Source organism: Haliotis cracherodii, unplaced genomic scaffold, assembly GCF_022045235.1.
Source record: "Haliotis cracherodii isolate W230 unplaced genomic scaffold, xgHalCrac1.p SCAF_12, whole genome shotgun sequence".
NCBI lineage: Eukaryota > Metazoa > Mollusca > Gastropoda > Lepetellida > Haliotidae > Haliotis > Haliotis cracherodii.
The window spans coordinates 1,623,947-1,696,035 of record NW_027266267.1 but is presented as its reverse complement, the minus strand read 5'-3'; the positions used below and the strand labels follow the sequence as shown (position 1 = coordinate 1,696,035).

At 39.1% G+C, this 72,089-nt stretch overlaps 2 protein-coding genes and 1 pseudogene across 2 annotated transcripts; 1 reads left to right on the top strand and 2 right to left on the bottom strand.

Moving 5' to 3' along the window:
• Positions 1 to 26,516: 26,516 nt before the first annotated feature.
• Positions 26,517 to 31,754, bottom strand: LOC139458044 (uncharacterized). Its single transcript, XM_071239358.1, has 7 exons — positions 31,638 to 31,754; positions 31,233 to 31,409; positions 30,401 to 30,451; positions 30,053 to 30,256; positions 29,402 to 29,524; positions 29,122 to 29,275; positions 26,517 to 26,956 (listed from the first exon to the last, which is right to left on the bottom strand). The coding sequence occupies exons 1-7, from the start codon at positions 31,752 to 31,754 to the stop codon at positions 26,571 to 26,573; spliced, it is 1,212 nt and encodes a 403-aa protein (XP_071095459.1). The 3' UTR covers positions 26,517 to 26,570.
• On the bottom strand, positions 31,732 to 39,944 carry LOC139458042 (uncharacterized; annotated as a pseudogene).
• A 3,452-nt stretch (positions 39,945 to 43,396) lies between these two features.
• On the top strand, positions 43,397 to 55,978 carry LOC139458041 (dentin sialophosphoprotein-like). The gene is made up of 11 exons (XM_071239357.1): positions 43,397 to 43,598; positions 43,834 to 44,036; positions 44,148 to 44,214; positions 44,412 to 49,937; positions 50,335 to 50,477; positions 53,369 to 53,608; positions 54,125 to 54,185; positions 54,352 to 54,497; positions 55,164 to 55,194; positions 55,574 to 55,671; positions 55,922 to 55,978. Exons 1-11 carry the CDS (start codon positions 43,397 to 43,399, stop codon positions 55,976 to 55,978), a joined length of 6,774 nt encoding a protein of 2,257 aa, XP_071095458.1.
• The last annotated feature ends 16,111 nt before the right edge of the window (positions 55,979 to 72,089 follow it).

Genomic DNA, 72,089 nt, shown 5'->3' with positions numbered 1-72,089 from the left:
TGGCTTTATCCTGCCGAGAAACCTACCCATTATATTATAAAAGTTGTTAACTGGCAAACAAATACCCTTATTGATACGTATCAAATGTCAAGTCATCCCTCTTGACAAAGAGTCTTCTGGATAATCTTTATGCATGGATTTAAAATCAAAATGATAAGTGGTTCTCGATGGTCTCTTATATTTCTATTTAAATCAATGATTGGAAAAGAATGGACTATTTCACTATTATTGAACAATATCAGATCTTTGATATACCTTATTATAAGGAAGTGCAATTTATTGTTAAACAGAGTTGAAACTGTATTATATTGTTGTGATTTCGTAGAAGCTCGTAGCATAATGTTTTGATGCTTCTTAATTGTCAGAAATGTAGAATACCCATGAAGATCCTGGGTAGAACAGATCTTCAGCAACCCATGCTTGCTGTAAAAAGGGACTTTGCTTGTCGTAAAGAGGCAAGTAACGGGATCGGGTGGTCAGGCTCGCTGACTTGGTTGATGCGTGCCAAATTCTTTGGTTAAGTCATTATTGCAGTGATGCTTAAAATATATGGTTATGCTATCTAAGGTGTTTGGTTCAAATAAGATATGATATACCTGCAATTCTAAAATGAAATGTTTGTACAAATATTAATACAACTATATGTATCTGCTACATTCCTGTTCACTAGGTATATTGCAAAAACCAACCAACAAACAAAAATAACACTTGTGAAAGTAGCTGTGCATGACACAGTACCGCCCAAAGAAGTGTGACTGAAGAAGTAGTCTCCCTTGCACTGTGCGTGTCCTGACACAGTGAGCCTCTTCCACCTCACTGCTATGATGATGTTGGTGTGACTGAAGGAGTACTCTCCCTTGCACTGTGCGTGTCCTGACAGGGAGCCTCTTCCACCTCACTGCTGTGATGATGTTGGAGTGACTGAAGGAGTACTCTCCCTTGCACTGTGCGTGTCCTGACATAGTGAGCCTCTTCCACCTCACTGCTATGATGATGTTGGTGTGACTGAAGGAGTACTCTCCCTTGCACTGTGCGTGTCCTGACAGGGAGCCTCTTCCACCTCACTGCTGTGATGATGTTGGAGTGACTGAAGGAGTAGTCTCCCTTGCACTGCCGTGTCCTGACAGTGAGCCTCTTCCACCTCACTGCTACGATGATGTTGGTGTGACGGAAGGAGTAGTCTCCCATGCACTGTACGTGTCTTGACAGTGAGCCTCTTCCACCTCACAGCTGTGATGATGTTGGTGTGACTGAAGGAGTAGTCTCCCTTGCACTGTGCGTGTCCTGACAGTGAGCCCCTTCCACCTCACTGCTGTGATGATGTTGTAGCCTGGCCCTGGCAATGCGGTCTGTGTTGCGAACCTGGAACCCCTCTTATACCCAGTGTCAAACAACTATGTCAGTTTTGATACGCCTATCCATCAGTGGTATAAACCTCATCCGGTATGTATGCTGACAATGACAGGGCGATTGGTTTGTTTGTTGTTTAACGCCACATTCAGTAATGATGTGACCGTGGTCAGTAAATTATCGAATCTGGACCAGACGCCCCAGTGATTGATATCATGAACCTTGATCTATTCAATGGGGATATGATGACATGCTTCAACTATGTCAGCGAGCCTGACCAGTATAATGTGGAACGAGATACCATATGACGGAACATACTGTATAGATGACAGTGCGTGACCTGTGTAATATCATCAAACTGTACAATAAGCACGTTAGATAACGCGGACCGAGATATATAACTGAATATACTATACGGTATACATGACAGTGTGTGACCTGTGTAATATCATCAAACTGTACAAGATATAATTTGAATAATGTGGAACGAGATACCATATGACAGAACATATCATATACATGACAGTGTTTGACCTGTGTAATATCATCAAACTGTACAAACATTAAATTTAGTTAATGTGGAATGCGATACCATATGACAGAACATACCGTATACATGACAGTGTGTGACCTGTGTAATATCATCCAACTGTACAATATGTACGTTAGATAACGCGGACCAAGATTTATAACTAAATATACGGTATACATGACAGTGTGTGACCTGTGTAATATCATCCAACTGTACAATATGTACGTTAGATAACGCGGACCGAGATATATAACTGAATATACGGTATACATGACAGTGTGTGAACTTTGTAATATCATCAAACTGTACAATATGTACGTTAGATTACGCGTACCGAGATATATAACTGAATATACTATACGGTATACTTGACAGTGTGTGACCTGTGTAATATCATCAAACTGTACAATATGTACGTTAGATAACGGGGACCGAGATATATAACTGAATATACTATACGGTATACTTGACAGTGTGTGACCTGTGTAATATCATCAAACTGTACAATATGTACGTTAGATAACGGGGACCGAGATATATAACTGAATATACTATACGGTATACATGACAGTGTGTGACCTGTGTAATATCATCAAACTGTACAATATGTACGTTAGATTACGCGTACCGAGATATATAACTGAATATACTATACGGTATACATGACAGTGTGTGACCTTTGTAATATCATCAAAGTGTACAATATGTACATTAGATTACGCGGACCGAGATATATAACTGAATATACTGTATACATGACAGTGCGTGACCTGTCTAATATTATCACACTGTACAGACATGTAATTTGGATAGCACAGGCAGAGATACCAAAAACACAATTTTTCCGTACAAGTAACAGTGAGTGACCCATGCAGCAACCAAGTCAGCGAGCCTGATCAGTAGGTCTCATTACAATATACCAATATGTTATTTGGACAACGTGGGTCAAGATGCCATACAGATGATATATACAGTATACATGACAGTGTGTGACCACTGTACTATCATCACTCTGTACCATGTCTTCGCCATGAGCCTCTGTGCCAGCATGTCACGTGGATGTTTGTACATACGACAAGGTACATATGAGTCATAATTCCGTCATGTAGATTATCGTGGGTGTCAGTTGAGAGGTAAACCCACATGATATTTGTGGGTAAAACTAATGTCCTGGAATATTATTGACAGTCTCATATTTAGGCACAGGGGGCCATTTGACATGATTAAGCCAGTGGTGACTAGCATTACTAGGTAATACTATGTGTAAACATCAACCCTACGCTCGATTATTTACAGACCGCCGTCATATAGCTAGAACAGTGCTGAATGCTGCGTAATATAACAAACAAACAAACAAACAAAGCTAAAAGGAAATAAATCTTGAAATCTTCTCGGATGAATCAGCTTTGTTTTTGTACCGGGAACGTGAAACTTGTTATATAATACAAAACACTATTATACTGACCTGGCAGGTTCATATATTTTACTGCCGTTGCTGGTGGTGTTAGTTACGTCATGTGTTGCCATCTTGATTTCTTGTTCATGAAGGTTGCTTTTTCTGACAGCAGACTGTGAATAATACAGTCTCGGCCGGCCGGTGACTGATATTGTTACTTTGAGTCGTGGTTATGGTTACATGCATCTAGTTTATAGGTTGCAAGTTATAAGCAAATATGTAGTGGTTATTTACTCAGGACAGAACTTATGTACAAGACAGGGCAGTGTGGTATCTGAGATTTGTGTATGTACAGAGCTGTATGTTTCAAAACATGAAACTTAACAAAAATAGACCTTCAAATGGAAACTATTAATGCAATTTTCCATTCGCAGAAAACCAAAAGTAAAACTGTAAAACCAAGTTTCTAGAAATGGGTTGTAGAAATAGAAACAAACAAACGCTTAACTAATTTATATCTCAACAAACTTTATTTAGTAACAGTAGTTTAGTTATTTTGCATTTGTACTTGTGTCTCAGTGGGTAAAAATACTTCTGCATAAGTTCGGGCTGGGTTCGATTCCCAACACGGGTACAATGTGTGTAACACATTTCTGATGTCCCCCGTCGTGATATTGCTGGAATATTGCTAAAAGCCGCGTTAAACCATACTCACTCACTCACTCACTCTGTATAAGTTGAGATAACAGTAATACGAATTCAAGCTCGATACCCCTCAACTCCAAACATTTCACGTTGTTCTCATCGCACAGCTCACTACTGTCAGTGGCCGCCAAAGTAGTAGATTTACCTTCGTCAGGTGTTGACATGTCACTATCAAACCAGTTGGGGTTGAGTGCTAAGACGTTAATATCGTCGCCACAGAAAGTCAAATAAAATTCTGATATCGAATGATAGAGTTGTGATGGACTGACAGCAGCCTGCTCTCTGTTATCTGCTATGGATTGAGATCTAGGCCATCTACTTATTTAAACGCGCTGTTTGTGATGAAGCATTCTTCAATTCTTGTAGAATCAACAGATAAACAGATGTAGGCTACATATGTATAACTATTTGACAATGTAGACAGAAAAAAGTGATGAAGAAGGTATAGTGTCCTTGTTGACGTCAGACGTTATAACTGGAATAAATGTGGCGTCCATGAATTCGCCAAAACACTTACAAGTCAAAATGGCTAGCCACAAGCAGTGATATCTGATGACATCACATGTTTATAAGGGCATGTGCCTTTTTGGGCGCCAACAAATGCAATGCAACACCTCACCATTGACTGCCTGATGCGTGTCAACACTGCATTTGGAGATACGGCGCCATTGTTCCACATTATAATTATTGGTAAAACTATGCGGTACCACGCTCCTTCAAAGTCTGCGGGAATCTCCTGACAGTACGCAGACGTCTTCCTAGCTTAACCCAAAGGTGCTCGATTGCTTCCTGGAGTCCAAACCATAACGTAGATGCCCGCGGTCCTCAGAAGGCGCTTTGTGGGTGGTGCTGTTGTGTAGAAAGATTTGGACAGGAGCATGAACGGGTGACAAAAAGTCAAGAACGGCCATTCCAACATAAACATCCCAAAGTATGAAACTTGTGCGTCCGAAACAGCTACTTCCTGTACTCGACGCAGAGCATGACGTCCATCACGCCGCCTTGAAACCCTCAGAATGGATCCAAGTTATGACAGTCGTGCATGAAGGTTAGCGGTTCGAAGTCTGTTCAGGATCCTTTGCGCAGACCCAAGACCCCTGAAAAGTTCATTCCTTGTCGATATATCTGTCACAAAACAGTGACAGTCATGTGCCTGTGGCGTCACACGTAGTCTCCCTGGTCTGGGGCGATCCGCTGTTGTACACGTTTATTGAACTCCCTTACACAGGTAATAAACGGTGCGTCCATGCAACCATCGCGCTTACAGATTTGAGAAGTTTAAAACATAATTTTCAATTTTCTAATTTTCCCGCAGTAACTGTATGTATGCAAATGAACAAATGATATAAGGATTGCAATAACCACATGAACCATGTTTTAGTTCACATCATCATATGTTTGTACCGTTCGGAACTGAACAGTATTTGCATCATTATCTGTACCATATTCTATAAGCATATTCTACTTCCTCGATTCTATCATTCCGACATAAATGACATAACATTCTCGCCTGGAGAGCGGGTAGCGGATTCAAATATGTGTATTTCGCTGCATTTCCAAAAAGGCGATTTGGGAAATTTGTATATGTGCATTTATCTTGATGCCAACACTCTTCCCAGCGTCAGGAAATGTACCCTAAACAATAAGTGTGTTCAATGCGGGATTGATAACATTTCCCGCCAATAATGCTACAATGCTGTGTAATAATGAACCTGCATGTGGATTCCTAACCAAACCTTACAGATTCAGAGTTTGTTGGACGTATTACGTGTTGTGAGGGACCCTTGAACATGCGGGTTGAAATAGATCTTCAGCAACCCATGCTTTCCGCGATTGGATCGGGTGGTCAGGCATGCTGACTTGAATGGTGCATGTCATCGTATCCTAATCGATGCCCATGGTGTCAGTCCCTGGATTGTCTGGTTCAGACTCGATTATTTACAAACCGCCGTTATATAGCTGGAATATAGCTGAGTGCGGTGTTACATAACAATCAAACCAACCAACAAACAACACATTGTATACTGTTAACTCACTGAACGACACACAGTCCTTGTAATACAGGGGTAACAGTTAGGCAACCTACTTTCAGTAGAGACATTGCGGGGTCCAGTCGTTTGTCAGGTATTAACGGCATCAAAAGATTGTCTCCTTGGTGATATCATAACACAGCCTGTAGATCACATTGAAGAATGACTCCTTTGAATACAAAATACCACTCGTGATACTGCGTTCCGACATTCCTCGTACAAAGTCTTTTTCCAAGAAACTCCTCCAATTGATTTTCACAACAATAGACTGCCGAACCATGGCATATTTGTGCTGATTGAGTTTGAAATGCTCACAAACACGAGGACACAGTTAGGCAATTTCTCTGATGTGTCTGCTTGGAATTGTAACCAGTTATCTTTAGGAGAATTTCGGATATGCGGAAAACTAATTGAGGTGTTCTTAAATGAAACATGATAGATTAATGATAAACATGTGTTTTTGCCAAAGTGCAAAGTAGCCTTGAGATTGCCTGAACAAACATCATGTTTTTCAACTGTACACTGGGGTTCTAATTCTCCTCTGACGCACCTATCAGGAACATGGGTAACTGGACCATGATTCTGTGAGCTTCAAATACAGCAACACTGTTTAAAATATCTGAAAACATGTTAATTTATCTACACGCCAGTACTATTCCCAAGCTCAGGACATGTTTTTCGTATGGTGTTATGACGAAGGTTAGACATTGATACATAACTCTATATATTCGTAACGATCTGTGCGGTGTATGGTACATACATACTTCACGCTGTAACTTGTTTGAGCAATGAATGTACCATTTAACCAAGGTTAACCAGCACTCCACACTAGTTTGGCAAGGGTGGAAACTGGACTTTCAAAGTCAGTGAACTCTCTTGCCTCGGGAAGATGGACATGGGCTGAAGGTTCTTCAGATTATAGTTACAAGGCATCATAATCAGTGTTTAAAAGTCAGATATAATACACTGGGCAAAACAATTCGATCAGGACCAAATCCAATACATTCCATAAACCAGTCTACTTTTACTCTGAACATTGGTCAGTTTAACCTAAGCTCATTAATGCACCTATTTTTGGGGAATCTCGGCAGTAACAGAGAGGTAACAACCGGGGGCTACATGGGCGATGACACAAATACACCGCCATTCAAACGGGAAGGTGTATACATTTAGCTAGTCTTTCTGAGTGAATTGTATTGTCAATACACGTCTTTCTTTATTCTCGCAGTGCACAGGTATTTCGGTGTGTTCTTTCTGTTATGTGGATTATGGACGCACAAAAGATTTGAGGGTCTATTCACATTTGACGAACTCTTTCAAATGCAATTGCAAAGACATGACTGTCAGCCTAAAATCATATTTCAATCATGCAAACGCTACCTTTGAAACGCAGGAGGTATTCCAAGCTGATTTGTTTTTCAGTCAATGCGTGTCCCACGCCCTTCAATGACACCAGTATTATTGTTGTTGAGAAAGGAGGTCATATCGAAGTTCTTGTGAATTCAACACCGCATATCTCCCACGATAACAGACCTTACTGTACGTTGTGGAAGCAGTTGATGTGGTTGTAGCAGGTGACACAAGAATCGGCGTTGATGTTGACTGTGAGACTGGAGCTTGATGAAACAAACTGGTCAGGATGGATAGAGTGTCTATATATATATATATATACTCACACGCAAAAGAAACACAAGTCGAGTATGCAGTAAACATGTTATTTATTTTCAACAGTAAAGACAAGAAATACTTATAGGGCAAGATTGACAAAAAATTGACTGAAAACAGTTTAATGGATTAAAAGGCAGATGACATTTTCAAATTATAAGGTCTTACACAGTTTGGGGTCAAAACCCAAAATGTCAGTCAATACCTGGTGTGACCACCATTAGCATTGATCACTGCCACACATCTCCTGTACTTTGAGTTGATCAGACGATTTATGAAGGCCCTAGGGATCCTCCTGCATACAACCAGAGCAGCTGTGCGTCGTTCATCCGCAGTTGTAGGGACTGGGCGCACACGCCTTTGAACCTCATCCCACAAATGTTCGATGAAGTTCAGATCAGGGCTGAGGGCTGGCCAAGGTAGAACACGGATGTTGTGTTGTTGCAGAAAGGCCATGGTAGCTCTGGCAACATGGGGACGAGCGTTTTCCTGCTGGAAAATGTGTTGTTGATGTTGTGCAAAAAATTGAACAACGTTGGGTCTGATCACTTGGTCGATATACGGCTGAGCAGTGATGCCATGTCCCCGACCTTTACTAACATTCAGAAAGCACATGGGTCCAAGTCTCGCATTACGTCCAATCCCTGCCCATATCATGACGCTAGGTCCACCCAATGGATCCCTTTCCACAACGTTTCTGTCAGCGAAACGATCACCTTGCCCACGCCAAATTCTGACTCTTCTTCATCATTTGAAAACGCCTACCATAGTCATTCAATGTTTAAGTGGGATAACAGCAAAGCAGATATTTTCCAAGAACGACTGTTATCAGACACCTTTGCATGCCTCCTAAGAGAAGCTATTGATTCCGTTTTTACAAATATTGATGAAAGTGTATCGTTATTTACAGAAGCTATTACATATGCAGGGAATGTAATGAAAAGGGAAGTAACCCCTAACAGAGAAAGTAAACAGTGGTTTGACTGGGAATGTGAGTTGTTAAAAAAGGAAAGATGCACTCTTTTAAACCATTTCAGAAAATTAAAGGATAAAGACTCACTTGCTAAGTACACTGATTCGAAAAATAAGTATAAAGCTACTTGCAGAAAAAAGAAACAAAATTTCATGAATAGAAGCAGAGAAAAACTGGAAGAAAGTATCAACTCATCAAAACAGTTTTGGACGACCTTGAAAAACATCAGCAAAAAGAAGGAAACTAAAAGTAACATAGAAATGCAGGAGTGGTTTAATTACTTCAAAAATATTTTCAGCGGTGATGGTTCCACAAATAACTTCCAGTTGAACTCTTTTGATAATGATGAAATCAATTTTGCAACGGAAATATTAGATTCCCCAATCTCAAAAGAAGAAATTAAATCTGTTATTCAAAATCTGAAAAAACTTGAAGTGCCCGGGAATTGATAAACTTATAACAGAATTCTTTAAATACTCTCTTGATAATACCCTGTCGTATTTGGAAATATTATTCAATACAATAATGGATACCTCTTACTTTCCAAAAGGTTGGACACTTGGAACTATCGTTCCAATTCACAAAAAGGCTCAGTGACTGATGTTGAAAACTATAGGGGGATTACACTTACCAGTATATTCAGTAAGATATTTCTTAGCATTATTAATAAACGCTTGGTATTGTGGTCGGAAGCACTTGATAAGACTGAGGAAGAGCAAGCAGGTTTTTGACAAGGTTACTCAACCACTGATAATATGTTTATTCTCCAGGCTCTTATAGATAGGTATATTCAACGTAAACGTGGAAAATTGTATGCTATATTTGTAGATTTTTCGAAAGCATTCGATTCAGTCTGTAGAGATAAGTTATGGTATCTATTTAATTCGCATGGTGTCAGTAATAAAATGGGTAAATTGTTATGTGGTATTTATATAATCCAAGCTAAAAAGATGCTATTGGGCATTTTACAAACGTTTGAACATTTTAGCGAGTGTGCTTATAAATCTTTTTTCAAAATCTTTGACACCAAAATAGCTCCTATTCTTTCCTATGGTTCAGAAATATGGGGTTTTGCAGAGGCTAAAGAAATTGAATCCGTACATTTATACGCATGCAAAAGGTTCCTTGGTGTTAAACATAGTACGTCTAACGTAATGGTTTATGGTGAATGTGGTCGCATGCCCTTGTATATATATCACTACTTAAAAATCATAAGATACCGGTTAAAATTACTAAAAATGTCAGTAAGTAGATTGCCAAAAAAATGTTATAATATGATACTATTGTATGAAAAGAATGGAGATCAAAATTGGGCATACAATGTTAAATGTCTACTGTATAAATGTGGGTATGGTTACATCTGGGAAAACCAATGTTTCTTAGAGAATCATGCCATGTTCATATCGAAAAAAAGGCAGACGCTTTTTGACATGTACTTTCAAACATGGAGATCTACTGTAGATGTTTCTAGCAAATGCGAATATTATAGATATTTTAAAATGCAAATATGCGCAGAAAAATATTTAACTGATGTAAATATAAGAAAATGCAGAATATCATTAACACAATTTAGATGCAGCTCACACAGGTTAATGGTTGAAGTTGGCAGGCACAACAAAATAGCCAAATGTTTAAGATTATGTAAACAATGTTCTTTAAATGTTGTCGAAGATGAATTTCATTTTCTACTTGTATGTTGTAAATATGATAATTTAATAATATGGTTTCGTGTTTGTAACCTATTTGCCTTAAACCACTTGCGCTTCTTTTGCGTGTGAGTATATATATATATATATATATATATATATATATATATATATATATTATGTATAATATATGCGTGCGTGCGTGCGTGCGTGCGTGCGTGCGTGCGTGCGTGCGTTTTAGGGCGAAGGGAGTATTAATGGTTTCTTCCATAGTGGTATTTCCCAGAAAATCGCTCCACACGACAGCATTACGAGAGGGAAACAATAGTCAACTTTCCCTTTATGTCAAGCCTACAGCAGTCCAGCCTTTGGTGTCTTTACAGTTGTTTGATCAGTGTTACATTATGCAAGGTCTTCGTGCAAAGTTGTTAGGAATGACATTTGCTTAGTAATTTCCAAATTATTGTCCTTTGTTTGGGGTGAGCCCCATCTTAGAGTGAGGCACCTTTTTGCCAACTAGATCACACATAGACCTAAATATAAATTGGCCACGTCCTGGCGTCAAGAATTCGTTTGCCTGTTTTATATCTATTTTCCTTTTCCTGTTATAACTGCATGTAGAGGATACATTTAAATTGCTTAGAAACTAACGCCTTAATACAGATATCGCGGCTAAATTCCAGTTTGTTACTGATATGAATAATAATTTAAGCATGACTTGAAGTTTAAGTGTTGATGTTTACATGAGGTGATTAGGCGCTGATTATTAAATTTGCAATGTCATGAATTATACCTGCTAACCCCTACCTGTTAAACATCTAGGAAGTCATTAACATCGCCTTGCTCTCAATTCGGGTGGTGAAACATCCAATGCACATTTCAGTCAAATTCACTCGCATACACAAGGTACATTCATATGAAGAATAAGTAAATGCAGGCTAAAGGTTATGTTTTAGTATTGTGCTACCAGTTACTCAAGATAAAAGAAAACACATGACTAATACAGTGGCGCTTCTGAATATACGGCATGGGCTAGGGATATTCTCGTTACTCGGCACTCACAGCTAATCACACATACTGGCTACTGGACGACGTGCACACGTCCTTGTGAATCTTTGAAGGTCTTCTATGGGCAATACATTTTTAATGACAAAATACAGGTCGAGTGACAATGGTATTGTATATTGATCACAATTTACTTGTTTAAGCCTATCACATGTCCACCACAATCTTTAAATGTTGTGCAGGTGGTTGGCAGGTGCAGGTGTTAAGATATCAACAATGTTCTGTACACTAGTGTCTTCAATATCAACAGGTGTGCAAATTCTCATTATAGTTGTTTACACCATAGCCTTGTCATTTAAATACAAAAATAGTAATGGGACCATTACTAGCAATTGAGGACCGATTTAAAAGGGATTTGATTTGAGAAAAATTTGAATGTGCCTCATCAAATATTGACCTGTTTATCAAACAAAAGTTGACACTTGCACTACGAGGACGTGAGAAACATCTGGTTGAATCCACCAACTTGAGTGTCCCTCTGTGTGTAGACACAATATAATATGCCACAAGCAGACCCGTGAAATACGCTATAAATACACGTTACTCTTTCCATTCAACTTTGGTAAAATAAAGTCATTGTCGACATGAATTTAATGAATATTCACTTGTCCATAACAAAAGGGAATTTTCACTTCGATCATGAAAGATCGGTGTCTGGTGTAGTTGTTAGGGTTTTAGGAATGTTGTTTTCATTGATAGTCTCCTATTCAAACATAAGAAAGGTGTGCAAATCGCATTCAAACTATTATGATTATGAATGATTCACAGATTGTTGGGGCAAGACCCTTCATTCATCTCAAGCGTTCATTTTTCTTACACACAGCCCTCTCGCCTACACTACACCACCAAACGGCTCTGTTGATTGTCATGTAACACCAAGCCCTTTTTTGTTCTTCTCAAAATACAGTAAACTACGTTTATAACGAACACGCTTATAACGAACTGACTGATAAAACGAACTTATTTTTTAATCCCCAACATTTGTTGTATTAATGCTGTACATATGCTTATAACGAACCAAGGTTATTACGAACTAAAATTAGTGATCACTACGAGTTCGTTTTAACCGTACTTTGCTTATTACCTTTCAGTCATATGTGGAAAAGACAAACAACCAATGGCACACAAGATGATTAAGGCAACTCAACGTGTAGTGATGTAAAGAGTCAAGTGGACAAATAATAAGGGAAAAATCCTTGAAGGAATTATCTCGAACAATGATTTATGCATCTTTAATGATGGTGCTAATACCTATCTTCATCCTGCATCTGGCACATTCTCTGCCCTAAATCTTTCACTGACAGATTCAAATAGTTTAAATGAGTTCGAGTGGTCGGTCCTTGATGACCTTTGTGGAAGTGACCATTTTCCAACAATGCTTACAAATATTAATCCGTCTGACGAACCACCTTCAACAATGTGGAACTTAACAAAGGCCAATTGGTATTTATTCCTGACACTGTGTTCTGAAAAACTAAAACCAAGCAGTTGCAGGAATGTTCCTGATCCTGTACAACATGTTTCATATATCTTTAATGCTTATGGAGACAGAAGTATTCCTAAGTCCTCTGCTAACCCCCATATGCGTAAACCATGGTTTGATAATAATTGTAAACAAGCTAGAAAAAATAGGAAGGCAGCTGAGAAATGTTTCCGCCGACATCCAACTGTACACAACTTGAATAACGTTAAAATCACTGGAGCTAAAGCAAGACGTTCCTTTAAACAGAATAAACGCCAACCCTGGAGGAACTATATATCAAAACTACATTCCAGCACACCCATATCCAAGGTGTGGAACATGATTTAAAAGATTACGGGCAAAGGATCAAAATCTAGAGTACACCATCTCAAAGAAGACCGCCTCCATGGTCTAGTGGTAGAGCGTACGCCCAGGGAGCAGAAGGGCCAGGGGTTCGATCCCAGGTCGCGTCATACCAAAAGACGTTAACAAATGGTACTTGTTGTTATCCTGTCTGGCGCGCGGCATTAAGGGTCTAAAACAAGAACTGGTCGGCTCGGATTCAGTATACTGTGTCTGAGTGTGGTATTCATGTTAAACTGCGGCATGGTATCTTAGTGAGCTAGCACTTTAAATCAGCATCAGTCCGGACTGGTACAAGCAGCCACCCTGACACGGGCATGCACGTCACTATATAAGTGCAATAATCTTGGAGGTTAAACCCCATTTCACCTCACCATCTCACAGATGGTAATACACTTTTAACTACTAAATCCGAAATTGCCAAAATACTTGGTGACACTTTGGCAAACCGTTCGTCATCATCAAATTATAATCCTCAATTTCGGAGTTTTCAAAAATAGCAGGAAAAGACAAAAGTTATTTTTAACTCTGATAATGGTGAGGACTACAATGAAACATTTTCACTCCATGAATTATATACTGCCCAAGGACAATATCATCACACTGCAGCAGGAGCCGACAACATCCACTATATGCTCCTGAAACACTTGCCCGATTCAGGTTTGGAAACGTTATTTAATATGTTTCATGAGATATGGACAACCAGAAATGTTCCTCCTTCGTGGCACAATGTTATTATTATTCCTATTTCAAAGTCTGGACGGGATAATACAGATTCATCCAATTACCTCCAATATGATTATCTAGCTAAGTTTGTAAACCCATGGAGCACATTGTTAACAATTGATTAATCTGGTACTTGAGACCAATAACCTACTCAGTGACATCCAGTGTGGTTTCCGAAAAAACAGAAAAAAACATGGACCATTTGGTGCGTTTAGAATCATTTATTTAAAATTCAATTGTCTACAAACGCACACTGTATCAATCTTTTTAGATCTAGAGAAGGCATATGATACAACGTGGAAACATGGTATTTTAACAGATTTGCATGAATTTGGATTGAGGGGAAGATTACCTCAGTTCATATCTCAATTATTAAACAACAGATAATTTCAAGTACGAGTGGACTCTACCCTGTCAGATCATTTCGATCAAGATCAGGATGTCCCTCAAGGCAATATACTATTAGTCACACTTTTCAGCATCAAAATCAATAGTCTAAAGTATTAAACAATAGCGCTGATGGTTCACTTTTAGTGGATGATTTCAACATTTCTTGTCGTGGTAAGAATACGAATACAATAGAAAGAAGCTACAGCTCTGTCTCAACAAAATTCAAAAATTGCGAACGAAAACGGTTTCAAATTTGTTTTTTAAATCTAAAACAAACTGTATCCACTATTGTCGTAAATATATACCTCACAGGGATTTATATTTAGATGGTACTCCTATCAAAGTAGAAGAAGAGGCCTCATATTTGACCGTCATCTGACATTCTTACCACACATCAAATATATCAAGGCAAAGTGCCTGAAGGATCTCGACTTGTTAATAGTTGTTTCACATTACAGATCGTTAATACGCTAAAACTACACTATGGTATCATTGTCTATGGTGGAGCCTGCAAAAGCAATTTAGAAAAATTGGACACTATAAAGCCATCAAGGCCTAAGACTCTGTCTTCGAGCTTTTAGGACTTCTCACGTGGACAGTTTGTATGTGGGAGCTGATGCACCTATACTCGAACAGCGCCGCATCAAACTTTCACGTTACTAAATTGTACTCAAGTAAATCAAATCCAGCATATGATTGTGTTTTCCACCCTCAATATGAAAACCTGTTTAAACATTTGTGCAACTTGATTCCTCCACTTGGAATCAGAATTCAACCACACATCAGTGCAGTTAAAATAATCTTGATAACATATCACCTTATCCTCTTCCCTTGCAGATGGGGAAGCTCAAACCCATCTAAAATAGTCAGAAACTAATCCAAATTGTTCTGTAAAATAGATTTTAAATATGAATGCAAATGATTAGATGCTTGTTTTTAAATTTGGTGTGATGTTATTATCAACTGACATTATTGAAGGCTCTGTCCAGGGGGTTAAAGTATCATAAAATTATTCTCCCCCTGTGTGACACGAATTATAATCATAATCGATTTAACTATCATCAACCAGTTTTTTAAGCCAACTCAATTCCGAGGTTTTTCTTAATATTGGCTGGCATTGTGCTCAACCCCCTGGGGCTAAAGTGATGACGTAAATACTGCTGGGTATCATGCAGGAAGCAGAGGCACTGTAAGTCCCCGTGATCCCCAGCGAGGTGGTCTAGTGTTGGTTACTGGTGGCCTCTAGCCCGTGTCTTAAAACTGTATTAATGATAGTGTTATGCTCAAATATATCTGTTATCTCTTTAACTTAACAAAGACTGAGGCATGTTTTCTTTACTACCATAGAAGAGGGAAAATACAACGATCTCCAAACAGGTGAAACCTAGTATTTGGAATCAAAATAACAAAACAAATTTCAGTTGACACAACCTTGGAACATATCCATATCACAATTCCATTCCCATAGGAAAGTTGCGTGTGACATGGATACAAATATTAACGAAGCAAATGTATCATTCTCAGGGTTCGTTTGTATCCCATCAACAAGTGTTAATCAGGGGCAATGTGTTTTACTCCGAGTTTGTCCTAGCGGATTATTAAAGATGCATCAAGATAAGGAAGCATAAATATTCACATTCATTTGTTCAAGTACAGAACCATGGATAACAGCCTGGCCATTTCCCCACGAAGCCATGGGCGGCGATGTAGCGTTCATAGCGCAAATTAGTTAGATCACTTAACATTTGTCTCTGTCTTTATACAGTAACCTGAGATATGGGTCTGTATTTCCGTCATCGAGCACAGCTTGAGATGATCACAACTGGCCACTATCCAATTTCAGGAGAGCGCCATATGAATATGAGGAAATATATGCAACAAATAGATGATCCCCGACCTTAACTATCCGTCCTTTTTTAAACCAAACGCAATTTTGTATGTGTTTTGTGGACTAATGATAACACATGTGTGTCAGATGTTTTATGTGACTGGTACAGAGCTCATATTTTTCCTTTGAATCCCATTGATTCCCAAATGGACTTTTGGTATCATCAACATGCCGTGAACGCAACATAGCTACATTATTCTTTTAAGCCATGAGTAAATATATTTCTCGGTTATACATAAATTTGGAAAAAAAAACATCCGCAGTCTTTTAACATGACAGAAAATAAAATGATTCGTTTTGAATTTTGCATTCCGACCCTAACGTTGGGTTTGACTTTCAACATCCATAGGCACGTTTTTGTTTTGTATTTGTTAGAAACAACAGTATCACTCCATTTATTGTCAAGGAGTTTGACACATGACACATTTCTAAAAACAGTTCAAAAAAATTACTTCGGATTTTATTTAAGAACAACTGTATACATTTATGAACATAAATGATTATCAGAAATGTATCCCAATTGCCGATATAGCAAGAGCTTTACTAGCTGGTAATCAACGGACAATAATATAATGTATCAATACTCAAACTCTTCTATTCTTCATTCATAAACTAAATAGATGAATTATGTTCAAGGGGGAATAAGACTGAGATAAAGGTTAAACGTGAGTTAATTTTTGAAACATCATTTAGGAAAGGAGGTTGTTATGGGCATAGAGGTGGGGGTGGAAGTATCTGTCTGCCTTCTCCCGAGCTTCACTACCCTGTTTGGATGAGTTCCTTTTAGTGATTAACAATGTGCGAAACATGCTATTTCTGCATTTGCGTTTATTGTTCGCCACCTGATACTTACTTGTCTTTTGTTGTGAAGCTTTACTTTATGTAACTTCAGTTATCTGTGTATAAAATGAAGCCTGGCACGTACCTTGTTCCTTATTTTCGATGTGAGGTCAACGTGATGATAACTTGCTAACATGTTGCACATTAACAGTGACCATAGTTTTCGAGTTATCATGGAGTGTGAAGACGAATTGGTGATTGAAGAAGTACAAGTGAACCCTTATTTTGAACCTGTGACCGACAGTAGTGATAACTGGGATGGACGCATGGAACAAAAGTGAATGCAAATCACAGATTGGTTCATTTGCTTCGTTTATTTTCAACAAATAATGTCCCAATCCTGATTTAGCACAACAAAAATGAACGGTTTGTCAAAGACTCGGTGAGCTCGTGTCACTTGATAACGTGTTACATTACATTAACACATCGCTGAGTGATTGAAGGCACATGGACTGACTGCTGGCATATAATGTTTGTCTTTATAATGGCACAGATTAAGGGGGTGGAGAAGGGGAGCCCGAACTCCAAGAGTTATATAATTGTTGTTAAATCAAGGTCACCTGACACGCCCCACTGGCCATTCTCATGACATAGATGGAATCAATACTGGTATTTTATACTTTGCAAAACAGAAACGTAAAAAGTGATTTTAGATGTATATTTTCTTTATCATATGCATAATCAACAGATGCTAATCGATTGTTCAAAATTAGCAAACATCACTGTCATTTCCCCAGGTTCCATATGGCACATCCGGAACAGTAGATTTACAATGTGAAGGTCACCTGTTTTCAATATCTTGTATAGCTACCATTTGAGTCGTCGTCGTCCCATGGATACAATCAGTTCCTAAATTGTTCCTTGGGGAATGTTCACCACCCCTGCCTGCAGTACTTGTGCCAACTGTTGGAGGTTCTGTAGACGCGCTGGAGGGGCATGGCAGGACCCTAATGTTGGGTTTTCTGAAATGGGCTGTTGTCAGACTTGACGTGTGAAGTCGGGGGTTGTCTTGTTGGAAAATGACATGCGCTTGTTGCATTATGTGAAGGACGTGTGTCCGAAGAAACTCATCCGTGTAATGTTGTCCCGTTAATTCCCTAGGACTTGCACTAAGTCAGTTCTACCAGTGTAGGAGACTGCTGTCCACATCATCACATTATCACCACCAAATCTGTCTACTTCCTGTGTGCAGTTTCGTGCATTACGTCCCCCACAACGAGGCACTTGTGAAGAGCAACCCACCCGTGGTGAGTTCTGGGTAACGCTAATAGCTCTTCCCCCGTTGGCACCCCGGGTAGAATGTGTTGTTGTAAAAGGCGACCAAATATGGCAAGCTGTTTGCCGTGGGTTGCGCCCCTGTGTCGGTGGAGGACGGGATTTTGGTGGTTGAGGGCACTGGAGCCAGGAACAAGTTTTCCTTTTGCCCAGCACAACACTTCAACCCTTACTTCACCTAGACGGGTGGTAAGATGGGCCGGATTCTGGTCATGTCAAGCCCTGTGCATAGAATTGCACACTCGTGATTTATATATATGTATTGTTTGGTCTTGGCCAATATATAACATGTTTGAACTCAAAATGTATTTATGTAACAAATTGCCTAGAGTCCTATGCCAGAAGGCGGTGGCTCATGGGCCAATCTGGCAGTATTGACCCATGGGCTCTATTTGTCTTCAGGTAACTGCCAAGAGCTGAACCACTCTGACTTTTACTCTGTTTGACATAAATAGCTACCTGTGTCTATTTTCCTTGAGTATAGCATTCCTGTAGCCCTGGTGTTTGTAGACACTCCATGGCGGGTGGGGAGCGGATGTGTCGAATCACTTTTCAATACTGTGGCTACTCTTCCATACACTGGTTCTCGATCAAAAAGTAAAAGAAGTCAAGTGGATACTGTTTCATCAGCTGATGATGAGAGAACCACAGAAGATGATGTTGATTCTTGGCCGCGGTTTCTGGTGGTCGATGGAATTAATTGGGACACCACTCAAGATGAACCCTTTCGTTGTATCAAAAGCTGTTGAAGGAATTTGTGGAGATGTGAAAAAGTAACTCGTCTCCGGAACGGATCCTTGCTTGTGGAATGCTCAAAACGTCAGCAGTCTCTCAATCTGCTAAAGGCACATCATTTTGCTACAACTGAAAATGTTGTGTCTGTCCATAAATATCTGAATTCTTGTCGAGGCATTGCCCGTGACCATGCAAGATGTCTCCCCGACATTACCTCAATTAAAGCCAGTTACTTCAACATCGGAGTGGATCTGTACATACCCAATCCGCTCCGGTGTTTCAAGTGTCAACAGTTTGGACATAGGGCAAGGTCTTGTGATGACCCCAAGGTTTGCTCCCATTGCAGTAAACAACATGACAGTACTGACTGCACAGATAATATCAAGTGTGCTAACTGCAGCGGTGAGCTCTTGACCTCTTCTAAATCCGGCACCTTCTATGAGAAACAGACCAAAATCATCAAACTTAAACATACAAACAACATCTCTTTTTCAGAAGAAAACAAATTAGTGTCAATTTAATCTCATACCACTCCTTCTTCAATGTCATACTCTGCAGCGGTTTCCTCTTCAACATGCAAAGCTGACAGTGCATGCCAGACAGACATCTCCTGGGTCTTGGACAAGCAGACAATTATTTCCACAGCAACATCTACCCATGAATCACAGATTGTGCTTGAACCAGAACCAGAACCAGTGTCTGTGCCTGGTTCTGAACCTGAAGTAGATTCTGAACCTGCACATGAGACATCATTTACAAAACCTAAACACCTTACAAAAAAAGAAAAGAAGCATTTGAAGCAAAAAGAATTAAGGACCCTCAAACACAAAGAGGTGCCATCTCCGTTGACAATCCCTGTAGAGGTTTATGACATCTTTGAACCTCTAGATATGGAAGTCACACCATCTCCGGCAGCTCATCACGATCTCAAACAATTGAACCTCCATGACTTACTCTGCTCATTTAATACAATTGAATTGTAGAGGACTTCGACATAATTTAATGATCTTCAGCTTTTAATTTAAGATTTTAATCCATCGGCATTCTTTTAACAAGGAACTTTCCTTAAAACTACTGATAAACTTGATTTAAGACAGTACGATTCTTACCCTTGCTTTTCCCCTCCAGGGGATAAAGCAACTTGAGGATCTTCTGTTATGGTGAGGCAGGGGGTCATTCACAGTCCTGTTCCTCTCAATACTCCTCTTCAGGCTGTTGTGGTACGAGTAACATTGAATATTATTTTTACTTTGTGTTCTTTGTATGTTCCACCATCGTACTCTCTCCGAGAGTCTGATCTTCAGGCACTATGTGACCAGTCTCCTAAACCATGTGTCATCATGGGAGATCTGTATGGTCATAACCCACATTGGGGTAGTAATGTCACCAATACTGACAGCAATACAAAAGGTAAATTACGGGAAGACTTTTTCTTAAATAATGATTTATACATTTTTAATGATGTTTCTAGCACATATCTACATCCCACAACTGGTACTTACTCTTGCCTAGATTTGTCAGTAGCAGATTCTAATTTATTCAATGAATTTGAATGGTCAGTCCACGATGACCTCTGTGAATGTGACCATTTTCCTAACATTTTACAATCTGTGACACCATCTGATGTTACTCCATGCTCAAGATGGAATTTTACTAAGGCAAACTGGGTGTTATATGAAGTCCTTTGCACTAATCAACTAAAACCTGATGGTTTTCTTGATGTCCCGACCCTATAGACTTTTTTTCGATAAACATAATAAAATAACTGATGAATGTATTCCGAAGTCCTCCTCAAATCCTCACATACGTAAACCACGGTTCAGCAATGATTGCAAACTAGCTAGGAAGGCAAGGAAAAAAGCTGAACACTATTTCCGTCGCCATCCTATTGTCCACAATTTAAATGAACTTAAAATATTAAACGCTAAAGTATGGCGTACATTTAAACAAAACAAGCATTAATCTTGGCAACATCATCCAGAAAACTAAAGGTAAGGGTTCTGCATCTAGTATCCATCACCTTAAAAATGGGAATGAATAATTAAGCGATACTTCTGATATTGCTAATGAAATTGGTGACACTCTGGATCAACAGTCTGCATCCTGAAAATATGTCCCTAAATTCCAAAATTTTCAAAAGCAGCAGGAAAGGAAACCTGTTATATTTACCACAATCATGTTTTGAAACCCTCTTGATGATATTTGATAACATATGGACGTCAGGAGAATTTCCTTCTTCATAGCGCGATGCTATAATTGTTCCCATACATAAACCTGGACGTGATCATACTGATCCTTCAATTTATCGACGCATTTCATTGACAAGCCGCGTTTGCAAAACCATGAAACGCATGGTCAATAATAGATTAACATGGTACTTGGAATCAAATGACTTAATAACAAACATTAAATGTGGTTTCAATAAAATTGCAGTACCACTGACCATTTAGCTCGACTGGAGTCATTCGTTAAGAATGCCATTATGAACAAACAACATGCAGTGTCTATCTGTTTCGATCCAGAAAAAGCATATGACACTACGTGGAAGCATGGTTATTAAAAGACTTACAGGACTTTGGATTGGGAGGCCGTTTGCCTCAATTTATATCCAAATTTTTATTTGACAATTTCAAGTCCGGTGGTTTCTACCCTGTCTGATCATTATAGTCAGGATCAGGGTGTCCCACAAGGCAGCATTTTATCTGTTACATTGTTCAGTTTTAAAATCTTTCAAAGGTTTTAAATGATTCAATCAATGGATCACTTTTTGTGGATCATTTTAACATATCATGTCATGGTAAAAACATGCATAGTATCGAAAGACAATTACAACTGTGTCTAAATAAGATAAATAAGTGGTCCTTAGACAATGGTTTTAAATTTTCGAAATCCAAAACAAACTGTGTACACTTTTGTAGGGAATACAAACCCCATAAATACCCTGATTTAGTTTTAAATAAAACTCTGATTAAAGTTGTAAAAGAGGCTAAAGTCTTGGGTATTATTTTTGACCACCATTTAACCTTTTTACCACATATTAAATATTTGAAAAGTATATGCCTGAAGGCCCTTGACCTACTGAAAGTTGTTTCAAATTCCAAGTGGGGAGGGGATCAGAAAACCCTCCTCCGTCTGTACAGGACACTTATCCGCTCTGAACTGGATTAAGGCTCCATCATCTATGGTGGAGCCTGTAAAGTAATTTAACCAAACCAAACAAAGACAAACCAACTAATCTATCAACAAGCATTTAATGAATTGCGGATCATTTACAACACATTCAAATCTATATTTACAGACGGATCCAAGGATGGTGACGCGGTTGCTAACGCCGTCGTCGTTGGATCCAGAATTATGTCTTCACGACTACCCGATAAAAGTTCTATTTTTACAGCCGAATCCCATGCAATTGTAACAGCTTTTAAATATATCGGTAAACAAACTAAGTATAAGCAATTTATATTATTTTCGGACTCCCTCTCGTGTCTTCAGGCTATTAAAGATATAACATGTAAGCATCCACTTTTAATTGAAATTATTGAATTATATAATCAACAATATGACTTCGGCGTTTTTTGGTTACCCAGCCATGTTGGAATCATTGGTAACACAATGGCCGATGCTGCTGCTAAAGCAGCACTCACCAAATCTGTGACACCACTTCTTATCCCACACAGTGATTTTGAACCTATAATTAGATCTTACACCCTTGATATGATGCAAAAGAAGTGGGACACCCAAGTAGGTATAAATAGATTACATGAAATTAAACGAAATATCGGTTACACCTACTTGGGTTGTCAGTCCAGATTTGAAGAGGTCATAATGCGACGATGTCGTATTGACCACTCGTGATATACTCATGACTATATTTTGAAAGGTGAGGATCCTCCATTTTGTATTCCTTGTAATGAGAGAATCACGTTCAAGCATGTCCTGCTTGACTGTATTGATTTTGCCATCACACGGGATAACTATTTCAAATCATCATCTCTCAAGGATCATTTGTTATAATATTAATTCTCATTTAGTTATTGGGTGTCTAAAAGAGATAGAATTGTTCAATGAATTTTGATAATATGTATTGTATAAAATGAATGACTTTTTTTTAAATTGGTAGAAAGAAATTATATCTGAGTTTGTGACTGGCCGTTTCCTCAAAGGGGGTCGACGTAGTGTAAATTATTGTCCCCCTGAGAGGACATCGTAAGTCCATGTCATTCAAAGAATATTTCTAACTTCTACTCTTTTAAACGTAGACTATCTAGGTGTTTTCCTTGTGGCTTACTTTGCATACAGTCGCCAGTTGCTGAAGGGATGATGTTAATCCTGCTGGGTTCAATGCAACTAGCAAAGGTACTGTAAGTCCCCAGGATCCCTAGTAAGGTGGTCTGCTTTCAGTTGCTCACGATCTACATGTATAGACCGTTTTTATATTGTGTCGTCTGTCATAGTCTGATTATTATATTGTTCTAAAAATAGTTTTACAATTAGAATCTGTGATATATTGCTAGTTGTAGAACTGTCCTTCGACGACAGGTCTTAATATACTGAACCAAATTAAAAACTTCACAATCCTAAAATTTTAACATTTTGACCAGTTATCATTGTCGGCCCTTATTGTGTATTTAGACAGTAATGGCCACGTCAAAATCATGTGCACAGCACTATATAGTGGAAAAGGTGTTTTTTTACGTCATTATTGATGTCATTTCGTTTTGAGAAGTCGATAATTTTATGTTAACACATTTTTTCATGTTGTTTGATAGGCAATCCTAAATAAGAGATGTTTTTCATAAAGTCATTTTTACCTATTGTGTCTGGACAAATTTAAGGATCATTAGAGAAGCCAAGTGAGTCCTGGAATATGTTATATTCCAGGTGACTGAATAAAAACATGTTTAACACATGACACTAAATAGATATATACCATAATGAATCAAATGTTGACTAAAACCTGTAAGACTGAATTTACAGATGAAATAAGCCCTGCAAATTTGTCTACAACGTGCGTCACTTATGAAAAGTAATAAAAGACCAGTTAGTCCAGAGCTTCCCGCCACAACATATAACCCCATCACAAGAGTACAGAGTCGTTAGCAGGCACAATACAGGAGCATGGTTCATGTTGTATTGACACATTTATGGTAAATTATGTATTCCATTGTTCAATAGGAAAGATACTGCTCAAATAGCATTCAAAATGTAAAGATTTATCTTTAGGTCTTTCACAGTATCAAAAATATCACGGCGGGGACACCAGAAATAGGCTTCACACATTGTACTTATGTTTTGGAATCGAACCCAGGTCTTCAGCGTTTGGAGCCAGCGCCTTAACCCCACCACCAATTTTTGTTTTATCATTTCTTTTCCGGTTTGATGGAAAGTGTTTAAGAAACGATAATATTTCAAAAACGTCCCGCTATTTCATAAGATAATCAGAATATATTATTATTAATACATATTCGCATTAAATGAAACTCGTGGCTCCTGTGGAGCCGAACACGAATGTAACATATTCCAACTGGCGAAATTAAGGACGAATTTTTTTCTGCAAACAAAGAGAATAACTGGAGTGGAATTCGGCTTGTCTAATGTATTGAATATTTTGCCCTTCAGGAATTGTCGATGCTATCATAAGAATATGTTGAAGATGTTCTCAAACACAGGCTTCAAACCAATAAACTTTTCTAATGTGCACGACGGTAATTGCAAAATCTACCATTATACATCTGCTTTATGAGCATGCATTAGACAGGACAAATATATAGACATGAGACATCGCATGTTTCTGCACTCCTTAATAATTTTATTCAAATGATGCCTCAGACCGATGCAATTCTAAATATTACAATAAAAACACTTCCCATAGTCATAACAAATATTTGCTAAAATTAAAGTCGATTGTACGAGTCCGACGATATCATAAGCATATGTGTACGAACTCACTATGAAACCAGGTGGTCCAGTCAGAAACACATGCAAAGGCAAGTCACAGAACAGTTGTGTCCATAGACCCTGAAGATTCAGGGTGGAATAGATCTTTAGCAACCCATGCTTGCCGTAAAATGTGACTATGCTTGTCGCAAGAGGCGACTAACGGGATCGGGTGGTCAGGCTCGCTGACTTGATGCATGTCATCGTATCCCAGTTGCGTGGATCGATGTTCATGTTGTCAATCACTGGATTGTCAGTTGCAGACCCGATTATTTATAGATAGTTGTCATATAGCTAGAGTGCGGCGTAAAAAAACACAAAAACAATCAAGCAAGTAGTGCCCCCAAAATTATTAATACACAATCTTGGTTGAATTTGTTTGTTTAAAAACATTACCTGATAAAAATGTTAAGAATCACAGTCTCCAGATACCTGCACTCCAAAGTAATGTTATTCATAGGATGTCTCAGACCAATGCCATGCTAAACATTACAGTACAAACTCTTTTATATTCATTAGAAATATCTGCTAACAGTATAGTGTATAAGATACAGTCCGACTATATCATAAGCATGTGTTTACGAATCATTAAGAAAAAGTGATGATACCAGGTGTTCGTAAAAAAGTGAGCGTATCCTGCTCCACCAGTGACACCAGTCAGACACACATGCAAAGGCAAGTCGCAGTTCAGCAGTGTCCCTATTTTTGGATTTCACTCTGTGGGTTGTTTTTATTTCTCTGGCTCCAAAACATGCTCCAATGAATATGCTGAAAATCACAGCAAACAAATACTAATATTATCACTTAAATCTATGTACAGACTGTGAATTCCATCACATAGCTCTAAGTTCAGTGATGCCTTTGCTAAAACAAATGGTCAGTTTCAGTTGGAGGTTTTTACTGTGATTTTAAACCACTGAACAACTCTCAACATGACTAAATGTTGATTCAAAGGCATGGTACATAGTGCATGATGTTTGAAAGTTCACATAATTAAGTACGGATATGGCAATAAATGGTATATTCACAACTGTCTCCCAGTTTTTAGAGAATGAAATTGATATGAATATTTATTTTGCCTCTGGTATGATCCTTCATTTATATGTACCATTTATTATTTATTTAATTTCAGAAGACAGGTAATTAGTTTTGAGTCTTTGGTGAATAACATTACTTCATTTAATTTACTGAGGATTACAAAGGGGGCCATCACAGCCTTATAATTGCTGCACACAAACCTATCCAAGATGATATTAACACTGTCCTGTTGACTGCTGTGTCTCCTCAGTATTAGGGGCGATAACCTTTGAAAATCATGATATGGTTGAAATACTGCCGATGGGACTTAAAAGTTTAACTCACTCACTCACTAATGTCAAAACATATGGCTTTCATATGCATAGCAGAGCATGGTTTTACATTTACTGGGCATACATATATACCACAGCCAACAAAAGTATCCCAACCGCCGATATTGACATTGGGATGGCCCAGTCGATTGACGCGGGCTTTGATGCAGCTTCCTCAGATGCAGGGTGTGTCTCATCAGTATCAGGGTGATCTTCATATCCATAACAGAGCATGGTGTACATTCACTGGGTACACATATATACCACAGCGCACACACACATCACGGCAGCGGATATAAAGACTGTGGTCGTCCAGCTGACTCGTGTATCCTCATACATGTTCTTCTGAAGTTTTAAATCAATCATCTTCTCCACTTGTTCAGCTGCAGAGGTGAGGATTCTGTCAAGAGCTTCCAGGTGAAGCAGCTTTGTGTTGGTATGTGTGTTTGTTTCTGTGACGTAATTCTTTACATAACTGATGGCGTATGGTGGAATGCCCGTTTGTTCTGACATGTTCTTCACTGCTTCCTGTACTACAGGGGAAGTGTACAGGTTGGAGATGTTTTCTGGGTCCTTGAATTGCGGGTCGCACTGATCCAGGTGAGTCAACACCAGGTGGTAGGACAGAGCTGAAACACAAAACATTACGTTAGTACAGGCGAAATAACACAACTAAAGTCACTATAGTATACTAGAGAGACCGTCAAAGAAAACATCCAAGAGCATTTCTCACTAATCATATATGGATACGCATTTCGATAGGACAAACCTTGACCTGATATTAAGCCTCATTTTTATACGTGCATTCTGTTTTATGAAAGCAACAAGTCATTTCAAAAGTGATTAACCTGAATAGTGTCCTTGATATTCATACTTGTGGGAACTAATATATATATCAGATGTTATTCTACAATTTACAAAAAAAGACTGTGCTTACACACCCGTGGGTGAGAAACCCATTTGAGACAACTGGTATCAAACATGTGTGTGACACCAAATTCAAAGCCCGTGATACTCCATGGTGATGACTCTAGGTCAGATTGTGACGGACTACTTTCCTGATTGTAAGTCATTGAAAAGTTGCTTGTGCGTCAGTCGAATGTCCACCTACGTCTGTGTTGAAAGATATGGCTTTAGAGTGTACCCCCACCCCCAATGGATGTCACAGCAACATATAGATATATCCCCATGTTATGGGTTTTCGGACGCTTGAGAAACATTTGCTAATCACAAGAACCATCAAACATCTCATTTACTTATAAAAGAAACTTTATCGAAACCTCAAGCCATCATCTGAGTATTTACAATGTCTGTTCACACCACAGCCCTATTTTTAGCGGGAGTAATTCGCGATAAACATGGCCGTCTGAAAAAGTATATGACGTCCGAAAACACAACCCCACGATATATCTCTCTCCTCTTCAACCCTCACTTTGACGTTGACTAATTGTTTGGAATTCTGTTGGAAATTCCATCTTCTCTGATAACAACCACCGTCATTTTAAGCAAATCAAAATGATTGAAAGTGATCTCTGAAAATTGGGTACATCGTAAATCTTGTGACTTTTGATACATTACTAAGTCATTATTCATGGCGTTATTTGCTGTGTGTTCAGAAATCTTAATATCGGATATTTAACCCAATGATTGAATTTCAAAAATAGCATACTTGTGATCCCGGGAATCTGTTTTACACCAAATCACAAATGATAATTCAAAAACGATATCAATGAACCCAGAAAATTTGCAAACACGAGCGCCGAAGATGGTGCTTACAACATCATGTTTCACGAATGCCACTTATGAGATCCTTATTAGATCACGTACATTTAAAAAACTCAGCTGCGATACATGCATCCCTGAATTCCACCTACATTTTATGATCAAGTGACAAATTGTCTTTGCAACAAATTATCTTGATGAAATCAAACGAAATAAATTTGGTCTGGAAATGAAAAGCGTGCTCAGAAAACTGTAGTTATTGAAATGTGAATAAAGCAAGTTTCAGATTTACACTGTGAAATGTTTTCTCCTATTTTGAGAGATCCGTTCGTCTAATTATTGCAAACATGACGCTTTTAAGAATATTTGTGTATCGTGGCACCAATTAAAGAATCTGACAGAATCTGCCGTGTAGTAATCTCTAGTGCATACAGATGGAGATTTTTATCTATGATCGGATAAAATCAAATAACCTATTCTCTTCCACTAATTTCCCCACCTGAACTTGAAATAAAGGAGACCATATTTCGATTCATGCATAAAGATTCCGCTTGACAAAACACTTTCAACAAGACTGAATGATGGAGATGTTATTCAAAAAGTGTGCATTCAAAAAGTATTCAAAAATTAGGGACACTACTGAGCTGTGACGTGAATTCGCATGTGTCTCTAACAGGTGGCACTGGTGGGGCAAGGCACGCTCACCTTTTCGAGAATACCTGGTTTCATCACAATGTCATGGTGATTCATTGGGGCATGCTTTTGATATGGTTGCATTTATACCATCGACTTAAGATGCTGTTACATAGGCGATTTGATACTGTAAATGACCTATTCATATGCCATGGACATTCCTTAGTGGTATTTTGGAAATATTTAAACTCTGCGGTTTGGCAATATTGCAGTAGCAGCAGTCAAACTTACTAATGGGAAAAGAAAAGTTCTGCTATGTTCAGTTAAGTCACACAATTTCAAAATGGAAAATACATAAACATGTACATGTGGCTAAATATACACATGGCAGTTTTACTTGTTTCTCAACTTGAGGGTTGTGACATCAATCTCAACTCACCACCTTCTCCCCCTAATCGTATGATAGCATTAAGCTGACGCTTCAATTCATCACCCAGAGTGATGCTATGATTGAGAACCAGCACAACACATGACACATCCCTTCGCGCCTGTTGTTGGTTGCTTTTCACCTCAAGAGTTTTCCAGTTTGTTATCTTGAAATATACAAACAAATAGCAATGACTCAGTAGGTCATAAATGCTGATTAAACAAATGTATATTTCAATTTCTATTTTGACCATATCTAAAACATTGAGACAATGGTACGACGCATTGCTTACCTGAGCATCGAAACGGACCCTTCCGGATGCAATAGCTTCAATACTCTCCGTTTTGAAATCACTGGATTCAAATATTCCAGGCATATCAATAATCCAGTGGTCACCATATTGTGAAGACTGGAACTGTAAAATAAAATGGTTTGAGTGAAAGATGAAACAGGAGACATGAGGTGATGACTGGGATTTTAGTGAATGACGCTGACACCTGGTCAATGTTTTGGCATTGACATGTCCGAGTTGATAGAAGCTAAGAATCATTATCAAAGTGCTAGATGGTGCATGAGTTCCAGTTCAAGGATCAGGAAATGCTTTACGGAAACGTTAATGACAGGTCATTATTTCGAAGATTGGGTTAAAGACTTTCCAATGATGCAAGAGGTTATAATGTTTCTAGTGACCTAATTCAGCAGCTTTAAGATCTACAGTGAATGTGTAGGTAAGTTTGACGTTTGTTAAAATAAATATCATGATCATTGTGGATCCTCACTTTAAGAACCTCAGAGACCAGTGTGTAAAAATATGTCACCCCAAAAAACAATAGATGACGACAGAGGAGATTTCTTAGTATGAACATGCTTCTATGAAATTAACAAAAGTTTTTGTTAAATGAAGTCAGGAGAGTTTCAGCACAAGTTTCAGGAAAATACTTACACTGCTAGTAAGTGATCTGTCGTGATTACCAACGGCATAGTAGGTGGTAGGTCCGGCAGAATCCTTCAGTGCTGCTCTTAGGCCATTGCAGAAGGAGGACTTTTCAGCACCGCTGGGACCAAATATCAGGATCTTCCCATGTATCAGCCACCCTCCCTTGTCATACCTGTGTTCATAAAACTTGTCTCGGAGTCGTTGAACCTCCTGCAGAGAGTTTATTAGAAGCAATGTAAGATGAATATATCGAATATATATTAGTTACAAGGAGCATTCAACCATGTGCAATAGTTTGTTTACTATGTATTATATTCTCTCATGTTTTGAACAATCACATTTATCTATTGGTACCTGTGATGTCCATCTTCCTCGTTCTGTCTTCTTTGGGCCCCATGCAAATTGCTGAAAATGTAGAACCAAGATGTATTGTGAAATGACCGAAACCAAGGCCAGTTTTCTACCAAAAATTCAGTAGATATTAATTATATCTTCTCCCGAATACCTCTACCTTCCAAAGCCACCAGCATTAACAAAAGAAAATATATTTTGGAATCACTCCATAAAGACATTTATGACTATAAATGGCACAACAGCAGGTCAACTTAGATCAGACGCATGTGTAACTAGAGACTTGTGAGTCACTGTAAAGTCAGAAATCACTCATTTGTCCGCCTAATTCATCAATTCAGGCTACAACACGTCTCCGCTCCGAATGCCTGATGACGTCCTCCAAGTCCTGCTGGTTTACTGGTCGTATTGGTCGCCATCTGACTTGCCTGTCAAGATGATCCCACAATTGTCGATGGGGTTCTTGGCAGGCGAACATACAGCCCATGGTAAAACGTTAATGTTCATGTTACTGAGGAAGTCCAGTGTCACCATGCTGGAAGACTATAGTGCATGGCTGTAGTTTGATAAATAGTAACAGATGGGTCACAAAACGTTCCCCCAATACCACTGTGGAGTAACGTTACCTTGAATAACAACCAATCGGGGGTAGTGGGGACCCTAGTGGTTAAGTAGTACTGCGATGTGTACAGGTAAAGTGACATCTTAAAGTTTTTCATCTGTATGTATCTCAATTACCAACCAAATCTTTTTAAAGGCTGCTCTTTTTTCAGTATGTTTGTTGACTAATTGTTTAGGTATTTTTAGAAGCAAGTAGGTATGATATCACACTTACCATTAAAATTTTATCTCTCCTCTCCTTTTCAACTTTCTCATCCAGAAGACGTTGCTTTTCTTGCTCAGCAGACTCCTTCTTTTGTCTCATCTCCTCTGATATTCGGGCTTCTTTTTCTGCATGCGCTCTTGCCTCTTCTGCTCTCTCTCTCTCTTTGTCCGCAATTGTCTGCACCTCCTATCCAAGATGATATCAACACTGTCCTGTTGACTGCTGTGTCTCCTCAGTATTAGGGGCGATAACCTTTGAAAATCATGATATGGTTGAAATACTGCCGATGGGACTTAAAAGTTTAACTCACTCACTCACTAATGTCAAAACATATGGCTTTCATATGCATAGCAGAGCATGGTTTTACATTTACTGGGCATACATATATACCACAGCCAACAAAAGTATCCCAACCGCCGATATTGACATTGGGATGGCCCAGTCGATTGACGCGGGCTTTGATGCAGCTTCCTCAGATGCAGGATGTGTCTCATCAGTATCAGGGTGATCTTCATATCCATAACAGAGCATGGTGTACATTCACTGGGTACACATATATACCACAGCGCACACACACATCACGGCAGCGGATATAAAGACTGTGGTCGTCCAGCTGACTCGTGTATCCTCATACATGTTCTTCTGAAGTTTTAAATCAATCATCTTCTCCACTTGTTCAGCTGCAGAGGTGAGGATTCTGTCAAGAGCTTCCAGGTGAAGCAGCTTTGTGTTGGTATGTGTGTTTGTTTCTGTGACGTAATTCTTTACATAACTGATGGCGTATGGTGGAATGCCCGTTTGTTCTGACATGTTCTTCACTGCTTCCTGTACTACAGGGGAAGTGTACAGGTTGGAGATGTTTTCTGGGTCCTTGAATTGCGGGTCGCACTGATCCAGGTGAGTCAACACCAGGTGGTAGGACAGAGCTGAAACACAAAACATTACGTTAGTACAGGCGAAATAACACAACTAAAGTCACTATAGTATACTAGAGAGACCGTCAAAGAAAACATCCAAGAGCATTTCTCACTAATCATATATGGATACGCATTTCGATAGGACAAACCTTGACCTGATATTAAGCCTCATTTTTATACGTGCATTCTGTTTTATGAAAGCAACAAGTCATTTCAAAAGTGATTAACCTGAATAGTGTCCTTGATATTCATACTTGTGGGAACTAATATATATATCAGATGTTATTCTACAATTTACAAAAAAAGACTGTGCTTACACACCCGTGGGTGAGAAACCCATTTGAGACAACTGGTATCAAACATGTGTGTGACACCAAATTCAAAGCCCGTGATACTCCATGGTGATGACTCTAGGTCAGATTGTGACGGACTACTTTCCTGATTGTAAGTCATTGAAAAGTTGCTTGTGCGTCAGTCGAATGTCCACCTACGTCTGTGTTGAAAGATATGGCTTTAGAGTGTACCCCCACCCCCAATGGATGTCACAGCAACATATAGATATATCCCCATGTTATGGGTTTTCGGACGCTTGAGAAACATTTGCTAATCACAAGAACCATCAAACATCTCATTTACTTATAAAAGAAACTTTATCGAAACCTCAAGCCATCATCTGAGTATTTACAATGTCTGTTCACACCACAGCCCTATTTTTAGCGGGAGTAATTCGCGATAAACATGGCCGTCTGAAAAAGTATATGACGTCCGAAAACACAACCCCACGATATATCTCTCTCCTCTTCAACCCTCACTTTGACGTTGACTAATTGTTTGGAATTCTGTTGGAAATTCCATCTTCTCTGATAACAACCACCGTCATTTTAAGCAAATCAAAATGATTGAAAGTGATCTCTGAAAATTGGGTACATCGTAAATCTTGTGACTTTTGATACATTACTAAGGCATTATTCATGGCGTTATTTGCTGTGTGTTCAGAAATCTTAATATCGGATATTTAACCCAATGATTGAATTTCAAAAATAGCATACTTGTGATCCCGGGAATCTGTTTTACACCAAATCACAAATGATAATTCAAAAACGATATCAATGAACCCAGAAAATTTGCAAACACGAGCGCCGAAGATGGTGCTTACAACATCATGTTTCACGAATGCCACTTATGAGATCCTTATTAGATCACGTACATTTAAAAAACTCAGCTGCGATACATGCATCCCTGAATTCCACCTACATTTTATGATCAAGTGACAAATTGTCTTTGCAACAAATTATCTTGATGAAATCAAACGAAATAAATTTGGTCTGGAAATGAAAAGCGTGCTCAGAAAACTGTAGTTATTGAAATGTGAATAAAGCAAGTTTCAGATTTACACTGTGAAATGTTTTCTCCTATTTTGAGAGATCCGTTCGTCTAATTATTGCAAACATGACGCTTTTAAGAATATTTGTGTATCGTGGCACCAATTAAAGAATCTGACAGAATCTGCCGTGTAGTAATCTCTAGTGCATACAGATGGAGATTTTTATCTATGATCGGATAAAATCAAATAACCTATTCTCTTCCACTAATTTCCCCACCTGAACTTGAAATAAAGGAGACCATATTTCGATTCATGCATAAAGATTCCGCTTGACAAAACACTTTCAACAAGACTGAATGATGGAGATGTTATTCAAAAAGTGTGCATTCAAAAAGTATTCAAAAATTAGGGACACTACTGAGCTGTGACGTGAATTCGCATGTGTCTCTAACAGGTGGCACTGGTGGGGCAAGGCACGCTCACCTTTTCGAGAATACCTGGTTTCATCACAATGTCATGGTGATTCATGGGGGCATGCTTTTGATATGGTTGCATTTATACCATCGACTTAAGATGCTGTTACATAGGCGATTTGATACTGTAAATGACCTATTCATATGCCATGGACATTCCTTAGTGGTATTTTGGAAATATTTAAACTCTGCGGTTTGGCAATATTGCAGTAGCAGCAGTCAAACTTACTAATGGGAAAAGAAAAGTTCTGCTATGTTCAGTTAAGTCACACAATTTCAAAATGGAAAATACATAAACATGTACATGTGGCTAAATATACACATGGCAGTTTTACTTGTTTCTCAACTTGAGGGTTGTGACATCAATCTCAACTCACCACCTTCTCCCCCTAATCGTATGATAGCATTAAGCTGACCCTTCAATTCATCACCCAGAGTGATGCTATGATTGAGAACCAGCACAACACATGACACATCCCTTCGCGCCTGTTGTTGATGGCTTTTCACCTCAAGAGTTTTCCAGTTTGTTATCTTGAAATATACAAACAAATAGCAATGACTCAGTAGGTCATAAATGCTGATTAAACAAATGTATATTTCAATTTCTATTTTGACCATATCTAAAACATTGAGACAATGGTACGACGCATTGCTTACCTGAGCATCGAAACGGACCCTTCCGGATGCAATAGCTTCAATACTCTCCGTTTTGAAATCACTGGATTCAAATATTCCAGGCATATCAATAATCCAGTGGTCACCATATTGTGAAGACTGGAACTGTAAAATAAAATGGTTTGAGTGAAAGATGAAACAGGAGACATGAGGTGATGACTGGGATTTTAGTGAATGACGCTGACACCTGGTCAATGTTTTGGCATTGACATGTCCGAGTTGATAGAAGCTAAGAATCATTATCAAAGTGCTAGATGGTGCATGAGTTCCAGTTCAAGGATCAGGAAATGCTTTACGGAAACGTTAATGACAGGTCATTATTTCGAAGATTGGGTTAAAGACTTTCCAATGACGCAAGAGGTAATAATGTTTCTAGTGACCTAATTCAGCAGCTTTAAGATCTACAGTGAATGTGTAGGTAAGTTTGACGTTTGTTAAAATAAATATCATGATCATTGTGGATCCTCACTTTAAGAACCTCAGAGACCAGTGTGTAAAAATATGTCACCCCAAAAAACAATAGATGACGACAGAGGAGATTTCTTAGTATGAACATGCTTCTATGAAATTAACAAAAGTTTTTGTTAAATGAAGTCAGGAGAGTTTCAGCACAAGTTTCAGGAAAATACTTACACTGCTAGTAAGTGATCTGTCGTGATTACCAACGGCATAGTAGGTGGTAGGTCCGGCAGAATCCTTCAGTGCTGCTCTTAGGCCATTGCAGAAGGAGGACTTTCCAGCACCGCTGGGACCAAATATCAGGATCTTCCCATGTATCAGCCTCCCTCCCTTGTCATACCTGTGTTCATAAAACTTGTCTCGGAGTCGTTGAACCTCCTGCAGAGAGTTTAATAGAAGCAATGTAAGATGAATATATCGAATATATATTAGTTACAAGGAGCATTCAACCATGTGCAATAGTTTGTTTACTATGTATTATATTCTCTCATGTTTTGAACAATCACATTTATCTATTGGTACCTGTGATGTCCATCTTCCTCGTTCTGTCTTCTTTGGGCCCCATGCAAATTGCTGAAAATGTAGAACCAAGATGTATTGTGAAATGACCGAAACCAAGGCCAGTTTTCTACCAAAAATTCAGTAGATATTAATTATATCTTCTCCCGAATACCTCTACCTTCCAAAGCCACCAGCATTAACAAAAGAAAATATATTTTGGAATCACTCCATAAAGACATTTATGACTATAAATGGCACAACAGCAGGTCAACTTAGATCAGACGCATGTGTAACTAGAGACTTGTGAGTCACTGTAAAGTCAGAAATCACTCATTTGTCCGCCTAATTCATCAATTCAGGCTACAACACGTCTCCGCTCCGAATGCCTGATGACGTCCTCCAAGTCCTGCTGGTTTACTGGTCGTATTGGTCGCCATCTGACTTGCCTGTCAAGATGATCCCACAATTGTCGATGGGGTTCTTGGCAGGCGAACATACAGCCCATGGTAAAACGTTAATGTTCATGTTACTGAGGAAGTCCAGTGTCACCATGCTGGAAGACTATAGTGCATGGCTGTAGTTTGATAAATAGTAACAGATGGGTCACAAAACGTTCCCCCAATACCACTGTGGAGTAACGTTACCTTGAATAACAACCAATCAGGGGTAGTGGGGACCCTAGTGGTTAAGTAGTACTGAGATGTGTACAGGTAAAGTGACATCTTAAAGTTTTTCATCTGTATGTATCTCAATTACCAACCAAATCTTTTTAAAGGCTGCTCTTTTTTCAGTATGTTTGTTAACTAATCGTTTAGGTATTTTTAGAAGCATGTAGGTATGATATCACACTTACCATTAAAATTTTATCTCTCCTCTCCTTTTCAACTTTCTCATCCAGAAGACGTTGCTTTTCTTGCTCAGCAGACTCCTTCTTTTGTCTCATCTCCTCTGATATTCGGGCTTCTTTTCTGCATGCGCTCTTGCCTCTTCTGCTCTCTCTCTCTCTTTGTCCGCAATTGTCTGCACCTCCTTCGCTCTTTGGTTTTCCATTTGGGCTTGTTCTTCAGCTTGTTCAGCTCTTCTTGCGCTTGTAGCTGCTTCTTCCTTTGCTTTAGCAGCAGCCTTCCTTTCTTGTTCAGCAAGTTCTTTCTCCTCATTTGCTCTTTGGTTTTCCATTTGGGCTTGTTCTTCAGCTTGTTCAGCTCTTATTGCGCTTGTAGCTGCTTCTTCCTTTGCTTTAGCAGCAGCCTTCCTTTCTTGTTCAGCAAGTTCTTTCTCCTCATTTGCTCTTTGGTTTTCCATTTGGGCTTGTTCTTCAGCTTGTTCAGATCTTATTGCGCTTGTAGCTGCTTCTTCCTTTGCTTTAGCAGCAGCCTTCCTTTCTTGTTCAGCAAGTTCTTTCTCCTCTTTCGCTCTATGGCTTTCTTTTTGTGCTCGTTCTTCAGCAACTTTAGCTCTTGATTCACTTTCAGATGCTTGTTTCCTTGCTTCGTCAGCATTTCTCCTTTCCCTCTCTGCACGTTCCTGTTCCTCCTTCGCTCGCCTGGCCTCGTTTCTTGCCGCTTCTTGTGCCTGTGCTAACTGTTGTAATGGATTTTTGTTCAACTTCACAGTTGGCTTGACATATCATTATGACATATAAATAAACTTGTCTTGGCAATACAGGTACGTGACTGGTTGCATGAGCAATGATCCATGTCATGAAGCATCCTCGAGCTCTGTTCCTGACCTGTATCTAACTCTAGTTCGAAACATGTATTAGACAGTGCATTGTTCAATTTGCAATTTTGCTCAATTCCAATTTCTTCAAATATCTAAAACGATATCAACTTTACATTACTGTGACGGATGTTTGTTCTTATATCACATGAAGTGTCATTTCGACAGTAAACAATTTTAGCTACAATGTTATTAAGTTGAAAGTATTTTGATACTACCTGTTTACTTTTGTACATAATACATATGTTGAAAGTCCACTTTGGGTGAAAATCGATTTTTCTATTTTTAATATATTTCCGAGCCCTGACAATTCTTTATGAGCGTGCCAAAGATAAAAAAATACATCACAAATGAAATGTTAATTGTTTCACTTGAAGAAAAAAGGTACCTCTTATGATAAGCGAGATAGAACAGTAAGGTTCTTCAGAAACATACAATGAAAATAATATTTCAGGTTAATAATAAAAAAAACCTGGGCCTTCTTGCACAAAGATATCTTAGCATCATGACTATCGTTAGCCTATGTTAAAGTATGGGAGTTACGATCATCTTAGCGCTAAGATCTCTTTGTGCAAGTGGTCCAAGGAGTTTTAACAATTTTTAGCTTAAACAGAATGTGTTATTGAAATTGTTTTTGATTCATTGGATAGCCACCATGAATTAATTCATCAAAAAGCAAAAATAAGTTTTCATATTTTTCTCATCTTATCTGTGTTTGATCTTTTGTGACAAGAAGCATCTAAGCCATCAAGTACTTAATCACATGCCTAGAATGTGCTTGGTACAATGTTAATTTATATCTAGGGGAGACACTGTTGCTGCAAATCATGTTGGTGTTTTTTTTTATTCCAAGGATAAACCTCCAATGTGATGTTTCTGTAAATGACTACGACTAACAATTAGACTCATTAATGCTGGGAATCAAATTAGTTTAGATCTTGCCTACACGAATATCTTCTCACTTGTTTTTTTGATAAGTGTACCATGCAATTTGAAGATTTCCAGTCATGTATAGATATTAGATCTCTTTCAAAACTTCAACTCTTGGACATCAGTCACACAGACACACAGACACAGTCGTCTAAGGCGCCGCGATTTGCTGGGCAGAGTTGCGTCCCTAAGGTACGCCAGAAACCTATGATGGCGGGTTCGAATCCCGGTTCGCCCAGATTATGTTTCTAGGTTTGTCAGCACCATACCCGTGCTCGTGGGTTTCAACGAAGTGGTAAACGTCACTTTGGGCTTTCCTCCCACATAAAGCTGACACGCCGTGATATAACTGGAATACAGTTAAAAGCAGCGTTAAACACAGCTCACTCACTCACTCACTTTTGGTTTCAAATCAATTGACAGGATTTCAATCTATAGTGACTCTCTTTCTATGAAAATTGCCATTGGAGAAATCTTTAACATTTATCACATCAGCAGCATCACCCGAAAGGGAAACATATGTTACTTGTAGTTTGGTTGATTATTGACTTTGTGCCGTTGGTAGGCCTGGCCTAGCTTTTGTTTTCACAACTGTCAGTGGAACTAAAAATGGTAGAGCTAGATATTTCTACATTATGAAGTCAGTGTTGAATTTCCATTGTTACCGTGAGAGATAAGTATTCAAAAGTTTAACAATTTTGCATCATGTTTGTTTAGCATAACTCCACATAACGCACATTTAGATTATAAGAACATCTAGGGTTATACTCCTATTTTGAACAGCTTGGCAAGATATAGGCATTCTGTTTCCAATACTAACATGGCTAAAGAAACGCATAGGCTAATTTTGAAACGTTTTCCTGTTCAATTAATGGGTATATTTCATTTTAATTTGATTGACACAAGGATGAAACTAAGCATGGTGATAGTCACATGTCTTGCAGACATAATGGCAATACTGATAGTCCTGTCACAAGACACGTACGTCCACGAGGGGTTTGTTATGATCAGTACTTGGTGTGACCACCGTGTGCTGTTATGACTGCTTTACAATCCCTCGGCACAGACTGAATAAGTCTACGGAATTATGTGAAATTCTCCTCCGTTCTTCCTACAACACATTGGCCAGTTGAATTCCTCCCACAAATACTCTTCGGGTTCAGATCTTGAAAGCCATGGCATGGCAGGACAGGACAATTATAAAGGAAGTCAACAGTAACGAGCCGTGTTTCCTGTAGCGATGAAATGACTCCCTCTGTCTGTTGATAATCGGGAGAAGGCGACGTTGAAGAATTTGGTTGATGTATCAATTTTGCTGTCAGATTTCCTGAACCACCATTCAGCCATATCTCCGTGTGTCGGATATGACTCCCCACACTATCATAAGCACCGAATCCGTCGACCTGTCGAAGGCATTTTCGGTGCAAAACGTTAATTTCGATGTCTTCTATCTCGGTGTTAGAGAAGCTATTTTGATTTATCACCGAACCAGCCTCAGTTTCACAGAGCCGATGCCTGTACAGTGCTGCTCTAACGCATGCGTTGTCATCGATGCAAACGTCTCAACTCAGGGACACATACCGGTCTTCAGGGTCTAATTCTCATCTCTCGCAGGACCAGGTTAACCTCCTCAAACCAGCCGCATGTCCTGTAATCTCGATGGCAGTAGCATGCCAATGACATAGATGAAAGACCCTGATGTAGCGATCTTGCTGGTGCACATGTGGTGACTCTTGGTCTACTACTTCTGCGACGATCTTGGTTGAATTGAGGCGGGTATGAAAGAGATATGGAGCTAAGGAGTACGTTTACTAAGCTTCAAGACATTCAAATGGCGAACTTGCGATTGTCAGCATGTAGTCTGGGATTTATGTCGACAAACGTATGACAAAATGTTGTCTGACGTTTGATCTTTTCAAGTCAATGTCACTGCAGTGACATGAGAGTTACAACTTGCACTTATTGTCATATAACAAAAGTTGTATAAAGTTTAAAACGGTTGCGTTTGTGCACTACGCCATTTAACGATCCAGAAAATGTGACTGACAATCCAAATAATGCTTTTGTATTGAATGTTTCTTGAATAAACAAAAAATAACATTCTCATGATATTCTATGCGTTTCCCTTTTTCAAAGAGTGTATGGACTTGGTTCCTTCTCTGTCTGGGTACAATATTTACATGACGCGTAAAGATCCGGGGTAGAATAGCTCTTCAGCAACCCATGCTTGCCGTGAAGAGCGACTATGCTTGCTGTAAAGAGTGACTAACGGGATCGAGTGGTCAGTTTCGCTGACTTGGTTGACATGTCATCGATCCCAATTGGGTCGATCGATGCCCATGATATTAATCATTGGATTGCCTGGTCCAGACTCGATTATTTACAGACCACCGTCATATAGCTGGAATATTGCTGAGTGTGGCGTTAAACAACAAACCAATCAACAACCAACCAGTCTGGGTACAACATGCTCTTTGTCTACAAGGCAACATGACCAGGCAATCTTTAATGTTATCTAACGGTTCCATGTAATGTATTTGTGTCATTACTTTTTTCAGTTTATCAAGCACTTTGTTGTCTTGGATGCCTGTGTTGTTTACAAGGTTACATGCAGTTAAGGGTTGTTGTCAGTAGACATCTATCACTTTCCGACAGACCGCCTCCATAGATTGATAGTATGCATTCCCTCCTTTTTTCCCTATGATTTCAGTTGATAACAAGATGAAAGTACATTTATTACATCCAAGCCCGACCATCCTTGAAGATTCGTTGGATAATCGCGACTGGCTCTTCGTCTGTGTCATTGACGTAATATACTGTAAATCGTCAAATTAATGCGTCTGTCTCCAAAAGAATGCGACATTGTTTATCTACTTGTTACAAGTGCTGCTCAATAAACAGTGATCTTGTATACATAGTTGTTTGTTTTCGGTGTGTGTCTAAGTTGGCTTTCTGCTATTCAAAATGTCTTATTGTTGATATAGATATGATGTTTAATAATGCGAGCAAACACCTCTCGCATTTTTCGCTTGTAATTCTCGCTTGCGTTAATTTCAAGATTTACAGTACTTATACTGGGTCGATGTTTTGCAGCCAGAGATAGGATGTTTTTCTTCTTGTTATTCCCTTTGATTTCAGATGACTATATATTTACAATAGCCAAATAATTTCTATTGAAGCTATATTGAAGCACGTAAAAACATCGCCATCTGGCATATTTTCATATATACTGAACCAAATTAAAAACCTCACAATCCTAAAATTTTAACATTTTGACCAGTTATCATTGCGGGCCCTTATTGTGTATTTACTGTTCACATCACCCATTCATTTTTGATATTTTATAAATATATAATGACCTTGCTACTGGCCAATACGACATCGTCTTTTGCTGGTTGCCAAGTCATGTTGGAATCACAGGTAACACTATGGCTGATGCTGCAGCAAAGGCAGCTCTCAACAAATCTGTGACACCACTTCTACTACCATACAGTGACTATAAACCTATTATTAGATGCTATATCAGAGACCTAATGCAGAAGAAATGTGACACCCAAGTTGGTATAAATAAATTACATGCAATAAAAGCAAATATCGGTTATACTTACTTGGGTTCTATAAGGTTGTCAACGCACATGGTGGCCATACACGCTACTGAACTTGTGTGCCATCAGATTTGCGTGCTTGCTAAACTGATGTTATTACCGAATACCGTGCTTGGAACAAATTATGGTTACCACCGTTAATTAAAATCCTTCTTTGGACATTAATGATTAAAAATTACCTTTTCTGATACATTTGTCCATTGTATATCATATATGGGATTACTTTTAAAAATGTGAAGTTTTTAATTTGACTCAATATATATGGTTGTATACCTTTCAGGAAAGAATCCTTATGGTGGTTTTTTTTCAGCTGGTATTTTTTTATTATTATCCAAATGAACCAAATTCAACAAAAACAGTTTAACTTAGTTATGTTTACAGTAGTTTAAGCATATGTCATTGCTTCATGACAATATTGAATAAGTATATATATTTTACCAAACAGTCAAATGATTTTGTGTCTATTCATTACAATAGTCATCTATACAGAACATATTATGTGCTGGCTTATTTTATTTCCAAGTAAAATAATTACTCAATACTATGATATAGCTTCATTCATGGATAAAACAACCATATGTTGACTTGAGAACAACTAAATAATGCAAAGATATATTTTCTAATGAAGGAAGATACAAGAAGGAAGGTCAAGTGATATGTTAACTTACGTTGTGTTGCGGCTTGCGAGGAATAACACGTCCAACCAGCTTGGTGTGCACACATTGACTGCGATAGTTGCCAGGGACGGCTCCTTCCAGCTAAGCGTGTGCAACGCCTGACAACCTGACAAGGGGATAGCTGAGACAAGTTCAAGCGAACATACATATGTGTCTGCAGTTGTCTGGTTGGCGTTGTTGAGGTACATGTTTCAATTCTCTTTCTATTACTATTATTCATGTCCCTATTATATTAGTGCGGGAATCACTATACGTTTGTTTACCTTTGTTTTCAACTAAGCAACATGAAAGGTGGATCTGTCTCTTTCATGTAAAGCGTTGGTGTCATTATTTTTGTTGTCTTCAAAGACATATTGTCTCTGGATGCATGTGTTGTCAACTTGGAGAAGTTAAGTTTATAGCTGTATTCTTTAAGACACGTGTATCTATCATCTATCTATCATCTTACCATCTTCTTCTTGCAAATGAGAGACCATTTTACGTTCGCTTCTTTCTACGATAATTTAAAAAAAAAATGTAGTGTTCTGCTGAAAGTACAAACATTTCAAGACAATGATTTACCTGGTGTGGAAACAATGTTCAGGGAAACGCACTTCTGCCGTAATGAGGCACACCTGGATTCGAAAACCCAGCCAGTGGAAAATGGCATCTATTGTTTTAAACATGCCATACCCTTCTTTGAATCTAAGTGCTGTGTATGTGAGACCATGGCGCAACTAGATTTATGTAATATAAGTTTGTTGAACAATTATCAATGATTTTTTTCTCATAATAAAATCGGAATAGAAAGTACTCATTCATGTACTTAAAATTATTTATTTTTATATGTATGTATCAAGATATTAACATTGTAGCAAATATATGTGTCAAACATGTTAAAATCTGTTTCAGATATGCCACTGCTACTTCATGTTCTGCCCAGCACACGTTATGATGACAAACTCATGGAGTCTTTTATAGACCAACTGTCTCTCCATGTTGAGCTGGACAAGGAACTGTCCCCGACTCTTTCACCGCTGCACATTGTGATATTCCGGCCTCAAGGCAGACCGAATGTTGAATTTAATGGAGTGGTTCTACGGTTCCTGGATAAATGTGAGAACTTTTGTAAGTGACAATTGTTAAGATGGGGTGCAGATTATTCTGAAGTTCGTTATTACATATATCATTTCTTCAGAAGCAAACCATGTCGAGAAAGGATTAAGTTCAAGCAATACAACGATCGATTGTATGTAAATTGTGTAGATTATTCAAAAATGAATATATCAATGTGAACGTAATTAATACAAAGAACAAAACATGTAAATGTATTTATCCGTATTCATTTCAGGTAATCTTAGCTGTAAGAACATTATTCTCTTCACTGGCTTTGGCTTGTCACAGCAGTATGGCTGTGGCTTCACTCCAGATTGTGCCTCACGCTTTAAGTACACGGACAAGCTTCTTATAACATCAGGACGTCTTGATACACAAGTCAACAAGTGCACATTTAAAAGACTTGGAGATGTGCTTGGGACACAATATGGATTTAAGGTAGATAGGAGTCACAAATCAACTATGATTAAATAAAAATACCACTGAAACTAACCGTCACATTGTCACATGAGTTTATTTTTAATATGATTATCGTGTTCACTATATCAGCAGAAGTCTGATGATCAACCACAGCTACGAAGATACGTGGGATCAGTTCATCTCTGCGGAGGTCAAGGTAAAAGTTCTTTGATAATCATGTGCAGTTTCAATTGCAAGAAAACGACAGTAAGAGATGTACTGATACAGTTCTGTAAACATAAACATTGTTCTAGCACTGTTTCGCCGCCCAATGTCAACTGATTGATGTATATGAATGTCGAATGTTATCATTCAATGATAAGATTTAATACAAGATGCATATATTTTGTTCAGAACTCGAAACGACAACGTACCGCTTCAAGGGAAAGCATGCCAACAATACAAACAGCCAAGAAGACAATGGCACCTCTACCGGAAGTCATACCAACAGCCAAGAAGACAATGACACCTCTACTGGAAATCATGCCAACAGCCAGGAAGACAATGGCATCTCTACTGAAAGTAAAACCAACAGCAAAGAAGACATTAGCAGTTCTACTGCACGTCATGCCAACAGCCAAGAGGACAATGACACCTCTACTGCAAGTCATACCAACAGCCAAGAAGACAATGACACCTCTACTGGAAATCATGCCAACAGCCAGGAAGACAATGGCCCCTTTCCTGGAAGTAAAGCCATACGCCAAGAAGACAATGGCATCTCTACTGCAAGTCATGCCAACAGCCAAGAAGACATTAGCACTTCTACTGCAAGTCATGCCAACAGCCAAGAGGACAATGGCCATTTTCCAGGAAGTAAAGCCAACAGCCAAGAAGACAATGGCACCTCTACTGCAAGGCATGTCAACAGCCAAGAAGACAACGGCACCTTTCCAGGAAGTAAAGGCAACAGCCAGGAAGACTATGGCACCTTTCCTGGAAGTCATGCCAACAGCAAAGAAGACTATGGCACCTTTCCTGGAAGTAAAGCGATAAGGCAAGAAGACAATGGCACCTCTACTGCAAGTCATGCCAACAGCAAAGAAGACAATGGCACCTCTACTGGAAGTAAAACCAACAGCAAAGAAGACATTAGCACTTCTACTGCACGTCATGCCAACAGCCAGGAGGACAATGGCACCTTTCAAGGAAGTAAAGCCAGCAGCAAAAAAGACAATGACCCCTCTACTGCAAGGCATGTCAACAGTCAAGAAGACAATGACACCTATACTGCAAGGCATGCGAACAGCCAAAAGGACAATGGCACCTTTCCAGGAAGTAAAGCCATACGCCAAGAAGACAATGGCACCTCTACTGCAAGGCATGTCAACAGCCAGGAAGACAATGACACCTATACTGCAAGGCATGCGAACAGCCAAAAGGACAATGGCACCTTTCCAGGGAGTAAAGCCAACAGCAAAGAAGACAATGGCACCTCTACTGCAAGGCATGTTAACAGCCAAGAGGACAATGTCACCTCTTCTGCAAGGCATGCGAACAACCAAAAGGACAATGACACCTTTCCAGGAAGTAAAGCCAGCAGCAAAGAAGACAATGGCACCTCTACTGCAAGGCATGTCAACAGCAAAGAAGACAATGGCACCTCTACTGCAAGGCATACCAACAGCACAGGAGACAATGGCACCTCTACTGGAAATCATGCCAACAGGCAAGAAGACAACGGCACCTTTCCAGGAAGTAAAGGCAACAGCCAGGAAGACTATGGCACCTTTCCTGGAAGTCATGCCAACAGCCAAGAAGACTATGGCACCTTTCCTGGAAGTAAAGCGATACGCCAAGAAGACAATGACACCTCTTCTGGAAGTCATGCCAACAGCAAAGAAGACTATGGCACCTTTCCTGGAAGTAAAGCGATAAGCCAAGAAGACAATGGCACCTCTACTGCAAGTCATGCCAACAGCAAAGAAGACAATGGCACCTCTACTGGAAGTAAAACCAACAGCAAAGAAGACATTAGCACTTCTACTGCACGTCATGCCAGTAGCCAGGAGGACAATGGCACCTTTCCAGGAAGTAAAGCCAGCAGCAAAGAAGACAATGGCCCCTCTACTGCAAGGCATGTCAACAGTCAAGAAGACAATGACACCTATACTGCAAGGCATGCGAACAGCCAAAAGGACAATGGCACCTTTCCAGGGAGTAAAGCCAACAGCAAAGAAGACAATGGCACCTCTACTGCAAGGCACGTTAACAGCCAAGAGGACAATGTCACCTCTACTGCAAGGCATGCGAACAGCCAAAAGGACAATGACACCTTTCCTGGAAGTAAAGCCATACGCCAAGAAGACAATGGCACCTCTACTGCAAGTCATGCCAACAGCCAAGAAGACATTAGCACTTCTACTGCAAGTCATGCCAACAGCCAAGAGGACAATGGCCATTTTCCAGGAAGTAAAGCCAACAGCCAAGAATACAATGACACCTCTACTGCAAGGCATGTCAACATTCAAGAAGACAATGACACCTATACTGCAAGGCATGCGAACAGCCAAGAAGACAATGGCACCTTTCCAGGGAGTAAAGCCAACAGCAAAGAAGACAATGGCACCTCTACTGCAAGGCACGTTAACAGCCAAGAGGACAATGGCACCTCTACTGCAAGGCATGCGAACAGCCAAAAGGACAATGACACCTTTCCTGGAAGTAAAGCCATACGCCAAGAAGACAATGGCACCTCTACTGCAAGTCATGCCAACAGCCAAGAAGACATTAGCACTTCTACTGCAAGTCATGCCAACAGCCAAGAGGACAATGGCCATTTTCCAGGAAGTAAAGCCAACAGCCAAGAATACAATGACACCTCTACTGCAAGGCATGTCAACAGCCAAGAAGACATGAGCACTTTTACTGCAAGTCATGCCAACAGCCAAGAGGACAATGGCCATTTTCCAGGAAGTAAAGCCAACAGCCAAGAAGACAATGACACCTCTACTGCAAGGCATGTCAAGAGCCAAGAAGACATTAACACTTCTACTGCAAGTCATGCCAACAGCCAAGAGGACAATGGCCATTTTCCAGGAAGTAAAGCCAACAGGCAAGAAGACAATGGCACCTCTACTGCAAGGCATGTCAACAGCCAAGAAGACAATAGCACCTCTACTGGAAATCATGCCAACAGCCAAGAAGACAACGGCACCTTTCCAGGAAGTAAAGGCAACAGCCAGGAAGACTATGGCACCTTTCCTGGAAGTCATGCCAACAGCAAAGAAGACTATGGCACCTTTCCTGGAAGTAAAGCGATAAGGCAAGAAGACAATGGCACCTCTACTGCAAGTCATGCCAACAGCAAAGAAGACAATGGCACCTCTACTGGAAGTAAAACCAACAGCAAAGAAGACATTAGCACTTCTACTGCACGTCATGCCAACAGCCAGGAGGACAATGGCACCTTTCCAGGAAGTAAAGCCATCAGCAAAGAAGACAATGACGCATCTACTGCAAGGCATGTCAACAGTCAAGAAGACAATGACACCTATACTGCAAGGCATGCGAACAGCCAAAAGGACAATGGCACCTTTCCAGGAAGTAAAGCCATACGCCAAGAAGACAATGGCACCTCTACTGCAAGGCATGTTAACAGCCAGGAAGACAATGACACCTATACTGCAAGGCATGCGAACAGCCAAAAGGACAATGGCACCTTTCCAGGGAGTAAAGCCAACAGCAAAGAAGACAATGGCACATCTACTGCAAGGCATGTTAACAGCCAAGAGGACAATGGCACCTCTACTGCAAGGCATGCGAACAACCAAAAGGACAATGACACCTTTCCAGGAAGTAAAGCCAGCAGCAAAGAAGACAATGGCACCTCTACTGCAAGGCATGTCAACAGCCAAGAAGACATTGGCACCTATACTGGAAATCATGCCAACAGTCAAGAGGACAATGGCACCTTTCTAGGAAGTAAAGCTAACAGCAAAGAAGACAATGGCACCTCTACTGCAAGGCATACCAACAGCACAGGAGACAATGGCACCTCTACTGGAAATCATGCCAACAGCCAAGAAGACAACGGCACCTTTCCAGGAAGTAAAGGCAACAGCCAGGAAGACTATGGCACCTTTCCTGGAAGTCATGCCAACAGCCAAGAAGACAATGGCACCTTTCCTGGAAGTAAAGCGATACGCCAAGAAGACAATGACACCTCTTCTGGAAGTCATGCCAACAGCAAAGAAGACTATGGCACCTTTCCTGGAAGTAAAGCGATAAGCCAAGAAGACAATGGCACCTCTACTGCAAGTCATGCCAACAGCAAAGAAGACAATGGCACCTCTACTGGATGTAAAACCAACAGCAAAGAAGACATTAGCACTTCTACTGCACGTCATGCCAGTAGCCAGGAGGACAATGGCACCTTTCCAGGAAGTAAAGCCAGCAGCAAAGAAGACAATGGCCCCTCTACTGCAAGGCATGTCAACAGTCAAGAAGACAATGACACCTATACTGCAAGGCATGCGAACAGCCAAAAGGACAATGGCACCTTTCCAGGGAGTAAAGCCAACAGCAAAGAAGACAATGGCACCTCTACTGCAAGGCACGTTAACAGCCAAGAGGACAATGGCACCTCTACTGCAAGGCATGCGAACAGCCAAAAGGACAATGACACCTTTCCTGGAAGTAAAGCCAGCAGCAAAGAAGACAATGGCACCTCTACTGCAAGGCATGTCAACAGCCAAGAAGACATTGGCACCTATACTGGAAATCATGCCAACAGTCAAGAGGACAATGGCACCTTTCTAGGAAGTAAAGCTAACAGCAAAGAAGACAATGGCACCTCTACTGGAAGTCATACCAACAGCCAAGAAGACAATGACACCTCTACTGGAAATCATGCCAACAGCCAGGAAGACAATGGCCCCTTTCCTGGAAGTAAAGCCATACGCCAAGAAGACAATGGCACCTCTACTGCAAGTCATGCCAACAGGCAAGAAGACATTAGCACTTCTACTGCAAGTCATGCCAACAGCCAAGAGGACAATGGCCATTTTCCCGGAAGTAAAGCCAACAGCCAAGAATACAATGACACCTCTACTGCAAGTCATGTCAACAGCCAAGAAGACATGAGCACTTCTACTGCAAGTCATGCCAACAGCCAAGAGGACAATGGCCATTTTCCAGGAAGTAAAGCCAACAGCCAAGAAGACAATGACACCTCTACTGCAAGGCATGTCAAGAGCCAAGAAGACATTAACACCTCTACTGCAAGTCATACCAACAGCCAAGAAGACAATGGCATCTCTACTGGAAATCATGCCAACAGCCAAGAAGACAACGGCACCTTTCCAGGAAGTAAAGGCAACAGCCAGGAAGCCTATGGCACTTTTCCTGGAAGTCATGCCAACAGCCAAGAAGACTATGGCACCTTTCCTGGAAGTAAAGCGATAAGCCAAGAAGACAATGGCACCTCTACTGCAAGTCATGCCAACAGCAAAGAAGACAATGGCACCTCTACTGCAAGGCATACCAACAGCACAGGAGACAATGGCACCTCTACTGGAAATCATGCCAGCAGCCAGGAAGACAATGGCACCTTTCCAGGAAGTATAGCCATAAGTCAAGAAGACAATGGCACCTCTACTGCAAGTAAAGCTAACAGCAAAGAAGACAATGGCAACTCTACTGGAAGTAACGCCATCAGTCAAGAGGACAATAACAGCTCTACTGGACGTGTTGCGAACAGCCAAGATGACGAATGCAACACAGCTGATGCCAACTATCCGGTGGACAATGGCAACCCTCCTGAAAGTTATGCCAACAGCAAACTTGACAAAGGTTACTGTTCTGGTGGTGAAGCTAACAGCCAAGTGGACAAAAGCAGCTCTACTGGTAGTAATGCAATCATCGAAGGGATCACGGAAAGTAGATGCAACCCATATCTCGAAAAAATAAGTAAGTCTTCAGGAACAATGCCTTCCTACAGTATACACTGGCGGTAATCGTCCAGAGTAACGTATTTCCAGTTTAATAAAGTAATATTACGTCGCATGTAATTAAATGTGCAGCAGTAATTATCCTGGGGGTAGGGGCCGTCGGGTAGCCTAGTGGTTAAAGCGTTCGCTCGTCACGCCGAAACCCGGGTTCGATTCCCGACATGGGTACAATGTGTGAAGCCCATTTCTGGTGTCCCCCGCCGTGATATTGCTGGAATATTGCTAAAAGCGGCGTAAAACCATACTCACTCACTCACTATCCTGGGGGTACATTTTCTAAATATAGATGCACCAATATATAAAACCTCGCCACTGGGTTGTTTCAGACATATTACAGAGTATACAGGAAGGTATTGATAAAGAGACGGCAGTTTTGCAAGGGAATGTGGAGACCAAGTTCAAGTTGCCACCAAGGAAACTACTTAGAATACTTGATGAGGTCCTGCAAAGCCTGGACCAGGAACAAGAGGTAATAGTAATTCTGGGAAATGATACGTTTCCTCATTAAACCGTATCTGTTAATTTGTGCATGTCAAAGATACATGTTTTCTCCTCTGAAATATAGTACACTTTTCTCTTAATTCTGCATCCTATGGACATGACCATTTTAAATTGTAGATTTGATGGTCATGCTCTGTAAATCCGCTGGCTTTATGTCACCTGGATGGCATACACCATTGATCAAGGGTTCAGTTACTCGTTCATCTTATCGATTATTAACTGGATGGAAAAGGGTGACTTGGCGATTACCAACTACATTCTTTCACTGTGCTTCATCCAGAAAAGTTAGTGAATGGTTACGGTTACTTTCGCAATGAGAGAGACGAAATGCTCGTATCAGGAAAAGATTGTTAGGAGGCTGACACAAACCTGATATAATAGCAAGGCATTTTGGAAGGTTCTTAAAATATTCGGTGGTTCGTCTATAGTTCCTATATATCATTGCAGGAATGAAATAAATATGGCATGTATATGGAAGCTGGTCAACCAGGAAAGGGTAATAATATTTGTTGTGTCAGTTCTCAGTTTTCTGATAGTAACACCACAGCTATTCTTGACTCACCAAAAACAGCCGATGAAGTGATTGTGAGCGAGTGAGTTGGGTTCAACGGCACTTTTAACAGTATTCCAGTTATATCACGGCGTTTCAGCTTAATGTAGAGGAAAGCTAGAAATGATGCAGCTCTCAGATGTTTACCACTTCGGTGAAACCCATGAGCACGGTTGTGGTGCTCTGGTTTTTGGTGTGCCCAAGGGACGCAACTCTGCACAGCGAATCGCGAGGCCTTAGACGACTGGGCCAACTGTTTCACCAGTTATTTTCTGACAATACTTTTTTTGTATACCATATGTGAGCTTCAGAAGTTTGGAATACAATTTTTCCGTACATTTAGACAAATCAAAAGTTGTAGTTTTTAGAAATGGTGGAATGCTTTGAAAACGTGCAAAATGGTATCTCGGGGGTAATTTAATTCTCATATAAAGATTTTGGAAATATTTTCACCAAGTTTGTCCTGGCATAAACACGTTCACAACTCTATTGTACAATTAAAAAAGACCCCATTAGCTATCTTAAATATCTGTCAAAACTACAACCTATTCCGTGCTATAATTTTTCAGAATCTTTGATTCTAAAATTATGCCAGTCCTGTTTGAATAGCCGAGGTATGGGGTCTTGATTGGAATATCAATTCTCCTATTCAGAAAGTTCACACTTTAGCGTCTAAATATTTACTCGGCGTTGATGATATATGAATAAGCCTAGAAGGCTCAGACTATGTGAAATGTGTTTCTTGGATACAAAGTAAATGGATACCATTTTCTATTGATATGTACTGCTTATGATAACCTACGTAAAATTTATATTCCTGATAAATATTGTACATGTAAATTAAAAAAATATTTATGTCTATCACCAATGTCATCTTCACTCTTGCAGACAAAGAGCTGTATTTTCTGTAACAAAGTAATATAGGCCGATGGCCTACATACATCTGAATAAAGAAATGAGAGAATAAGAAGAGGAGTGGGATTTGATTACTTGTCATACGAATTATACTGTTACTCTGCATGTACTGAAACAGGCGTTACACGAAATCAGTTATTTTTCATATTTTTCAGTCTGCAGTGACTTCGGAGATACAGGGCAAATGTACGTTTCCAAGGATATTTCAAATCAGACAGATATTTTACAGGCGTAATGTATTAGTTTCCTTATGATAAAGTGTGTATATTCTTGATCGGTGTGTAATTGAACAAAATCTTAACTGTTATAAATCCGCCCTTCCATTTAATGATATTGGTATAATTAAAACATAAATGAAGACCATGAATGAATTATTAGAGTAAGTGAGGAGCAACATAAATAAAATTCATTTTCTTTACGTCATCTCATGTGATTCTTACAGATTCTTTTTTTTATCACAAATGGTGTGATTATGATTAAAAATTCTCGACAGCTCCATCTCTTCTTGGAGACGATATGGCGAGCAAGATAGAGGATCAACTTGGGATGGATAAAGGATCACTTAATAAGATCATACAAGCTCTCCTAAAGGTACCGTTCATGTCAGTGAGATACATTCCTGATCGTACACACTTCCGATCAAATACTAAATTAATAGTGCAACTAAGTATCACTTTTTATTATAAATGCATACCAGGAGTGTCATTTTATTAACTTATTTATTTACTTATTATTTTTTTTATTTATTTATTTATTTATTTAATTATTTTTTTTATTTTTTTATTTTTTTATTTATTTATTTTTGTTGTTGTTGTATTATTATTATTATTTATTTTTTTTTGGGGGGGGGGATTTCACCTTACTAAAAGAGTGCACATTGTTTTGGTTGAGTCCCACGATGGATTCGAGCCCACACTCTCAGATTGATACTCCTAATCCCCAGGATGCAATGTCAGCAGTCTAACCCCCCCAAACAAAACTGGTAGTCAAGATTACATACTGTGTGTATCCCTCTGACTGTAGAGTGTAAATTGGCATGTCTTCCATGGCTGCATTTTAGAAAGGGGTCAAATGTAACAAATATTATTTGGGGATTACACTTTCTTAGTAAAGTACACATTCTGTGTTTTGCTGGTCGATTCCCAAATGGCAAGAGAACGTGTACTCTAAGGAGAGAGTGTAATCCAAAATATAAGATTCGTTACATTTTGCCACTTTATAAAAGGCATTATGTATAAAGGAGTGTATTAGTTTTAATACGAGAACAGTTTGTTTGATGATCAGTCACAACTAGGACGTGACGTGAAGGCCAAGGTAAATGTTCACATGTATTCACAGTTGTACAAAAACACTAGTCACAATAACCACTATTCCACAACTACCTTTATTTTCAGTCATATGTGGAAAAGACAAACAAGCAACGCACACAAGATCATAAAGGCAATTCAACGTGTGGTGATGTAAAGAGACAAGAGGACAAAGGCAACTCTAGTGGAAGTGATGCCAAGAACCAAGGTGACAACATCGCTGGTGTCAGAACCAGACTTCATGGTGGAGATGAACCTGTCGTTTCTCATGATCACACACCCAACACCTCAAGGAGAGATGCGCCACCATTGGGTGCAGAGATGCAGGCTAGTGTGCGATTGTTGTTTGAAGAAACGTTACAACCACACACACACAGACACACACACACACACACACACACACACACACACACACACACACACACACACACACACACACACACACACACACACACATATATATTCACACACACATTACATATGGGGTATAGTATTCTTCAAGGGGCGGTCGGGTAGCCTAGTGGTTAAAGCGTTCGCTCGTCACGCCGAAGACCCGAGTTCGATTCCCGACATGGGTACAATGTGTGAAGCCCATTTCTGGTGTCCCCCGCCGTGATATTGCTGGAACATTGCTAAAAGTGGCGTAAAACCATACTCACCCACTCACTATAGTATTCTTCAAGCCATTTGTCAAACACGAGTTATTAAATCATATTCACTCCTTATAAGATGACAGATTATAATCAAGCATGTTTCCTAGTCTGGAGTTATCTTAGCATATTACATGTATAACATACTTCTTTCTCTTACTATAATCTTGCAGTTCCTGTTTCCCTTTTCTAGGAGTCAGGAAGTAACTCTTGCTGTCCTCCACATTCTGGACCTGGATGCGACCAAAATCTCGGTAACATGAACAAGAACTTTGAAACCCTAATAATCCTAGGTCTCAGTAATCAAATTTCCAGATCACATTGTATAAATATAAATATTCTCAATAGTAATTACCCTGAAGGTACAGTTCCAGAATACAGATGCGTCACTGAATCAAACATCTCTCTGGGATATTTCAGACAGGTTACGGACTATACTGGAAGAAATGAAGAAAAAGACAACTGATTTACAAAGAGCGGTGGAGAAAAAGTGTAAGTTGCGACCAGGGCTACTACCGGACATACTTGATGAGGTGCTGAAATGTCAACAGAACCAGGCACCAAAGGCAACACCTGTGACAAAGGATGTGGTACTACTTTTCATCAACTACATATTTTAGAATGTGCATGTCAAACCTAAATATTTCTTCCTCTGAAATATTGCAGATTTAAAACTTGCTTCTTAATTAATCTTCTGCCGAATAAGCTGTTTGTTTAGTTAGTGAGTGAGTTTGGCTTTACGCCAGTTTTATAGTCCAGCAATATCACACAAGCAATGAGCACATAGTACTTATCTGGGGAATCGAATCCGCGTCTCCGGTGTGACGAAAGAACGCTTTAACCACTTGGCGCCGTCCCGTTTGTTTAGTCAAGATTAGGAGAATGCAATCTATGTATATCCGTTGATGTAAAAGAATAATGAGTTATGACAAATGATCCATGTCGTAACCAATCATGACATTGAATGAAAACAATCCATAACATGCAATATCAAAATATCTGTATCTGTTCAAATGAGTTTTGTGTCTCTTTCCGATAAAACTGGCAAGTGTCTTATGTATTTTAACATTGCATATACAGTTGTCAGTTGACCTTTGGGAATGAAAAGCATGGTTGTGTGTTGGCGCACAGAATGCCTTTCAGTGTCTTGTTATACAAAATATGCTGCTACTCTGTGTGTATTGAAATAAACGTTTTACCAAATCACAAGATAACTTTTATATATTTTTCAGGCTGCAGGAATGTCAGAGATACCGGGAAGATGTAAGTTTTATATGGAAGTTTTCTAATTAGAGAAGTAACCACAGAAATAATGTCGGGAGAAACGAAGTGAACGTTTTCGACCCGATGTTTTCGTGTCTACATGATGAGTGTTATGGAAAGATTCAATGAATCTTTAAGCTGCATTAGAAAATCTTACTCTTGAAAATCTGTGTGAAAAAAACATGTCAGATACATTTCAAGAAAGATGTACTGACGCGTTTAGTGATGTTCAAATAACGATTATGAGATACTGTAAGCAACCACAATAACATTTGATTCTTTTACGTCGTCATAATGTGGAAGATTTAATACTTACGCCCCAGTAGTCAGTTTGTCTATTGTGCAAAAAGGATGTGATGATGAGTGAAATTCTTGACAGCTCCACCTCTACTCGGAGACGATATGGCCAGCAGGATAGAGAACCAACTGGTGCTGAAAACAGGATCACTTCATGAGATCATAGACGCCGTGCTGAAGGTACACAGTCCTTTATGTGTATTAATGTCGACTACGGATCGCTTTGCTACAGGACGCCATCCCGTGCGGCAATAGTCTACAAACACGTACTATTTCTATGTCCCCAAAAATTCACATTAAACTTATATTTACCTTTCTTGTTTCAGAGAAACAGAACACATAGAAATGAGCGCCTTGTTTTTCATAGACTATTTTGTGATATTTGTGAACAGCTGCAGCCACGTGTGAACTGTTTTGTTAATCCTTTCAGTTCAGCCCAAAGAAGAAGTGGTGGCAGTTCTGGAATTTAGATGACGCCTCCACATGAGCAGACTGTGGGAACTGATGGGTGTGAGTGTTGGCCAGAGGAAACACAATGGATGTTTCAGAATTTGCGTTCAAACAACTAACAGAAACAACCTAACCATGTTACCGGCAAATTTTAGAGACATGTTCAGCAAGTTCGGCAAATGTTATATGTCGAGTCAGCAAGTTTTCACCATGTCAGACTGAGTAATAATAATAGCAGTCATATACGAGGTATTGTAATTCATGAAATCAGCTGTGAGCATGGATGCACAGATTCTTAAGAAATGAAATGATACAACATTAATCTGCTTGTGTTGCACTTCGTGTTTAAAACATATTAGATTAAAAGTTGAATTTGATTAAATGTGAGTTCCTAACATTCGCCTTATACTAATATTACTTGTATATGTGCGAGGTTCGGTAAAGGCAAGAGAAATTTGCACGATGATTAGCATGCAGCGTTTAGAGGATAAACTGTATATTACTGTTCTTGGCATGTTTCATTGTATTTTGTATATACATAAGTTCTATTTCCTATATGCTATAAGTTCTATGTTGTTTCATATATATATCTCCATGTAAGAAATTAAACTTTTTAATCTCAATTGTGCTTTCATTTTCTTCCTTAAGGCTTGTATGTTGAATGTCAAGTGGTGGAATGTGTCTTGTCAGTCTTGGTGTATACTTTAATCAGTTTTTCATATCAAGTAAAACATAATCTCTCACATGACCGCACATCAAACCAACGTGCACGGGTGTGCAAATTACAACCAAAGCATAATAACCTGCTACACCCACTAATCCAAAAACAGCGGATCCTGGTACTACCAAATAATACTTTTATTACACGGCAAACAATTGAGTTCAGTGCAAAATCAGAAAAATATGTACACATGTTACTGTCTACCATTAAGATCAAGGAGTGAAGACAGTAAGAGTGAACTAGAAACGTATTCCTGGTATGTAGTTTGCGGCATAATTTACAATAATGTTGCTGCTGAAGAACATCTGAGTACATATATTGTAAGTGAGTGAGTGAGTTGTGTTTAACACCGCTTTTAACAATATTCCAGTCATATCACGACGTGTCGGCTTAATGTGGGAGGGAAGACCGAAGTGATGCAGGTTTATGACGTTTACCACCTCGGTAAAACCCACGAGCACGGGTATGGTGCTGAAAAACGTAGACACATAATCGGGGCGAACCGGGATTCGAACCCACAGTCATAGATTTATGGCGTGCCCACGGGACGCATCTCTGCACAGCGAATCGCGGCGCCTTACACGACTGGGCCACCAGATTGTGTTCTGAAGTCAATATGAAATTTACTCACTACACAAATGTATCTCCCAAACAGCCTTCTGAATTAACTATGGACTATATTAGATACAAACTATGTAATATATCCATCATAAACTCTCCCCCATCTTGAGTTCTAGGGAATGATTATGAAACGTATCCACACACATCTGGCCTTCTAAATGTGTTACATCATGTTGTAAAATGAGTGTGTGTGCTGCTATAAAAAGACGGGTATATTTTGGTATTTGCAAGTTAAACCTCGGGCTTACAAGATGTTATGAATCCTTCATTCTTTCCTGAGTATGTCATGCGGATAATAAGAAAAGATCCGGTTCTCCGGAACTGATTTCTTACTTAAATGAAATTGTAAACGAAAAGTAAGCATCAATTATGATTGTGTATTACAAATTATCTGGGATAAGAAATGAGAGGTTAATCAACATGCTAATTGTGGGCTACAGGATTCCTCTTGAAGAGAACGGACAGTTTCAGATTTAAGCGCAGAGAGCGTCAGAGTAAGGTTTTAGATCATGAACAGATGAAGGGAAATAACTCTTGGCAACCTCTCGGGTTCAACAAGCATCAGTGCAGTACAGGGAACATGAAACCTATCAGTGTGTCAAATATTTAGGGATAACAAATGCAACTTGTTATCTGGCCTCCGCTCGCCGAGATCTCTTACAAACTAATACCCTTAATCATATGTATCAACTGTTTGTTCAAAGTGTCAAGTCATCCCTTTTGCCAAACCGAGTGAGTGAGTATGGTTTTAAGCCGCGTTTAGCAATATTCCAGCAATATCAAATGGGCTATTGTACCCATGTGGGGAATCGAACCCCGTACTTCTGCGTGAGGAGACAACGCTTTAACCAGTAGGCTACCCCACCGCTGGACAATTTTGTGTCCCTCTTTATGCATGGATCTAAAATCAAAATGATTAGCCGCTCTCACTGGTTTCTCATATTTCTAATTGGATAAATCAGTGGATAAGAATGGGCTATTGGACTATTATTGAACAATATCAGATCATCAGTATGCCTTGTTATGAGGCAGTGCAATTTATTGTTAAACAGTGTTGTAACTGTATTACATTGTTGGGATTCCGTAGAAGCTCGTAGCATTATGTTTTGATGCTTCTTAGTTGTCAGAAATATAATATACCCATGAAGTCGGCAAGTGGCAAGTAACGGATCGGGTGGTCACTGACTTGGTTGATGCATGTCATGTTCTTTGGTTAAGCAATTATTGCAGATGGTTATGCTATCTGAGGTGTTTGGTTCAAAGCAAATGTTTATACAAATATTAATACAGCTATTTAAATACTTTAGGCCAGTATACAAAATAATGTATCTGATACAGTCCTGTTCACTAGAAATATTGCAATAAGCAAAAAACAAACACAAATAACATTGTGAAAGTAGCTGTGCATGACACAGTATCGCCAAAAGAAGTGTGACTGAAATGAGTAGTCTCCCTTGTACTGTGCGTGTCCTGACAGTGAGCCTCTCCCACCTCACTGCTGTGATGATGTTGGTATGACTGAAGGAGTAGTCTCCCTTGCACTGTGCGTGTCCTGACAGTGAGCCTCAATAGGGAGATCAATTGCCTCTGGGGGTACAGTTTGCATGTCTCGTTAAAGGTTTTCAGGTACCAATCCGAAATATGTGTAATGTGTTCATGTTTCGTTTTGTCTAAAACTCCCATTTCATAAATCTAGCTGTAAATGTAATACTCACAAAGAATTTGGTAAATTCAAATTAGTTCTATTTGGGCTTATGTAGGAAATCATTTTAAAATATTCACATACCTTGAAGGATTCTCAGATCCCATTTTGTGTTTTTCTTTGTTGATTCAGACTGATGTAATGAATCATACTGCATCAATTTGTCCCCAGTAGCAACATTGAAACGCTTCAGAACGTTGTTTGACTGGGCCGGAATTTCCGGGGGTTACTCCCTGTTATCAGAAACTATTAATACATCTTTAATTTTTCGTTTGGATATATCTGATGATTCCGAGATAGTTTCTTAAAAGTGTAACACCAGGAACGCTGATATCAAATTCGCAAAAATACATCCATTCATCAAAATCATCGTCCTGAACAGCGTTCGCCATGGTTCTGGTATTGGTGATGTCATGGGCCATGCAGTGGGGTTCGCTCAACCCACGGGACGCGTTCAATACTAGCCAACAGATGTTTGTGACAACAATTATGTTATAAAAAGATCAAAATTGTCATATGTTGACATTGAGGAATTCCTTAAGGTAGCTCTCTATGTTTCCGCTCGATGGACAGCATAATTAAATGACTTACTGACGTTCATCGCGAAATGAACAACAGTCAGCTTAGTAGTGTTCACCTAGGTGAGGGCATCCGCTACTGTCGATATAAACTCATGGTGTACTTTGGATTTAATGTATCATTACCTATATAGGGCCCTGCTGTTTGTGTTGAAAAGAACACGTAAACGTATTGGGCATTTGTGTATTTCCTTAGTCTCATAGCATGTCAGGAATTTGATACATATAATCGTGTCACAGGTCACATTGCCTCTATGCACGGTCAACATACGAAACTGGAGACATCAGAGACGGTGAGCATTGAGTTTGTCGCCTGTACTTGTGTTTGCTTAATACATCTAACAATATTGCTAAGGAACCAGGGTGGCGTGAGGGAGGTCGAGGTAACTTGGAATAATTCTGGTATCAAAGTGTTGGTGCTGAACTTCCATGATGCATCATCTAACAACCAGTGGTGAACACAGCGTGTTTTACTTGCAGTGATGACGTCATGAAGTAAGCTTGGCACTGAAACGATGATCATGAGAATTGAAATTCTCCTTCTGTTCTAACATGAAACTGATAGGCCTTGAATATGGTTGAATACTCGTCTCGCATAACGTCTAAATTAAACATAAACTATATTTGATACAAACCTTCCTAACATTGTATAACATGAACAATAAATATAGTCCATACAAGCAAATATCTCCCAAACAAACTTCTGAATTAAGAATAGAATATATTGAATACAAATCCTACCCTCTAAAATGTTCTGTATGAAACATTAACTATATCCAATATAACTCCCCCAGTTTGCGTTCTGGTGAATGATTATCAATCTTATCTCCCTTATATCACTCTTAAAATATTAATGTATATACAAACACTGCATGTAGAATTAAACAAACTATATCAGGTACAACCCTCCCCTTAAAGTGTCCTGCACTACTTATCACTACTTAAACCAACAGAAATCTGTCCTTCTAAATGCCTGAAAGTATATTGGAAAGCGAATGTGGGTATGTGCTGGTCGGAGTACAGTGGGAAATTAGAGATAAATTGTGGTAGTTACAGTGTCCATAGAAAGTATGCGTTTTGAAATATACAGGAATCCGATTTTATTTCTGATGCAGATAATACGGAACAATGAACACTCTTCAGGTCCTTGAGAGGTAAATCAAGATAATAAGGGTTAGTTCAAACATTGTCCTGCAATAAAATTGAATGTCTCAGTTTAAATCACAAATGAAATTAGAGTGAGATTTTAGATCAATAATGGTGACGTGCGCCAAAGTGATGTTAGTGTGTGTTGACATAAACAGCTAAAGGGAAACAACTCTTGCGATCTTCTTGGCTCGACAAGCTACGTTGTGGTACAGGGAATACAGGGAATATGAAACCTGTTATTCAATACATAACACTATCTTGCCCCTTAGCAATATTTCTGCTGCATCATGTCACCCTGCAAATAATCGAGTCAGTTCCTGACATTCCAGTTATTGATATTGTGAACGACAGTCCACATCGCACCTGCTCACAGTACGGAAAAGCGAGGCAGTTGAACAAAGATGGAAACATTTACCTGTAACAATTACAGGGTAGTCATTGAATATGAAGTAAAGTTCACAAGCAAAGGAAATGCAGCTTATTGGAATTATTTGTATCTGATTTGTTAGGTGTATGCGTGAAACGTTCTTGTCCATGGTACCCCTGATTCAAGTTTGAATCAAGTGCGAAAAATCAATAAATCAGGAGTTGGACTTCTGAGGACTCGCTGAACTTGATTACCTGTGGTCATATAATACAGAACCACCCGGTACTTCACTCCAGGTAGCACACAACACAGACAACTCTGTTATGGTTGTCGCTGAGGAACCAGGTTGGCGGGAGGTAGGTCGTGTGACTCAGTTAGGAATAATGCTGACGTCAAGGCGTTGAAGCCCAACTTTCAGGGCCCAACTTTCCAATGAACTTCAAACAAATTAAATGTATATCATGTTGCGTATCAACCAGCGAAAAACTGTTTTTGGTTTATGTTGTCTCAATGCGGGTATGTCAGATATTTGTGAACAACCTTCATGTTCGAGGCTGGAGCTGCTGTAATATTTCAACATTAAGGGAAAGATGACTACCTTAGTGTCCCGCCTTTTGAGTTACAACTGAGCATGCCCTTTCTTCCAAGAATTCAAAGAAAGGCATATGGCTCTTGCTCAGAGTGAGTGAGTGAGTTGGGTTTATCGCCGTTTTTAACAGTGTTCCAGGTATATCACAGCGTGTCAGCTTAATGTGGGAGGAAAGCCCGAAATGATGCAGGTCTCAGACATTTACCACTTCGGTGAAACCCACGATCACGCGTACGGGTATGGTGCTGACAAACCTAGAAACATAATCGGGGTGAACCGTGATTCGAACCAACAATCATAGGTTCTGGTGTGCTCAAGGGACGCACATCTGCACATCGAATTCCGGCGCCTGGGCCACCCGTTTCTCTTCTTGCTCGGAAGTTGGTCGATCAAGATTACAACATTCAAGACATCTGTAAAGATTTCAAAACCATTTATGGTAGACATGTGAGAGACGCATCAGTGACCAAAAAAGTATGTCCAATGCAATTCCTTATTTTGAATTGTACTATTGTGTTTCAGTTGTTTTTTCAGGTGAGCAATTGACTGGCCTTTGCATGTGCTCGTGTTTACATGTTAGTGATTCATAAGCACATGCTCACGTTATAGTCGGAATCGTACATGTCTCATGAATAAGCAACGGATTTGGGCCCTTTTTAGGAAATTCTGAACAAAACATTGCTAAACATATCGTTGCCATAATCATGTTTTCTAAGTAAATACACAATCCCGATAGCCTAAAGCATCACGTAAGTTATTTACTGCATATATTGGTCATGTTGCCCGTAACCACGAGCTCTTCACGACAAGTGTAACGTGAGATACTGGGTACCCACTTTATCTATGTAATCGAACCAGGTTTACAGTGACCTGATTTAGAGATGACCTTAAATGCATCGTGTATGCCATTGACAGCAGCCATCAGGTTTACCTAGGTTATACAGTAAACTCACTTCACCCATTTGAATATGGTTGTCAAGTCAATAATGCACTTTGTGTCAAGGGATACATTACAGTATGTCTGTTCCCAATGTGAGAGTTGCCTAATTGCTAGCAACGGTGTCATGGTTAGGTCGGGTATGTGTGTGCTATTGTTGTCTTTAAGATGTTAAGCCGGGTTGTCCAACCCGCACTGCGACATTGGCAATTTGATCAGGCGTTGTTGTGGTGTCTCCTTGGAGATATCACAACAACGCCTATTCTCCTGCTGTGAAATTGTTTTACATGTTTCGTAAACATAGGTTAATTTCTTTTTAAATATATGGACAGGTTTGTAATAACATAATCATTTCTGGTAGATAGAAGACTGATCAGTTTTGGAACAGATGGTTGCACTTGGTAACATTTTGGAATTCAATTTTCTCTACTACTTTCATAAAAAGGACAAATTCTTTCTATCTTTCTTTATTCAGAACTATACAAGACACAGGCCCTTTGTACAAAATGTATGACATAGTTATGGCAACAGTCACAATGATAAAATACGTATTCTTTCTTTACTGTGATACAGATATTTAGCGATATTAATAATGAGCTCTGTGTTAGTTGTAGATAAAAGAATATTAAACGTATGGACGTTTGAGTGTAGATACTATTTTGAAGGAACATAGAGATGGCGCATGTGAGGATATGCAGGGCACACTAGCAGGAAATGAAACTCGTCTTCTATTAGGCAAACTTGACAGAGTTTGCAAAATCTTTCTTCACGAGGGATGTTAAGTTTTTCTACCAGTCTCTGTTTCCAGCCAGTGTGCACTGCATCTAAACCTAGACATACATGACCGGAGTTTACACACGGTTACACAATACCAATATTCTTTACACTTCAATGTTAATTTAAAATGAGAATAGAAGAGCCATATTTGTTGGAAATTATCTTTCAAACGTTGAAATAACATCGAAGTAAATACCTGTATATTACCGGGTGATTGTGATAACCAAACATGACAGAAAATAACGTTGTTCTAATATTAGTAACCAAATTGTTCTTTCCTTGACTATCGTATAAATGCAAAATATTATAACACCTATTAGGTAAGCGGGTACCCGCCATACACATTAAATGCAGCCAATATTTAAAAGCTCTTATCATTGCTTTGATATGTAAAGGGAATCTGCCACATTCACCCAATACGGCGTTACTTGATGTATATTGTTTAACATTCAATAACCATTTACTAGCATATAAATGAACGTTATCAACTTCTTCCATTTTATGGTACACCCATATTTCTGACCCACACAGTAACAAAGGAGTCAAGCAATCTGAAAAGAAATTTTGAAGAATCAGATTGTAAACAATTAATGCTTTATAACAGAATCATTAGTACCATTTTAGCTTGAACTGCTATGTTGCTTACGGCCTGCTGCTAAAAAACTAACCTAAATATTTATACCCTTGTGTGACTTCCACAAGTTGTCCATTCAGATACCATTTTTTCACTTTTATTCAGCCGCCCACATTTCTGAAAAACTCCAATTTTAGTTTTATCAATATTAACTGACATACTCCACACAATACTTATCTAAGATAGATAATTCCTTCTGTAGTCCCCTAATAAATTCTGAAATTAAAAGTAAACCATCTGCAAAGTGCAATAAAATAAGACTTGCATAATATCAGGATGTTATCTGTACTCCCGATAACTGCTTCTGTTCAATTGTGTGTACAAGTTCATTTATGAAGACTTGAAAAAAAGTAGGGCCTTAAAACGCAACCTTGTCTTACACCTAAATTACATTGAAATTGGTTTGACGGCAGGTTGTTACTACTGACACAAGATTTAACATTGCAATAAATTGACTTTTAAATTTGGACATCTTAGAGCTGACAGCGTGCTTTTCAAATACTTTCCACAAATAAAGCGACAAACAGAGTCAAACACCTTAGAAAAGTCTATAAAGGCAACGTATAACTTAAGACCAGACATACCTACATATCGTTGAATAACAGCATTTAAAATGAATAGATTGTCAATTGTCGAGGGTCCTCGTCTGAAGCCAGATTTACATTCTGCCAAAAATCTAATCCAGTATGTAATATGCTTTTGAACACTTTAGACAAAATACTCAATAAACTAATAGCTCTATAGTTATCTTTGAATTATCTTGAGCCTTTTTCATGTCATGGGATAATAACACCTGTGTCCCGATCTATTGAAAAATACCACTTTCAACGATACGAGTGAGTATGGTTTTATGCCGCTTTTAGCAATATTCCAGCAATATCACGGCGGGGGACACCAGAAATGGGCTTCACACATTGTACCCATGTCGGGAATCGAACCCGGGTCTTTGGTGTGACGAGCGAACGCTTAAACCACTAGGCTTCCCGACCGCCCCATCAAAGATATAATTGAATATCAAATAGGGACAATGTTAGGGTGTGCAAATTAAAGGTATTCTGGAAGAATATTGTCCATACTAGGTAATTTACAGTTTTTAAGAGAATTATTATTGTCAATTATTTCATCTTTAGTGACTGGTCCATCCAAGATATCGCGGGACATTACATCGCTTTCTATTATTAGTTGTTCAGCTTCGTCGTTTAAGAAATCACTATCTTCTTCAATTGTAGATTGATTAAATAAATTTTCAAAGTGATAACCCCTTCTGGCTTCTAAAACATTTAATACACACCATTCAACATAAAATTACACAGCCATGTGTGCTTGTTCCATCGGCGAGAGGGACACACAGACAGACACGCTACGTCACATACAAAGTTATCGGTAGTTGCGTATCTGAGGTATGTTGACACAAAGTTTTCCATCCATTCTTTCCTTGATATTCTTCTAGAATGTCTTTGAATCAGTAGTTTGCTCCAGTGTTGTACGTTTGCTGTTCATGTAATCCCCTTGTGTTTTTTTACAAATATTCTTATATTCATTTGTGATTTGATGATAATTCAGCAAATCTTCATCGTCTTTAGTTTTTTTCTAAATTTGTAAAGTGCACGACAGCGTTTGTGTTTCATAAACAATCATCATCATGTCATGAGTTTCTTGTTTTACAAATATGTTGATGATTGCTATTATTCTTTTGAACATACATGCCACTGAAAGAATTGCCTCCATAAATGTTGATACACTCTTGTCTATGTAAGTTAGAGCTTCTAAACTTGCTTTATCCAGATTCGTTGCAATTGTGGGTGATTCCATATTATGTATGAACTGTTCCTTCTTGTTATCCACCCAGATGTATCGAACACGGCGGTCTGTTGATTGCTTTTCTGCAGAACATTTTACAACAGGCATTGTCATAGTTGTATAGCTGTCATGTAGTGAGTCACTTTGAGTCACAACCTCAAAATCACATATATGGTAAAATACAACAGATGAGCATACAACTTTAACTATGGTACTACAACCATTGGAGCTGACATCAGTATACTCTCCTATTTGATTATCCGCACCTACTCTACCATTCACTATGTGAATGTCTAAGAATATACACAACTCAAGCATTTCACGCTGATGACTAAACAATGTACATTCCATGAGATAATGATATGCATTTTCGCATGTATTCGAACTTGTACAGTTCGGGTGATCTTTCATACCAATTCTATATAAATCATAATTCAATTGACTACACATGTACCTCCGTTTTATGTGTAAGATATTATATTTCTATTTTTCCATAAGCGAAGTACGCAGGTGACGTTGGTGGGTGCTTTTGTAACGAATTTTTTAAACAAGAAATCGTAGAATGTCGATTTGATAACGGAATAGAGTTCCACAATCGGATTAGACGATGGGTAAAAGGATTCACACGAATGTCTTAGTCTTGTGAGAGGAACACTGATGTTTTCAGAGTTTCTGAGACTGTATGAGTTTTTTGCAGCAACGGTTTTGGGTAAAATATCTGTTAGATAGGAAGGGTCGATGTTATGATTAATTTTGAAGAAAAGACAAAGTTTACGTTTCTTACTACGCTCATCTAAGGGTTCCCAACCGGTTTTGTAATATAGTGAATGCCTGGGGCATATTAAGTTGACCAGTTACAGTGCGTTCAGCTTCTATTTGTAGTTATTCTAATTTCTCACTTTGTCCTTCGGTGCAACCATCCCAAACCTCACATGCGTATTCAAAGTGTGGTCTTATGAACATTGTATATATATTGTTAATAGTATTTCTGTGTAGTAGATGTTTGAGTTTTCTCATTGAGAAAATCATCTTGGAAGTTTTTTTAATTATAGTATCTATATGACAAGACTATTTGCCACTGGCTTCAAGTATAACACCCAAGTGCTTATGACTGTTTACAGAGCTGATTTTTCAAAATGTAGTTTTGATGATGAAAACATTTGCTCCTTATAATTGCATGTTGGTCGTTTTTGATAATTTGATATTTCAAGCAAAGGGAAATCAGCTTATTGGCAGTTTTTGTTTTTGTTTATCTGATTTGTTATCATAAGTCGGGGTGTGTTAGTTTGAGTGAGTGAAACATTCCTCTTTTTACTACCCCTGACTACCCTGATCGAACTATCTGAACGAACACAAGTGACAAACCTAAATGAAATATACTCATCGTTGTTTGAATCAAGTTTCAACAGTTTTGGACCACTGAGGACTATATATACAGCTCATTCGCTGAACTTTATTACTTGTGGAAATACAATACAGCAATACGTGGGTCTTCGCGCCATGTAGCACATACCACATATACCTGTGTTATGGTTGTTGCTAAGGAGCCAGAGTGGCGCGAGTTAGGTCAGAGTGACTTAAATAGTTATTTTGCTGACGTCAACTTTCAGGTGACACAAAATACCCATAAGAAAGACAAAAATATAACTGTATATCAGGTTGCTCGTTAACCTGCGAGGATAATGTTGTTTCAATTTTTGTTAAACTCAATGTGTGCATGTCGTATATATGTGCGGAAGACCTTTATTTGTCCTTCAAATGTTGGTGCAGTATTCGATGTAAAACTCATGGAATATGGATTCGACTCTCATATTTTGCCAGTGTAGTTGATATCCCAAAATTGTTAAACAATCAGTTTGCAATGATTATGTGTATATGATATCCTTCAGATTTAAATTCCTGAATCGAAATCAGGATGCGTCAACGGTATTATCACTGTGTATGTTGTGATGGTGAACTTGGTTATTAGTGTTGGGAGTATCATTTTTAAGTTGTTTTCTGTCTGTAGATGACAGAGGATATTGCTAAAGCTAAAGTTGTGCTTTCAAGTAAAAGTGTCAGTGACCGGGAAGTACATCGAGGGTGGGGTGGAGTGGGGTTGGGTGTAGTGTAGTGTAGTGTAGTGTAGTGTAGTGTAGTGTAGTGTAGTGTAGTGTAGTGTAGTGTAGTGTAGTGTAGTGTAGTGTAGTGTAGTGTAGTGTAGTGTAGTGTAGTGTAGTGTAGTGTAGTGTATAATAATACACAAGAGTAGGGTAGGGTAGGGTAGGGTAGGGTAGGGTATAATAATACACAAGATTCGGGTAGGGTAGGGTAGGGTAGGGTAGGGTAGGGTAGGGTAGGGTAGGGTAGGGTAGTTTTACTTTGCTATCTGCTGCAATACTGAATTGTTAAGGGTCGTGTCGTACAGAAGCGGAGGTTCGAAAAAAAGGGGAACTGTAATTGCCTGACGTGACACACCGAGCTATGGCTATGCTTGAGTAGTTCGCCTGGAAGATACTTATCACTGCACTGTGCTAGCGAGACCTTCTCAACAACAGCAATGCACCCGTCTATATTTGACACAACGACGTATCCCCTCGAAACATTTGAGTAAACATCAGACTAGGTTAAGCATAATTATTCATGTCAGCTCTACGCGACCAACGGATTGGGATGATAATAATATAGATTGTACAATGTCACGCAGTAGTCTATTCAAGTACATGTTAATACTGCACTCTGCGTTGGTAGGGTGGGATTTGATATGATCAAGTTCAATAGCATGTGTGCAGTCTTGTAGGCTGATGATTATTCAGTTCAGTGACTAAGTCAGCGAGACTGTCTGTGTGTTCTGTCTGTGTACGATCGTGATAGTAACAAAGGTCGCTTCAAACAAAGATTCGCGCTACTGCATTGGCATACTTTGAAACTAACTCAAAAGTAAGTGAATCCATGTGAGCTCCGCGACATTTTTAAGTACAGTAAACTTTGTTTATAACGAACACGCTTATAACCAATTCACGGATATAACGATAATAATAATGTTTTTACATCCGTGCATTTGCTGTACATTTGCTGTTGTGTATGATGTTTTCAAATGTAATTCTTCTTTTAGTTCATAACAAGTATGAGTGTGTGTATTTGTATTGTAGCTTTTGAATGTAATGTCCCATCTCACTTTATTCTTTCCTAAAGATAATTCATTTGCAGTTGTTACGGTTTAATACTCGACCTCCTGGTCATTCCGAAGTGTAGGCGTTTTGTGATTTAAGTTTAGTTTGTGAATGAAGAGGGTACAATACACAAGCTCAATTGCCTGAATGAAAGTGTAGGCATAACAAAAAGGCATTGTTTCTTGTACTCGATTTTTACTTCTTCATTCTGTTTACACCGCAGTGTTTTGTACATTGTATTCCTAGTCGTCGGTTCAAGCTTAAACAAATAAAATGTTTCTAAGCCTAGATATTCAAAGATTGTATTAAAGTTTAAAGAGTGAGTTTAGGTTTAAATTGACATCAGCAGTGTTTCAGCTATATCGTGACAACAACAATTTAGACATCAATACGAAATATGTTTAGACATTATCTTTTTAAAAGCCTGTCAGAAAAGGACAGAAAAAATCCCAGGGTATGAAACAATAAAATGATATCACTTTACATAATAATACATGATAAAGACGAGCTGGAGATCTCCAGCAACCAAAGTTAGGCCACCATACTAGCGGCCGTGGGGACTTACCATACTTCTGCTTCATGCACCCTTCCCCACCAGTATACATGCCATCCCTTCAGCCAGCACCGATTATAGTCAGGCTTAGCCATCTATTAAAACTAACAAATATACTACGGTTAAAAATGGGTAGACCTTAATGTACTTTGAGTGATGTGAAACTTGCGTAACCTCACACGGGACAATAATTTTGCAGTACTTTAACCCTCTTTAATAACACAGCTACTAACAGCCTCAGTTGCAAATTTAATTAACCAGTCTTAATGCGATATTTAGATTGTTTACAAAACATATTAATCAAACATTTGCAAAAAAAAGAACCGTGACAGATGATAATTTGAAATATTGATCCCTTGTGATGGCAATGTCAATACAGCCAAGTCGGACATGCTTGACTTTGAGTCTCACATCACGATGATCCCCACCTTTCAATAAATATTCATGTGTTTAGCTGCTATGACCAGAATGACATCGTCGTATTATTACCTCTTCAAATATGGACTAACAACCCAAGTAGGTGTAACTGATAGCTGGTTCTATTTCCCACTTCTTTTGCATCAGATCTTATGTAACATATAGGGGCTTATAATCACCGTATGGGATCCGAGGCGGTGTTTCAGATTTATCGAGGGCTGCTGCTGAGTTACTAACGATTCCAACGTGTCTGGGTAACAACAGAAAATGGCTAGTAGCTAGGGCATTATATAATTCAACAAGTTAGTTTGAGAATTGATGTGTACATGACATATGTATATAGCCTGAAGACACGAAAGAGGGTCTGAAAATATCATGAACTGATTTTCCTTAGAGTTAAGGTTAGGGTTAGGGTTAGGGTTTAAAGTTAGGGTTAGGTTTAGGGTTAGGGTTAGGTTGTCATAACCTAGGGATGCTTTGAAGCAGGTCGGAAATCGTCCTTTATTTTGTCGTTTTGAGCAAATACAGGTATATACAATGTCAATAAACAAAATGTAGGAATGTATTTGTATTGAATGGTGTGAATATAACTTCAGTATTTCGGAATTACCGTCTTAGTAATAATTCATAGACCATTTCATTAGTCATATCTCTTTGAAAGCCATGACAAGTGTATATTGTGTCTACATATCCTTGTGTTGTTTGTGGCGATGGTAACAGACAGAAGGTTCCTAATGCCAAGCACGGTACTAGAATACAGCGATTGTGTCGAGAATGGGATCATTTGAATAAGGATAACAAATACACAAGGTTGGTTTATTTAACATGCTTTCATATACATCCTGTATATACTCAACAATGTGCTTCTCAAGTATGTGGTAATATCTCATAAACAACCTGCCAAGTTTTGCACAGGTGACTGCACAAGCAGGGTGTATGATAAAAACATGTATGCGTGGTCACAATAGTGTCTGGTGTGTCGTTATTCATCGTGTTTTATGCTGTGACACCCTTTACGGACACGTTGTGCTAACACTACACGTACATAAAGCTATAACTGCATGTCATTTTACCTCACTATTGTGCAACTGATTGCGAACACATTGACACAATCTTCTCCAGCTCAACAGGGAAATTCCTGAAGTGTATCCAAGCAAACATTGTCTGTCGTTCAGTACTGCTCTCCTTGCCAGTCTGGAGCATTACCGGGATGTAAGGTGAAAGGTGAAATGGGGTTTGACGTCGCCTTTAAGACTATTGAACTCATATAGCGACGTGCATGCACGTGTATGTATGTGTGTGGCTGCTTGTACTAGTCCGGACTGATGCCGATTTGTAGTGTTCGCTCACTGAGATACCATGCCGCAGTTTAACATGAATACCCCACTCAGACACAGTATACTGACTCCGAGCTGACCAGTCCTTGTTTTAGCCCCTTAATGGCTAGCGCCAGACAGGGTAACCAGAAGTAACATCTTTCAACGTCTTTTGGCATGACGTGATCGGGGATCGAACCCCGGACCTTCTGCTCTCCTGGCGGACGCTCTACCATTAGACCACGGAGGCAGTCATTACGGGGATGACAGGGACACATGTATTTGACAAAAAAAGCATGTGTTGTTGCTACGATCAAATTCTGATTTATTATTTCGCGATAATGTGGATGTAATATACATTTATATAACACAAATATCAACATGAACAAAGAGATGCATTTTGTTGCCAAAGTAACAGGCTCAGGTGTGTTATGTGCATCATAAGATCCCAACAACGAAACACAGGTGTAGAAACCTTGTGAAAAATACACATTACAGTTATTCCAAGAAACTAGCAGCTTAAAAATAATACTCAACACATGTTGCTTGTGTTCCTGATAATAGTGAATGCATGAGGTGCTTGACCATTTCATAAAACACCAGGGGATTATCATATTATTTCTTCCGTACATGCATTCACTGAGAACAAGCATTAATCATAGAACCAGCATCATCAAACAAAACACATTTTCCTTTTCTCAATGATGTTAATCTACTTTATTTTCCTTGCACTGCGAGTAAGCAAAACGAACATTAAAAAGGATTTGGTGTTATGACACGCATTTGTTTCACTTCACTATAAGTCTCTAAATTTACCATGGAGCGAAAAACCCAA

Excerpts from the sequence above, each read along its gene's own strand:
- LOC139458044 (XM_071239358.1), bottom strand. The coding sequence starts at position 31,754 with ATGCTCTGTTATGGATATGAAGATCACCCTGATACTGATGAGACACAT. Across the intron at positions 30,452-31,232 it reads GGAGAGATAAAATTTTAATG|CAATTTGCATGGGGCCCAAA; the intron begins GTAAGTGTGATA and ends CTACATTTTCAG. Across the intron at positions 30,257-30,400 it reads GAGGAAGATGGACATCACAG|GAGGTTCAACGACTCCGAGA; the intron begins GTACCAATAGAT and ends AACTCTCTGCAG.
- LOC139458041 (XM_071239357.1), top strand. The coding sequence starts at position 43,397 with ATGCCACTGCTACTTCATGTTCTGCCCAGCACACGTTATGATGACAAA. Across the intron at positions 49,938-50,334 it reads CATCGAAGGGATCACGGAAA|ACATATTACAGAGTATACAG; the intron begins GTAGATGCAACC and ends GGGTTGTTTCAG. Across the intron at positions 55,195-55,573 it reads GTCAGAGATACCGGGAAGAT|CTCCACCTCTACTCGGAGAC; the intron begins GTAAGTTTTATA and ends AATTCTTGACAG.